Below are 72,089 nucleotides of genomic sequence, written 5' to 3'. Positions count from 1 at the left end.
GCTTTTATTTTGTGCTGTCCAGCATTAAAGGCCAAACATCACACTCGAACACCAGCTTCCCAACTAAAATATTAAGTAACGTTCTACAGTTACAATAATAATGGACCTCTATTTTCATCAAGGAAAGCTGTGATCTGTCTGGAAAGTAGCCTTTCATATCTGAAAATAAAAACATCATCAAATGTTCTTTGTAAATTAGTAAAATTCCTTGCTGCTGTTTATATCTAAGGAGCATTTAAGAGCAACTGAAAGATCGCCCCATCCCTATGAAAAACAAAGAGGGGAACACAAGCATCAGATGTGGGTTTTTTTCTTTTAGCACACACTTGCTTAAATATTTCAAACTCCTGGTAAACCAAATAACTGAATATATGCAACATATGAACAAGTACACATTGTCAGAAATTATATTTGTTTCAAAGCTCATGTAATTAACACTGGTAGCTTGCTTCAGTGTGGTTTTACTTGCAGTGTGGGTTGTCTCCTGGGTACAAAACAAAACATTTTTCTCCCATCTATATTTCTTATATCTAAAAATAAAACACTCATGTTTTGTACGCAAACATAAAATAAAAGTCTTTAAAGAGACTTTGAACTAGTCTCCTGTACATGCTCTACATTGCAAGACAACAAAGTAAGTAGGAAGTTGTCTGGGTTATTAAAATGTGGCTGGAGTCTATTTTTTTTAATTATCCTCTCAGTTCGGACAAGTGAGGAGCATGAATGATGGAACTTAACCTGAAAAATATCTAATGCAGCTCATGGAAAGAAAGCTTTCACACCCAAGAGAGCAGCAAGGCAGATGGGAAGGATCACCTGTACCCTCTAATCACAGGATCCTGGAGCAGTTTGAATACCAAGGAGGGAATGTGTCCTGCCAAGAATGTAAGAGATAGGATCTTGGAGCAGGAAAGCTTGGGAAGGGGCACTTTGGACCCAGGTTGGGCAGCAATGGGAACAAGAAAAGAGACTTGGTCCCCTCAAAAAATAAAAATAATAAAGAGAGTTTGACAAGTAAGCCACTCCAACTGACACTTTTCTGAACAGCAGTTGCTGTGATGAGAACCACCCTTTTAAACTATTTGAAAAATTGCACAGTGAGTCAGCACAATTATGTCTGTAACTGTGACACCACAGGAATATTCACAGCTTAAATGGCCCTCCAGCTCACACTTCTGCATAGGTGGTTGTGATAATCTGGGAAATCTATGTACTACTTATGAATTTAAGTTTGAGTAGTTAGTATCCTTCTGGCTTATGGCTACCTTTACTGTGTGCTTACTTTTCCCTTTTGTGCTGGGGCACCTGGGTGACACCAGGAGGTCTGTCTTTGGCCATTAAAAACTATCAGCAATTGAATAGAACTTGCTTAGGCAGAACTGCATCCTAGATAAAACTAGTTTTCTCCAACTTTTCTGCAGAGGGCTAGAGTTTGAGAAAATGGAATTCCCCAGGAGAGAGAACAAAGGGATGAAATGAAGCTCTTTAAAAACACAGACACTAGGAGAGTGAGAGAGACAAATGTAGCTTGGGGTAAAGGAGAGAAACAGAGGAACAGTCTTTTGGAGGGAGACTGGACTTTTTGGCTATGAAACCAGCCCTGGCTGAAGTAAGCTAGCTGGAGTTGAGACAGAGGTTCCATAAATCAGAGGAGAAACCATCTGCTGTAGAAAGGGGATCCTGGATACCCCAGATGGTGCTGACAAAATCCCAAAGAATGCTTAGAAGTCACAAGGACCCTGAAATAGGGGATGGCCTGTAAGGTATTTTACTGTTGTTTCTTACATCTTTGTATCTCTTGCAGTATCTAAAGGTATAGAAAACCTCTATGAAAAACTTACAACTATTTGATTCACCCTTGTGTGTGGAGAGGTAAACGGCAAAGCAGGTGCCCACAAGACTGGAGTCTAGGAAATGGTGTGCTTAAGCACCTGAAGAGTTTGGGGAGGCAACACTAATTTCAGGGTCTAAGCACTAGGATTCAAATGGGAGTGGATGCTAGAAAGAGTGTCTGGACCCAGAGAAAGTGCCTAGAAACCTTGTGTATCCTGAGAGCATGCCTGGCCTCTGCTCAGACTCAGGAAAACTTAAAATCCCTCGGTTCCAGTGTGGGTGCCTGTGATAGGCTAGCTGGCCCTTTAAGACAAGCCAGGTTTAACCTTGCCTGTGATCTAGCACATGCACACTGCTGGTTGTGATGTAGAAACCTAATGATAATTACTGATAGAAAAGTAGCTGTGTTAGTCTGGTGTAGCTGAAACAAAATACAGGACTATGTAGCACTTTAAAGACTAACAAGATGGTTTATTAGATTATGAGCTTTCGTGGGTCTGGACCACGAAAGCTCATCAGCTAATAAACCATCTTGTTAGTCTTTAAAGTGCTACATAGTCCTGTATTTTGTTAATGATAATTAGTGAGCCCAGCTTCCGGGACTAAGGCAGGACTACTTAAATAGATCTGGAAATTCAGTGTAGGGAGAGAGACTGTAAAGGAGGTAGGATCTTGTTGCAAAGGAAGCTTAGGAGTTGGGTGCTGGCTGTAGCTAGGGAGCTGAGCCCTGTGGGCAACTGCTGCAAGAAGAGGCCAGGTGTCCAGGTAAACAGTTCTGGCATTAGTATTCTGCAAGTCAAAAGGTGGATAGCAGAAAGCACATTTGCCTGCTGGAAGCAGGGAGCACTGAGATAGGGATATCATTGCTGTGAACCAGCCTGCGTCCAATGGGGAAAGGAGGCTGTGGAGAAAGCTCTATAGCATAAGTTCCCAAACTGGGGGGCATGAAGAAATTCCAGGGGAGGGACGCAAGGGCGTGCCCCCCTTTAAGGGTACGTCTAAACTACATGGCTCCGTCGACGGAGCCATGTAGATTTGTTGTTTTGGCAAAGGCAAATGAAGCCGCGATTTAAATGATCGCGGCTTCATTTACATTTACGTGGCTGCTGCGCTGAGCCGACAAACAGCTGATCAGCTGTTTGTCCGCTCAGCGTGCTAATCTGGATGCTCCCCTGTCGACATCAAAGCCCTTTGTCGGCAGCCTCAGTAAACCTCATCCCACGAGGAATAACGGGGCTGCCGACAAAGGGCTTTGATGTCGACAGGGGAGCGTCCAGATTAGCACGCTGAGCGGACAAACAGCCGATCAGCTGTTTGTCGGCTCAGCGCGGCAGCCACGTAAATTTAAATGAAGCCGCGATCATTTAAATCGCGGCTTCATTTGACTTTGCCTATGTGTCTAATCTACATACTTCTGCCGACAGAGGCATGTAGTCTAGACACAGCCTAAGTGCCCTCCCAAGAAAGAGCCTGGTCCGTCTGGTAAAAAAAATTCAGAAAATACCATGTGAAATGTCCAGCATTTTCTGTGTTTCCTGGCTTGGCCATCCACTGGAACACGCGCAGCTTGGGCTGGCTGGGGCAGGAGGGAGGATGGAGTGTCCCAGACAGACTTCAAAATGGCCACCTTAAAAGGGCAATGCCTGTGCTGCTCTTAAAAGGGCCTTTTTTTTTTTTTTTTTTGCTCAAATTTTGCTGCTATTTTTTGGAGGGGGGCATGAGGGTTTCTCAAAATGGGGGCATGATGTCAAAAAGTTTGGGAACCACTGATCTACAGGAAACGAAGCCAAGAAAGCAGAGAACTTCAGTTTGGGCATTTGTTTTAGACTTTCAGCTGGTCCTTTATTCATCCCAGAAAGACAGTGAACTCATGTGTGGCTTGGCTCATGGGGCAGTTGATAGAAGACTCAGCAAGACAGGCCACTGCAGGAGTGAAGAAGTGACCACTGCAGGGGTACCAGAGATGAGAGCTTTGGTAATCTCACACCCTGAAATGAGGGGGTACTATTTGACATGAGGCAGTGCCATTACTGGGCCCAGACACAACAGCAGGGCAAATACTGAGAAGGCAAATACTGCTCAGAGCTGTGGCAAGGTTTATTTAGGATTAGTATTTTGTACTGTAATATGGAAGACAGTGACTGGCTCAAGGCCAGTTAAATCTTTTCTCACTTTTTTCTTTTTTCTTTCTATTCTCTATTGCTTTCTTTAGCACATAACAGCAATCAGCTAATTATTCTGATTCTGTAAACCCTTATTTACATAAATCCCATTGATTCCAATGGGATTACTAATAGAAGAAAGGGCTGTTTATACGTGTAAAGAGTTCCCAAAGCAAGCTGTATAAAGCTTACTAGTAATATAGCATTACATTTTCTAATCATTGTAAAAGCATCAAGTAATTACCCTCACAACACTCCTATGAAGAAACTGAGTAAACATTATTCCAGTCTTTGAGATGGAAAAACATAGACACAAGATGATCAAGATCACAAAATAGCAGAACTAGCTTTTAGAAGATTCTAGTTACTGGTTCCATCCTCACTCCATTAGACTATGCTGCATCACTAAATGAACTATAAACTGTGTGATGATATAAATACAGATCATATGAAGATGAAAAGAAAAACCTTCTAAGAAGCTAAAATATGTAATTTATTTATTATGAATCTGAAAATCTCTCATATGATTGCAAAGTACATTGTCAGTATAACTCAATATGCACAGGTGAAAGAATGTGACTGAGAGGTGATGATTCTTAGTCAGAAATGCAATGTGCTGAAGCTGTGCATCTGTTGTTTATATTTACATAACTGGTTTTACTAAATACAAAACCGAAGCAACAAACTAAAGGGGAAACAAGTCAGGTGTGAAAAAATCAAGGTGGTGAAGCATACCATAAGAGAAAGCAACAAGCTATATAGGCAGTATATAAATAGATTAGTATAAAAAGTTATTCATTCATAATCCAACATCTTGATACTCAGCTAATGGGTATTTTAGAAATACTGAAGATGATAAAACACATGAAACTGAAATGTGTTTGCTAGCCTTTGCCTACAAAGGGCTACTTTCTGGGGATCAGGGAACCTAACCCTGCAAAGACATGCCCACAGACATAATTAGGACTGTTCAAGAGTGTACCATCTTTGCAGAATCAGGGCATATGACATTAACTGACCTACCAGTGGTATCCAATCAAGCATTGTCTAACACTGTCTTCTGATTGAAGAATACAGGCAGTCCCTGGTTACCTCAGTCCGACTTAAGTCGGACCCCTAGTTACGAACTGGGGGGGGGGGGCACAGCTAGTGCGGGCTGCCTCCCCCACTGTCACCGCCTCCAGTGGCATGGGGGGCACTTCCCCCCAGCAGATCAGGGAGACGCGGAGCTAACGCCGCCCTCCCGCCCCCCCCAGAAGACCAGGGAGACACGGAGTGACTTTTCTCGCCGCGGAGGACGCGGGCGGCGGGACTGCCAAGACGCGCTGCAGTCTCGCCGCCTGCATCCTCCGCGGCGAGAAAAGCCACTCCGCGTCTCCCTGGTCTACTGTGGGGGGGGCGCAGCTAGTGCACACCCCCCCCCCAGAAGACCAGGCTTTTCTCGCTGCAGAGGACACGGGTGGCGGGACCGCGGCACGTCTCGGTGGTCCTGCCGCCCGCATCCTCCGTGGCGAGAAAAGCAGCTCCGTATCTCCCTGGTCTTCTGGGGGCGGCGCAGCTAGTGCGCCCTCCCCAGCAGACCAGGCTTTTCTCGTCGAGGCCTTGGGTAGAGCAGCTGGGGGGCTGCCAGGTTGGTCCCATAGTGCCAAAGTGCAGCGCTACTGGACCAACCCAGCAGCACCCCAGCTGTTCTGCCCCAGGAGTCCCCAAGTCAGCTGCTGAAACTGACCAGCGGCTGACTACAGGAAACCCGAGGCAGAGCTGCTCTGCCCTGGGCTTCCTGGAATCAGCTGCTGATCAGTTTCAGCAGTGGCTGACTTGGGGACACCTGGGGTAGAGCAGCTGGGGTGCTGCTGGGTTGGTCCCCGCAGCACCGAGGTGCGGCGCTGCGGGGACCTACCCGGCAGCGCCCCAGCTGTTCTGTCCCAGGCGTCCAGATTCAGCCACTGTTGAAACTGATCAGCAGCTGATTCCAGGAAGCCAGGGGCAGAGCAGCTCTGCCTCGGGCTTCCTGTAGTCAGCCGCTGGTCAGTTTCAGCAGCAGCTGACTTGGGAACACCTGGGGAAGAGCAGCTGGGGTGCTGCCAGGTTGGTCCAGTAGCGCCAAGGAGCGGCGCTGCAGGACCAACCCAGCAGCACCCCAGCTGCTCTGCCCCAGGCATCCCCCAAGAGCAGCTGGGGTGCTGCCGGGTTGGTCCCGCCGCGCCAAGGGTCGGCGCTACCAGACCAACGCAGCAGCACTCCAGCTGCTCTGCCCCAGGCATGTCCGATTCAGCCGCTGCTGGTCAGTTTCAACAGCGGCTGAATCTGGACGCCAGCTCCGACTTACATACAAATTCAACTTAAGAACAAACCTACGGTCCCTATCTTGTACGTAACCCAGAGACTGCCAGTATTGTACAACTGGAGCTGAGGAACTGTCCACAGTACTGAAAAGTAAGTCCAATATTAGTCTTTGTTTTTATATTTGTTTTGCGTCCCTAAATATTAAACCAGATGCCAATTTATGCGTCTGCATATGGTGAAGTGTACAATTCAATTTGTGTCTATTTTATGTGAAGATAAATAAACAGAAATGAAACAGTCACGATGTATGGACAGAGTTATTCTTTTCCCACCAAAAATCTGATGCCTGCATACTCTAAACAGCTACCAAACTTCCTAGTTATAGTCTACCATACTTTACAACTTGTTTGCCATTTTACTCATAAACCATAGTATCTGAGCCTTTTAAACAACTAACTGTGATAGCTAGATAATGCAATCCTTTTTCCCACAAATAACATGTGTGTGAATGGTGCCATAGCCACTTCTATCTCTGTGGGTCACTTTTACATATTTAATAGAAAAACTGTTTTACTAATATTCACACAGGAATCAGGGTTACCGTTAGGATGTAAATTTTGTATTTATGAACAAATGACAGTAACGCAAGACCTCTGTCTTTCATTTACATTAATATGTTTAAATGCTTTCACAGCATCTTTATAGAAATTCATGTCCCAAATAAAATATTTGCATTTTCTATTTTCTAGTGAGCTCTGTCACCCACCTATCTGATCTAACAATGTTTAATGTCAACTGGGAGTGGTCCACCCTAAAGGCAGAGTTATTGTATGACTGCTTGTTCTGTCTATTAAAATGTGCTATGTTAGTTGTATTGACTCGTTTTTTTATATTAGCTGTTACGTTTCTGTACATTGAAATTATTAGGCTGCTTTTTAGAATACAAATTGAATTCATCTTTCTGCAAAAAAGGACCCTTTGTCAGCCTAATATTGTTTTGGTGAAGGAAAGATCTGCCTAACAGATCTGAATCAGTACTGACATGGACGTCTGTCAATCGGCTATGTTTTAAAATAAACAGATGGGTGGGCCTATTGAACAATCTGGACTGCCATAAATGCAAGCCATATGTGGTGAAATCAAGATATACCATCAGAACGGAATTCTGAGCTCCAAAGATTTCAGTGTAAGAGGTAAATCCAGATGAAATATAATATTTGAAGTGCTCTGACTAGAGCCTAACTCTCTTTTCATGCAGTCTGTGCCAATGTGTGAGTAAGTGAATTCATTTCCCTACTACACTGAGGCTACATACAAACACAAAGCACCCCTGACACACAAACACTTTTGTTTCTTTTTTCTATCTGTTCATAGTAATAGTGCAATCAGGGGATCTCCAGTCCAATTTTAGTATCATCACTGCCAGAAGCAGGCTAATGGAGCATCTCAGAGATGCCCATGAAACTACATTCCTAACAACCTAGGACACTTCCCCTTTTTTATTACACTCCATAAAAAACAAGTCACCCAGGCTTTCTCTTAGCAATCTTCGTGAATCAGCAAAGAGCTGCTGAAGAGTGACTATCAGGGGCACCCAATAAAGAATCGTGTGTCAGCTATCGAAGTATTTCTTGGTGATTTATGTTCTTTTTATATATCTACTTAGCTAGAAGGCAGGACAGTCCAGGGAAAGCATGCGGATTTGCATTTTACAGAACAAACTACAAAAAAGATACTTTCAAACAATATTTATATTTGGGGATTGCTTTAATTTTTGCTTATTCAAAAGGGGGAGCCAGTTTATGTGATTTCTCCCTAAGATATAAATTTGAAAATTCAGATGTATTCTCAGCCTGTGTATTGTTATAGACGGCAAACCATCAGCGTCTGAGGGGACTAGAGAATGAAGCTTTGAAGTATATCCAAAACTAAAGAATTAGTTCATTCTTTACCCCTTTTCTTCCATTATCTGTGATTAACATGAGGTGTTCACATACCATACGTGAAAAAAAATCAGATTACATTTTTCTTGTCTGCATCACACAATTTGTACAATTTGCAATACTCTAGTCTACAGCAAAAATATTACCTGCTTTAATCATGTCTGCTAGAAATTAAGAAGGTCAGCAATGAAACCTATGACTGCAAATGATGAGGGGTATAGACATATCTTATCAAGTGTGCAGTTTCTTTTTTGTATCCCATGTCCATAAAAGTGCACAACCCTAAAATCTCAACCCTAATGTCATTCTAACTCCCTGGAGGGCATGTTCTCAGGGGGTATGTCTACACTACAAAGTTAGTTCGAACTAACTTAGTTCGAATTAGTTAATTCGAACTAAGCTAGTTCGAACTAACGCATCTAGAACTAAAAACTAGTTCGAACTAGCGTTTTGCTAGTTCGAACTAGTAAGTCCACATTGAGTGGACTCTGAACAGGGCTTAAGGATGGCCGGAAGCAGTGCCGGCAGGGCATAAAAGGAGGACTTAGAGCATGGAGATGCTGTCTCAGGCTAGCCGAGGGCTGAGCTTAAAGGGTCCCGACCCCCACCCCGGACACACAGTTCTAAGGGGTGCCCCGCTTGCAAAGAAGTTCTGGCTTGGAGTGCCCTGAGTGCCCACACTGGGCACATCACACCACTCGGCCATCAGCCCGGCTGCACTTGCGGCAGGCTGCCATCTGGGGAGAGGGAGTAATTGGGGGGCTGCAGGAGAGCTTCCACCCCCAGAAGCCCGCAGAGCCAGCCCAGTCCTCCCCATCGGGGGCTCGTACCCCATTCCTCCCTCACCTCCTTCCACTTACCCTTCCCTAGCCCCCCTTCTTATTGATGTACAAAATAAAGATAACGTTTCTTCCAACATTGACTCTGTCTTTATTGAAAAAAACTGGGGGAGACTGGGAAAAGGAGGTGGGAGAGGGGAAGAGAAAGGCTGGAAGAGGGGAGGGCAACTAACATGATCAGGGGTTGGGAACAGGTCCCAGATGAAGAAAGGCTACAGAGACTGGGACTGTTCAGCTTAGAAAAGAGGAGACGGAGGGGGGACAGGATAGAGGTCTCTAAAAGCAGGGGTTGGGTGGAGAGGGTGCATTCAGAAAAGTTCTTCCTGAGTTCCCATCAAGAAGGACTAGAGGACACCAAAGGAAAGGAATGGGTAGCAGGCTTGAAACTAGTAAGAGAAAGTTGTTCTTGCCAAAGCAAATAGTTAACCTGTGGAACTCCTTGCTGCAGGAGGCTGTGAAGGCTACAACTAGAACAGAGTTTAAAGGGAAGTGAGATCAAGTCATGGAGGTTGGGTCAATGGAGTCCTATTAGCCAGAGGGTAGGAGTGGTGTCCCTGCCCAAAGTTTGTGGAAGGCTGGAGAGGGATGGCACGAGACAAATGGCTTGGTCATTGTCTTCGGTCCATCCCCTCCAGGGTCCCTAGGGTTGGCCGCTGTCGGCAGACAGGCTACTGGGCTAGATGGACCTTTGGTCTGACCCAGTACGGCCATTGTAAGCTCAGGGCTCAGTGTCGGGGGTCTCAGTGGACCCCCTTGATTTTCATGCACACCTGGTCCTGGGTGGCCAGGCTGGCAGCTCTCCTGCCCTAGACGGCCACTTTTCTGTGCCTAGTGCGGAGATCGTGGACGAGGTCCACGATGTCCGCACTAGCCCAGGAAGGTGCCCGCCTCTTGCGGTCCAGGGCAAGCTCCCAGGAGCCGCCAGCCTGGTCCCGGCAAGAGGGGGTGGGCTGGGGGGCATCGGGTGGGTGGCTCTGTGCCGTGCCAGGTGCAGGGTCTGCTAGCTGGGTGCTGGCAGGCTTGCACCTGGCACGGGCACCGTAGCCAGCCCGTGCCCCTTTAAGGGGTCCGGGGCTGGGAGGGGGGCATAGAGTTTCCCTGGTGTTGGCCAGAGTGGCCACCAGGGAAACCTGGGGAGGGCTAGCCTCCCACTAGTTCGAACTAAAGGGCTACACAGCCCTTAGTTCGAACTAGCTAGTTCGAACTAGGCGTTAGTCCTCGTAAAATGAGGTTTACCTAGTTCGAACTAAGCGCTCCGCTAGTTCGATTCAAATTCGAACTAGCGGAGCGCTAGTGTAGCACCTATTAAAGTTAGTTCGAACTAACGTCCGTTAGTTCGAACTAACTTTGTAGTGTAGACATACCCAGGGATACTGCACATCCTTAACAATATTCTCCCTTAATCTAATCTTTCACTGCATTTCTGCTTTTTTTTCTGGCACTGTCATCAGGAGGAAAACAATCACTCTTCTTCAGGGTTCCCCAAACTGTGGTCTACACAGCACTTGGTGGTGGTTTTAAGAGAGTTAGCTAGATCCATGAAGTTGGCTCTGCTCCTTGCTGCCAGCTGAGAGAGACAGAACAGATGGGAAGGAGAAAGCAAATGAAAAGCAAAAGTAAACAGTGTGATTAATTTTATTCAAAAGGAGAAAACATGTATTGCATCATAACAAAGCTTAAAATACAGCAGTAACAATTTCCAATATAAGCAATCACTGTAGTTGCCACAGGGATACTACATGAACACGGAAAAAAGATGTGGGAAGGTACCCAGCAGCTAACCTGCCTATTAAAATGTGACCCACACTGTGAAGAAGTTTGAGATCCTCAACTCTGTTTTATATGTTAATTGCAAACTGACTAAGACTACAAGTGTGAACTTTCCTCATTCACCAACAGTAGGGTGTTACTTTTATAGCCTTCTCTGCACAGTCAATTTCTCAGTTGACTTTTAAAAACATCATCCCAGATCTTCATCTAAGGAGCACTCAGCAGAGTTCTCTGAGGGTATGTCTACACCAGGGCTACTCAACTTTGGAAAACCCGGTGGCCACAATGATACTCAAAGCACATGCCTAGGGCCACAACTTCAGTGTGGTTGCATGGCATGCAAATATATGCAAATATATACAAATAGCTTCTTTCACACTGAGGGGCATGAATACAAAGATTAAGCCTTAAGCCATGGCACCGACCCAAATGTGGCCAGTGTGAGCAAGTCGGCACCTCTCAGGCTCTGCCCACAAGGCTACACAGCCAGCACTTCCCACAATGCCCCGGTGCTCCTGGCACCTCCTCCCTGGAGGCTAGAAATGCCGACACCCTGTACCCGTCTGTTCCACCTGGCCCATACGTTTGCATCTTTCAATGCTCACCCCGCCTAGGAAACGCCTCACCATTGTGGAGCATGTTCCCAGTGGAGGCCATGTTCAAAGGATCCCAACCGGGGGCCGTGTGTTGAACCCCACGTAAACCCAAACCAAACCACAAGCTGCAAACAAACTGGTACCTCGAAATAAGCTACACAATTTGAGCTATACAAATTGTATAGCTTATTTTGAAATAGCTTATTTCAAAATTTGGCGCCGCCTGCACAGTGCTAAATTTTGAAATAAATCGCTATTCCGGCGTCTTCCTTAATCCTTGTACAACGAGGTTTACAGGAAGCCAGAATATGAAGCCTGTTATTCAATTGTATTTTGAAATAATGGACTTCTTGTGTAGATAGAGCAGAATGCTATTTCAGAATAATGGACGTTATCCCTAAATAGTGCCGCTGTGTAAATGTATCCCAAGGGAATGTAAAGGTGGACACTGTGCTTCCACCATACATGGGCTAGACACATACCAGTTTTGTCCCCCAGCACATATCTGAACACCTTCTTCATCAATTCTTATCACCATATGGATGTTGGGACAGATTTTCAGCTTATGTAAACTGATGTAACTCCAGTGATCTTCGATAGAACTGATTTATACCATCTTAAGGCTCTGGTCCTAAATCATATAGGCTTAATCTCGCCAACATCACTTACATTTTCCTTTTCCTCTTCATCACAAAAATCTTGAGCTTCATCCTCACCCTAGATTGCTGTAAGCCCACTTCCTTCAGGCTCCAACTGAAGCCTGCATCACTCAATTTGGTCAATACTTTGGTCAAGCCTATATGATTACAAAAATCACCTACCTCTCTTCATGCTAAGAGCACAGAGACACTCCTAAAGTCTCTGCACTGGCCAGCTGCTATCAGGGTGCTTTTCTTGATGTTTATCTCTTTTAGCTCAACAAGAAGAAGGTTATAAAGAACAACCTGATCTTAGTTTATAAGTATCTATATGGAGAACTAAAATTGAATAGAGGTTGAACCTCTGCAGTCCAGAACTCTCTGATTTGGAATCATCCGCTGTCTGGAATGATTCTAGTTAGCTAGATCTCCAAGTTTCCCATGGCCCCATAAAGATTGTTTACAGCTACCAGTCCTGGCTCTCAGTGTTCTGTGTTGTTAGTTAGCTCTAATTTGCCCTTAAATGTCCTATAACAGCCCAGTAAGTAGGGGAAGTGTGGGTAATGTTGCTAGACAATATTGACCTCACGTTGTCTGGAAAATTCTCTGGTTTGGAACCAGTCAGCTTCCAAGAGTGCCAGACTAGAGAGGTACAACCCGTAATGGGCTCTTCAATCTAGCAGACAAAATCACAGCAAGAGCCAATGGTTGGAGTTGAAAATAACACATTCAGACAGGACATAAGGCACATTTTTTTAACACTGAGGGTAATTATCTATTGCGACAATTTACCAAGAGCTGTGGAGGATGCTCCATTAGCGGCACTTATTAAAAATAATGGATTTTTTTCTGAAATATGCCCTCAAGTTCAAACAGAAATTAGTTAAGAGAAGTTTTATGACCTATGTTATCTAGTCTATCCTCTTAACACATTGGTCCCTTCTGGCCTTAGAAACTGTGAAAGTCCTTACAGCTATCTATACCCTGTTTTTAAATGGAATTCCCTCTTTATTTATAACACGTTAGCAAATAAACCAAACTCCCATGGTTCTCTGTAGATGAACCAAAGTCCCAGGCTAAATTTAATGGATTACGTGTGTCCTTTTGCTTTGATCTGTGAACCTTTAGAAAACATGTTCAGGTGTGCAGGAAACTGAGCAACTGAATAATTGTTTCATGTGTTCTGTGATTAATAGGATGACTTGATCAACTGATGTCTTTAGCTCATCAATTATGTAAATGGAGATGTCAGAAAGAAACATCAACAGGTATACTATGAGAGTGAAAAGAGACAAAGAAATTCTATAAACATGTTGGGCACGTCTACACAGCAGGGCAAAAGCTGAAATAAGCTACGCAACTTGAGCTATGTCAATTACATACCTTAAGTTGAAATAGCTTATTTCAGCTTTTGGCACTGTCTATGCAGCTAGAAGTCAGAGACAGAACGTCTGTTATTCCAAAATAACACTGCTGTGTAGACGTACCCATGCAGAATATATAAAAGGATGAATTTCTAAAAGATAGGTGGAACAGCAAAAGATGCAGATCTGCTTCCTGAATTGATGATGTATTAATTGATTTGCTGCCTTTCAGTATTATCCTAATTAATCTTTGACTGATCATCTTTGATTAATAAAATTGAAGCTATTTACCTGCCCTCTTATTACCAAGAGAACTGAACCTTTATCTAATAAAGGCCACCTCTCCTTTTTTATGTTTTTCTCAAAACTATTTCTTATCTGTCCTAAAGACATATACTCTAACCTCAAAAGGGAATGCACACTCATAGTATTTTCATCCTCATTATTCCTCTTTCCCACCCTTCCAGCCCACAATACTGTCATCTCTCCCTGTTGTTCTTTTCTTAATTAGCTGTCTGGAACTATGAAACATCATTTTCTATGTTGTAAAGTCCTTTTCATATCTTTGGAGGGATATAATTAATAAATAATGGAAATCATATTCTTAAATCTTTCTAAGGCTTCATCTACATTGCAGAGTTAAATCGGAAAATTGCATATCTTTTTCCGAGGCTCTTTTGAAAGAGGCTTTTCCGAAATTTGGCACATCTACATGGTGTCAAATTTCGGAAAAACCTGCTCTTTCAACACATCCCTTATGCCTTATAGAACAAGGTTTACAGAAATGGTGAAAGAGCATGTCCGCGTTTTCAAAAAGTTTTTCAGAAAAGCAGACACCTTCCTTGGATGCAGCATTGCTTTTCCGGGATACCTCTGGTATCCCAGAAAAGGGGTGCAGTCTAGACGTAGCCTAAAAGATGTGTGATGTTAACATTGGTACTGTCTGATTCATGGGAAGCATACGTGCTATAGGCAGCAATAAAGAGATCCAGACAATCAGCCCAGATCTTCTAGCAGACATAAGTGCAGAGCCTCTATTAAGCTTCACTATCTATCAAAGGGCAATGGGGGACCTGCAGATGCTAGTGAACTACCCTTTTCCTTTAGACCAGTGTTTCCCAAACTATGGGCCACAGCCCGGAAAAAAATACCAGGCATCAGTGTGGCTGCAGGGAGGAGAGCGGGGCATGCTGGGTGAAGGTGTGGGGGGGGGGGGAGGAATGGCTGCCGGGAAGCAGGGCTGGGGGCAGCAGGGCTGTCCAGCGGAGATCGGAGGGGCGGCCGGTGGAAGCAGGACTGGATGGGGGGTGGGGTGGGGCTGGCCGGGGAGAGATTGAAAGGAGGACGATGGGAGAACCAGCCACCGGAAACAGGGCTGGATGGGGGCAGCAGGGCTGGCCAGGGGAGATTGGGAGGAGAAGAGGGGGAGAATCGGCCAGCTGGGAGGGAGTCGGGGGAGCGGGGCTGGTTGGGGCGGTCGTCGGGGGGAGCAGGGCTGGCTGGGGGAGATTGGTGGGGGGCAGGGAGGAATCAGCCACAGGAATCAGGGCTGGATAGGGGAGATTGGGAGGAGAAGCGGGGGCAGGGAGCAAATCGGCTGGCAGGAAGCGGGACTGACCCAGGCACATGCAGACCCGAGCACACGAGTGAGTCCGGCCCCGGGGATTCCATTTCCCCCCCCCCCCATATCCTCCCTCGAGTAGTTGCAAACTGTCTGGCTGATAGACACACTCATGCAGCGTGAGCGCATCTACCAGCCAGGCAGTTCACAGCTAAGAACTGATACACCTAATACTAATAAAACTTACCTAATTAGAAAATATCGGACATTTTATGTGTCCAGTATTTTCTCAAATTGTTTCCTGGACAGAACCCTCAAATACTGGACTGTCCAGTACAAAACTGGACACCTGGCAACCCTACCCCTCCTTGAACCCTCCCTCCTAGACAGATGCCCTACCCCCAATCTGCTCCTGTTCCTGTCTCCTGGAGTGCCCATGCTGTGCCGGGTCCCCCAAGTCCTGGCCCAGGCTGGGCAGAGGATGCAACCGGGTGAAACACTGAACATTTATTTATTTTTCATTCTTTTTTTATATGCGTTTATATTTTTGAGCTGCAAAAAACAGTACTGAAAAAAAAACAGGTTCCAACTAAAGTAAAAAGTTTGGGAAACCCTGATCTAGCCAGCTTTCTATCCACCTTACAGTCCATTTATTCAATCCATATTCCCTTAACTTGCTGGCAGGAATATTGTGGGTGACCGTATCAAAAGCTTTGCTAACCCTGGCACAGGGGGCTTTGGGAGGACCAGAAACAACTTATTTGAATATTCATCATTTGCTTAATGAATATGCAAATATATGTTACAGGTCCTCCAAAAGCTTTAGACCATAGCATACCTCGGCTGGATAGCAGATGTTATGAATGGCTGTAGGAATGGCAGAGCAAATGTTGATCAGGTCTCATTTCTTGTGTGGTCTAAAGCATGCTAGCAGCAGGGGCAGATGACCGTTTTGCAGCGCCCCGGGCAGCATAATTCCGCGGGGCCCCCCCTTTGCCACGGCGCATGCGCGGGGCTTTTTGAAGCGCGGGGCCTGGGGCGGCCGCCCCGTTCGCCCTGCCCTATATCCGCCGCTGGCTAGCAGGATTCAGTTGCCAACATTAAGACTATCTACAGTAAAACTGTGGTTTTGTAACACTCTTCTCTGACCCAACAACAAAAATGATTGAATTATGTCTGTTCAGCAACATTTTTCAAGCTACCCTATGTCTGACACCTATGTATGTGCATGTTTTTTGTCCACCATGTGTCCCTCCAGTGGCAGAATATGGTGTAATTTCCCTGCATCAGAGGGAGGTGGAATTTGATGGGAAAGGGTTGAGCACAAATATCTTCTCCAGGATGGCTCACTGTACAACATTGTGCCGTAATTCCTCGCTTAACACGTGCCCGCTTAACACATTTTCGCGATTGCACAATTTTTTGGGAGGGAACATTTTTCAAACAACATGACCCGGCCCCGCAATAACACGATTTCCCCTAGGGCTGGCTGGTGGCCGGCAGCTGCGCAAGGCTTTCCCTGCAAAGCAGCAGAGGTTCTCCGCTCGCTGTGCTGTTCCCCAGAGACCCCCTCTGGTCAGATGCTTCGCTCCCTCTCCTCCGCCCCCCGCTTGCAACTGGCGGCTGGGTTTCCCCAGCTCGCCGGTCACTGCCAGCTGCACAGGGTTTCGTCTGCCTCCTTACAAAGCGGCGGAGGTTCTCCACTTGCCATGCAGTTCCCCAGTGACTCCCTCTGGCCGGACGCAAGGCATCCAGCTAGAGGGGGGGGGTCACCGGGGAACTGCGCAGTGAGCGGAGAACCTCCGCCACTTTGTGTAAGGAGGCAGGGAATGGCGCAGCGAGCAGTGAACTTTCGGAGGCAGGGTAAGCTCCGGGCAGCTGCCGGTGACTGGCCAGCTGGGGCAACCCAGCTGCCGTCTGCAAGCCTCCTCCCCTGTACTTCCCTTCCCTTCCCCAGAGCCAAACACCTCCCCTCTCTGCTATAACCCAGTCTCCTTTCTCCCCCAACCTTATGTCCCGGTCCCAGCTGCTAACAAATGCAGGCTGGAGCTGCAAGTGCACGTGCACTTGCAACGCAACCCCCACCTTTTCCATTATTTTCAATGGGAAAATTGACCCTGCATAACATGTTTTCACTTAGCACAATCATTTTCTGAAATGTATCTACCATGTTAAATGAGGAATTACTGTATGGGGGGGGAGGGTGGCAGTATTGAGACAAGAGTGGGAGGAATGAGGATGTCTCCAGATCTAAATCCTTCTAACCTATCTCTCTGCCCTAGTAAAGTGATTATATTAGGATTGGGGTGGCTGCTGCCATTTGGGACTAGATTAGTGATCCTCAAACTAATTGGATTTAGGCCTTAAAAGTCACATTACTGAGGTGTTTGGAAAAACATGATATGATAACATAGCTACAGCATACAGAAGCACATTGTTATACATGTGTGTGTGACACTGAAAATTGAAATAACAAAGATCACTGTTCCACGTTGATGACAAAATACCATGCAAAGCATATGGCATGTAATGCAAATAAATCCTACACTGTAAGCAATGTATAGCTATAGAAAGATGACCTCTCTAGCTGATAAGGCACTGGACTAGGAATCAGGAGGTCTAGGTTTTATCCCTAGCTTTGCCACTGACCTGCTATCCTGAGCAAATCACTTCCCCTCTGTTTCCCTTTACCCCTTTTTATTTGTCTTGTCTAGTTAGATTAAGTTCTTTGGTACATGGACTGTCTCTTGCTATGTGTTTATACAGTGTTTATGTAGTTTTCCTGCAGCTCCAAGGCAGAGGGCAGGGGAAGGCACAATTGGGGCCTTTGAGCATTACCATCATACACATACATCACTAAATAAACATATATGAAATTGTATTATGGAAAAGTACTGGACATCACATTTGCTGCAACTAAGAATATCTTAGTGTATGAATTCTGGTGAAGTATTCCAATTAATGGAAGCCTGACATGCAATAACTTAGTAATGCCATACTGTTCAATCAAGTTCTCATGTGGTTTTCACATTCAAAATCATCAGAAGCCAACTCTGCACTCAAGTTTGTATGGGGACAATATGAAACCTTCCATAAGCCAGATGTCTATCAACAGACCATCAATCATCATTTTAGATCACACATTAGTGAAACCTGATATTTCTGTGGTATCGAATCTGATATTTCTCATTGCACCAACTTATAGTACAATGATGGAGACATAAAGCTGCCACTATTTTGATTCACCAATACGTGCAAAACTAATCACATAAAAAACTCCCTTTTCACTCATTCTTAATGTTTCAGGAATGGGTAGTAATTGGTCTATTAACAATGAAGCCTCTATGATTTGTGCAGTGATGGCTGGCTTGAAGCAAAGAACAACTGTTTAATTGTAAAAGAAATATGTGGATATATGGGTTCCAAATATGAATGTTTTAAAGCAGTTGCAAATGTATTTCTGATTTCTTCAAATTGTTTTTATGGATATAGTTACACCATTTATTCAGATTAGACTGTAGATGGAGCTAGGTATACAAATAAACTAGGTTATAATATTGCACATCACAAGGAAAGGGGAGGTTTTTTTACTTTTTGCAAAACTAAATAAAGGCATTGGTAAGGTGATCCTTCAACAAAATTATTAACATTTATAACAGGTAGCAGACTTTTGACAAAAGCATTAGAAAATCTGCTAGTGAAAGGTAGTAAAAAATAAGCTGTAAACACCCCTGTGAAATAAAGATCCAACCTATATAAAAATATTGACAGAAGGAAAGCTGAATCAAAATCTGAAAGTCACTCCTGGGAGACACCATTAGAAATCTTAACTGACTCATCTGCTGGCTATGTCATCTCCAAGGGAGAACACCACTGTGACATCACTACACACCTCCCAACTAATCCCAGCGGTGGGGAAAATATCCAGGCACTTGACACTGTCTGTGTCAGTGCGGCTTCAACTTTTGATGGCTCTCTGCATGCCCCACCCTGCCACTATTGAATCCAGACGGGGAATTCGATGCCCTGCTCCGAATTGCACATTCCTTTCGGTTCTGCATCGCCTACTCCCCACCCTCCTCCTCAGATCAGCTGTTTAGCTCGCCCTCCCACACCGCGATCCCCCGACCCTTCTCCGTCGCCGGGTCGCCACGGCGCGGTTGGGGAAGGGGAGTTTTGCTGCAGCTCCAGGGCAGAGGGCAGGGGAAGGGCACCAGCTTCGGCGGGGCTTCACTTTGGCAATGGGCATGTGCAGACACTGTGCACATGCCCATTAGGGCCGCATGAGGCCGGGCGGATTCTGCTGTTCCACCGGCGAACCCCTCGCCCCACGCCGCATCCCGGGAGAGCGGCAGAGCCAGACAGGGGAGACCCAGGCTCGCTCGCACACAGACGCGCGGCCAGACAGGGCGGCGGGAGGAGCCGCCTAGACGTTTCTGGCTCTTGCTCTTTTTCTCCAGCGAGCGGCTCCCCGCCGCATGTGTTGGCCGGGCTAAAGGATCGCGTGATACCAATGAAATACACCAAACTGTATCTCTGCGCTGAGCCTGGGCCGGAACAATGGGACCCGCGGCCGCCGGCGTGGGGCCCAGCCCCCCAAACCTGCTGCTAAGAGGCTGTTTGCAGAGGTGAGGCTGGAAACTTTCCGGAGGAGCGTTCCTGTGCCACTGGCATGCCCGGCGCCCTCCTGCCCTGAGCGCCTCGTGATTGTCTGATTGGCAGCTCGTCCCTTGGAGGCTCACGGCGGCGCTGCCATGGGGCTGACCTAAAGCGAGCCCGGGGCGGGAAGGGGGGAATCCCTCTGCCCCTGTTGGCTACACAGCGCTTAGCCGTGTGGCTTTGCAACCGAGCTGCCGCGCCTTCTTCCCGCCGACTTGCTCCCCGCCCGCCCTCCAGCCGCGGCGGGGTGGGGGTGAGGGGGAGACTGTCCGAAATGCATCCGCGCCGCCTCCCGCAGCCAGGACGTTAGGAGCCGCGATGGGGCGAGGAGGCACCGCGGCGAGCCCCCGGGGCGGCGGCTCGGGGTTGAGCCACTGACTAATCGTCGTGTGGGCGGGGCCGCCAGCTGAACAACTTGTGGCGAGGAGGGCGCCCGGCCCTGCGCGCTGCTGCCCGGGTCCCTGCGCGCCGCGGGGGGCTTTGCTGCCATTGCTGGGGCAGCGGCAGGGTGGGGGCCTGGCCGCCTGACACATCCCTTCAGCACCGCCCGGGCCACTCCCAGCGGGCTCCTACCACAGAGCCGCCCGCCGCAGCCCTCTGCCACCCCTCCCTCCCCCCGCTAGGCATCCGGCGTGTGTGCGCGGGAGCGAGGGGGCTGCTGCTGCTGCTGCTGCTGTGGTGGCGGTGGCGGCCAGCAGCACGCCTCCCCTCGCTGCTCCATGACGGGGAGCGGGCGCTCCGCTCTCCTCGCTGCCGCCGCGGGCTTGGAGACCAGGCGGCCGCCAGCGGCCAGCCCCCGCCTCCCCGACCAACTCGGCTGTGGCGTGGCGAGAGCAGCGGCGGGGTCGGGGCTCCTCGCGCTCGCCCCAGCCTGCAGCCCCGCCGCCCCGGGGCGCGCTCTCCGCACGGCCGGCTGCCCGGCTGGGTGGGTGTCCGCCAGACAATGAGGCGCTGGGAAACTCCTCTCGGGCACCGCCGCGGCACAGGAGGGAAAGAGCCGTAGCACCCCCGCCCTGTCCCCCCGCCGCACACACCCACCAGCGCCTCGGCTCGGCCGGATTTCTGCCCGGGTGTCTTTCAGGCCGGAGGGGCAGCTCCCGTCTGCCTGGGCTGCCCCCGATGGTTTTGCCTCGGCTCTGGGAGAGCTTCAGAGCCCACCGCGCGCACCTCGCCCGCCTGAGCTCCCTCTGCACTAGGATGTTGCGGCAGGTTCTGCACAGGGGGCTGAGAACGTCTTTTTCCAGACTCGGCCACTTCATTGCCAGTCACCCGGTGTTCTTCGCCTCCGCACCCGTGCTCATCTCGATTTTGCTGGGGGCCAGCTTCAGCAGGTACCAGATCGAGGAAAGCGTGGAGTATCTCCTGGCCCCCAAACACAGCCTGGCCAAGATCGAGAGGAACCTGGTGAATAGCCTTTTCCCGGTGAACCGCTCCAAACACCGGCTCTACTCTGACCTGCAGACCCCTGGGAGGTACGGCAGGGTCATCATCACATCCTTCAGGAAGGCGAACATGCTGGACCAACATCATACTGATCTGATCTTAAAGGTAAAACCTCTGATGCATTCCCAGTTGCTAAGAATTATAACCTCGTCCACACCTCATCTCTTTCTCTCTCTCTCTGTCCCACCCCTCTTCTTCGATCCAATCTTCCCCACCACCACCCCCAATTTCTTATGATAACCCAGAAACTATTGAGACACTGTCCAGATACACATTTATGCCTGTGGAGGTATACCCTGCCTTCTATAGATCCTGTGTGTCTTGTGAGCACAGCTACTAAGTCACATCCCTGCAACAGTTGGGATGAATACTCATTTTAAAGGAGATTAGGAATCTTTCCTTTTTTTTTTTTTTTTTTTTTTTTTTGGTATGAAATAACCTAGACAAACGTGTGTACTTGGGAATAAGGAAGTCAAGGCACTTCGTTAAACAATTCTTCCAGCACTCTTTTATATTCTTTCTATAAATTAAGTTCACTCTCGATTCAGTAACTGTTTTTGAAGTTTGAGTACAAATCTGCAAACTGTTTAGAAGGGTTCTGGGAAAGGGCTTCGTAAGGACTGAAGTAAGGACTGCCTGTGACCTTTGGGTACAGAATTGCTTGAAAGCTCCATTTCTTGAGTCTTGGATCCAAATTACATGCCAAATTGATTATTTTTAACTGGTGGTATGTCCTCCATTCACCCTTACAAGATCCCTCCCCTCCCAACCCCCCGGCTTTTTTTTAAGAAAAAAAACCAGCCTGGTTGTAAATCTGAGGCATTGTGCAGTTTGTGATGTGTGAGATCAAGTTACATCAGATTACATCTTGTCATGTCTTTTACATTGCATGGAATATATAATCTGACATTTCACAATACAGTATACCCTACCTAATATGTTAGACATATGAATTTCTTTAATTTCATTAGCTTCAGAGGGAAAGCCAAGTTAGTCTGTGACAGGTCATCTGAAGAAGTGGGCTGTGCCCACAAAAGCTCAGAATACCATCTGCATGTTTTGTTAGTCTTTAAAGTGCTACCAGACTATTTGTTGTTTTTTAATGTCATTATATAGTTTAGACTGGGATAGTTTGAGTAGATTTAGGGACAGGGAAGGGAAAGGAGGATAGATGCAAAAACTGGGCCTCAAATAGATCAAGTTCCAGAAGGAAAGAAGGAAAGAAGAATCTCTGGAACATTTAGAATTAGTCCCAAGGTGTGGCTCTCAGAATCTACACACCTATGGCATTACACGATAGAACTGCATGTTCACATTGTTCCCTTGTGGAAGGCATACAGACTGTCAACACTTTTCTATTTGCTGAATATCAAACCATCAAATACACACAAAAGATAGTGTTATGAACAGTAGTTAAAAATATATATTCTTACAGAGTTCTGGGAGATTTTACTCTTTTCACTAAACAAAATGAGTTTCAGGGATTTATATATTTGTATTATTTCATCTATAGTACTTCTGCACCGATCCACTCAAGTATTCATATTTTTCCTTTTTGTTGTTGACAAACAGCAATCAGCAAATAGACTTAATGAATGTCATCTCAGTAAGTCTAGTAACATTTCAATAGTAAATAAAAGAACTCCGGAGAAAACAATTGTATTCCTTCATTTCCAGTCTTTCTGAACTGTATTTGCATCCAGTATGTGCATATTCATTCAGTCACCGATTAAAAATTATAATGGATTTTTCCCCTGTAGTGCTATCTCTAGAGATCTGTAGTTTAATCAATAGAATTGTGACACACAAATAAATGTTACTCTGAATCTTTCTGCAAGCAAACTTCTGCATTGGATCTATCATATCAAGGAGAAAGCTGTAATTTAGAAAGTTCTGTCAGTTTTAAATGCTGCCTCTTTCTTATAGCTGGAATGTGCCCACAAAATTATTATTTTTCACTTACTGAGATCATGATTAACCACCACACTATTGTCATTTGATTCCATTTACTTATTGTTAATGTGACATAATCAAGCATATAAAATATAGTTTTACAGAAAATACAAAACATGTTTGTTCTAACTATTGGTCTGTTTGTGGGCAGACCCAGACACAGCAACCTAAAGAACCCTGTGGATGGCTCAGGATTTTGGTTATGAGTAGTGGATATAAACAAATCAAATTAGGAGACAGAGCTCACGGCTTTCACTCTTGTGTGGTCATGCGGCATTGCGTGATCTTGTGATGAAAGGGCGCAGCAAGTGGAAGAGAATGTGAAATAGATATGGGTTTTTATGCTGTACCTATCACCACTATATACAAGCACCTAAAGGAACATAAGTGTAATCTGAGGGGCATTCACATTTCTATGCCAGTCCAAAGACAGCCAAACAAAGTACTGTTCTTGGAACCAAATTACATGCCGAATTGATTATTTTAATTGGTAGTATGTCCTCCTCCATTCATACAATGTGTGTGATGGTGAGGTGCTCACCCCACTGTTTTACAACCATTGCCACATAAATATGATCAAGATAAAAACTGTGTCTAGTAGTATTCTGCATTTTAAAAGATTAAGACATTTCAAAGAGAGAAGCTGAATGAATCACTTTGCATTGTTTATCTGCCTTCTGTAGAGAAGGGGACGTGAGCTTAGGGATAGAGCTTGCTTTAGAGCAGTGATTCTCAATCAGAGGTATGTGTACCTCTGGAGTTACACACAAGTCTTTCAGAAGGTACATCAACTCATCTAGATATTTGCCTAGTTTTACAGCGGGTTGAGTGAGGCACAAGACTTGGGGATACACAAGACAAATCAGACTCCAAAAAGGGGTTCAATAGTCTGGAAAGGTTGAGAACCACTCCTTTAGAAGAGGCAGATAGGAGAATTCAGGATAGGACACCTTGTCTTCTTACATCAGTTGCTGCCACTCCAGCTACTGTCTGGAGCACTGGAAGTCACAAAAATTTCCTAGCCAGGCACCAGCTTCTTCTGCTGAATCTTGTCTAGATTCTCCTACCTGGTTAGTCTTCACCTCACCAGCCAAGGAGAAAGTGACGAGCCTTGAGGAGTTAGTGGCTCCCTACTCACAGAAGGAGAAGGAAGCTCTCCCTCTACTTTTACCAGAAGGATAAGTGTGCTGCCCCCTCAACCTGGTAATGATAAAAAGCATTTAGGTCTGATTGGAATCAGGATAAAGTTGAAAGTACTAATAGTTACCATCTAATGGCTTTTTGGTGGCTAGCTGTGGTTTGGAGAGCTGTGTCCAGTTCCCAATGGACAAATGTCCACATCAGGGAAGAGGGGAAGGAGAAGCTATCTTCACAATAGGCACTGATGGACACCTTGTTGGCAGTCTGGGCAGAGAGGTATAAAAGAGAATACAGTGGAGTCTGAACTAGATGTAAAATTCCATTTAATTAGTTAACCAGTTAAATTTTAAGTTTAACCAGTTAACTGACTAAACGGGGGGTGAGCTGGAGTGGCCCCCTCTGCTATGAACAGGGGCTGCCCCAGATCCCGTTTGGGGTTGCTGACTGCCAGCCTGCGTGGGGCTGGAAGAGACAGCCCTGTGCAGGGCCGGAGCAGTTCTTGTCCTGCGGCGTTACCCATAAGCAGCACCCATTAAAGGTGATCCTTACCGGATAATTGGTTACCCCGTTAGCTGTCAGCATCCTCAATCTGTACCACCCTGTCATTGGGCCAGTTCAGGCAATGCTGCCGAACCCAGAGATCCAATTCACCCTCCCTCTCCAGTGGGCATGATGCATGATGGGTGTTAGTGTGGTGTTGGTGCTCACATCTCAGAGCCAAGTACTGCTGAATATAGAAACTTCTACATGTTGACTCTCAGTTCTGTGATGGTGACTAGGTGCCTTGCAGAAAATCAGACCATCTTGTCCTTTATTACAGCCTGGCTTGGACACAATGCTGATCATCCTTTTCCTATTTAAGATGAAGCCACCAGCCACTGTTCCCCTAATTCCCTCCACAAACACACAAACCAGTTCTAAACACACTGCTTATTGCCTTCCCAAACTAGCACAGAAATTACAAAGTAGCTACAAAATAGCTCTACGGGCCTGCTACATTCATGTTATATCTTGTCCCTCTCACATTACACTGAGATAGATAACGGTAGTAAGGCAGCACAGGAATTTTATACTTCCATTGCGTATGCTGTACCTGTTCAGTAATTAAATAGAGGGCACTGGCATCCTTCATTGTCAGTCCAGATCCTTTTTCTCTCAAAAATTTATTATTTTGTGGGAAGGAGAGAGAAACATAATATAACCAAAAATTGTTTCATATCTGCACATCAACAGAGACCTGGAAGAAGAAAAAATGATTTTGACGTTTAGTTCAGGAAATCATCCAAAAGTTAAGATTTTATACAAAGTTTATCTTATTCTCTTTAGTCTAGAAATGAAGCTGAAAATACTGCCTGGGTTTCTTCTATTTTAGTATGCTATTTTCACTTGTAGAAAAAACAAAAAAAATTAAAGGCATAGAAAATCTGCAAAAAGCACGAGTCAGGCACTTTTAAAAAAAGTTTGATATAGATTTAGCTGGAGTTTGATGTCAGTATCTGAGTCTTTTACTTAAGCCTCTGTTCAACCTTAGTCACAGAGAATCCACTGTACTATACTACTTGCACATTGATTTTAAATTAGCCTTTTTTTTTTGCTTTACCTCTTATTATTACATTTAGAAGAAACATTATGAGAATATTTTTAATAAATTTAAAGTGACTTACACCTGAAGTAAAAGAGTAATAAACCCTAATATGCCTTATAGCAAAAAGTTGTATATATGAGGATATAGATGTGGTGAGTTTTTAAGGTGAACTACACTAACTTCCCATTTTCAGCAGCAATGTTTATTTACCAGTTTTTTCATTTAGTTTGCCATAGTTAGATATAGATGCTTAAGTAAATAGCTAGACATATGTGGAGATAAAAATTGGGATAAAATATTTATATTTTGTAATTCATAGCTCTAATTACTAATAAACAGGCTAGTTACAGGATTTTTGTGCCATTATATGTCCTATTCTTATGTCATTGTCATTTCTTCAATAGTTTTATTATTTCATATGTCTAAATATCTATATTTACATATGATAGATACTATTTTTTTAAGATTTCTTCATTCATATTCTGGATGGATAGTTTCTACAGATGGTGAAACTCATGGGGAAAATAATTCCATTATGCTCCAATGTTTCTGTTATCTACTCTCATTATCTTACAGATATACTGCATATATAAGATAGCATTTTATAAAATCAGTGAAAGCTCCTGGTTGCTCAGCACTTTTGAAAATTTGGCTGCATAAGATTTTGGGCCATAATTTTAAGTAACCATTTTTGAGATTTTGACCACCTCTCAGCTGTTGTTGGTTACTTTTACTAACCCAAAAACACATGCAAATGTACGAGAACTATAACTATGTAATACTGTGCATGAATATGAATATAGCAAATTTTAACTATTTTTCTCAAAAATTGAAAAATGGTTCTAACCAGGGACAATTTGTAGTGAATTGAAAATAAAGGGCCAAATCATGCCTTTAGGAAAAGGCTGCAAGAAGAGGGAAAGAATCCTAATGTAAGAGGAAAGTATATGAAAACAGTGGAAATGTAAGACAGTTGTCATAGCAGCACAATACAATGGGGTTAAAATGTGCCTTCTGCAAAAACAGAGTAGAATTAAGATATGTGGGTGAGATTTGGGCACATCCAGGTAAGAAAGAAAAATACATAGAAATATGGTACAAGAACAGCATAGATTACAAGTGCAGACAAATCAGTGTAGGATTGACATACAGTGACTTTGGGTGTGTGAGATGATAGGCTATCAGGAACATCTGGCTGCACCAGAAACCATAAAGTTCTCTGCTGCCTTTGATTCACATACACCTCTCATTTACTCCCACACATGGGTGCCTCAGAATCTCTTTTTCCTGCCACTTAACAATTGCTCCACCAGCTACCCTTTACCTTAAAGAAGTCTCCTGTGCACTTTGACCCTTTTGATGATTTTTAGCAGCAGCCACTGTCCCCTGTGTGGGATGGCAAACATCATGGCTACCAAATTCACAGTCATGAAAGCCACATCATGGACCATGAAATCTGGTCTCCCCCTTGAAATCGTGTTTTTTGTGTGCTTTTATCCTATATTATACAGTTTTAATGGGGAAGAGCAGTGTTTCACATATTAGGGTTCCTGATCCAAAAGAAAGTGGCAAAGAGGGTCTCAAGTTTATTTTAGAGGGCCTGAAGTATTGCCACCATTACTTCTTCATTGCCTTTGGAGCTGGATGGCCAGAGAGTGGTGGCTGTTAGCCAGGCGCCCTACTCTGAATTAGCAGGAGTGCAGAAGGATTGCAAACCTGTACTGTACCTCCTTTACTGCTGCACTGCTATCTTCAGAACTGGGCAGCTGGAGAGTGACGGTTTATGGCTCAGGGCCCAGCTCTGCAGGCAGCAGCACAGAAGTAAAGGTGGTAATAGTATGCCCTACGATCCTTACTAATGCACCGCTGCAGGTAGCATCTCTGCCCCCAGGCCTGGCAATTTAAAAGGTTCTAGGTCTCTGGGCCATCACTGCCAACATAATGGCCAGCGCCCTGGACCCTTTAAATCACTGCTGTAGCCTCACACAGCACAGTCCAAGTGACACTGAGGACTGGATAGAGTAGGCTAGCCCCCAGTCCTGCCGCTGCTGTCTGAGGCCTCACGCCTTCTGGGGGCCCAGCATCAACCCCCCTCCAACAAACATCTGGTCCAGGGCCTGGTAAAGTCTGTCACCAGCCCTGCTCCGCTAGCAGCCACCATTGTCCAGCTGCCCGGCTCTGAAGACAGAGTTGCTGTCAGCAACAGCACACAAATAAGGCTACATCTACACTGGGCGGTTATTTCAGAATAAGCTATTCTGGAATAGTTATTCCGAAACAGCTTATTTCAAAATAGCACATTTACACCGCAGGGAAGCCTCAAAATTAGTATGAGGCAGACTTCCCTAATGTAGATGTGCTATCTTGATTTAGAGCCCAAGGAGGCAGTGGGCAGGAATAACTTAGAATGGCCTTGGTGAGGGGCTATTTTGAAATAGCAGAAGTGGAGCGTCTACACGCTCCTTATTTTGAAATAGCCTGGGCTCGCTGAACTGCGGCGAGCCCTGCTCGCCAACCGCGCTGTCTGGTGATCTGCGCATGCACAGATTGCCTGAACCCAGCTCTTCCGGGTTATAATCTACTCGCCATGAGCGAATAGATTGTATTATTTGTCGAGCCCTGGAAATAGCTATTTTGGAATAGGCGTTATTCTTTGTAGAATGAGGTTTACAGAAGTTGGAATAAGCCAGACATTATTATGAAGTTATTTCAAAATAATAGAATTGCTGTGTAGATGCTCACAGCCGTTATTCCAAAATAACTTTGCTGCGTAGACACACCAGTAGCAGTACCGCCCCCTCTACAATAAATTTGTGATCCCTTCTCACCAGCTCCTTTTGTGGTCAGGACCCCTCCAGTTACAACAGAATGACATTTCAGATTTAAGTAGCTGAAATCATGAAATGTAGCATTTTTTTAAAACCTATGACCATGAAATTGATCAAAATGGACTATGAATTTGGTAGGGCCCTAGTCATGGCACTAATAATAATAATAATGCTAATAATCAATTCCTAATACAAATAATAGCTCAATGACTTTGAAAATCATTGAAGGATTTTGATTACATTGAAAATTATTTATTAGTTTCAGACAAATATAATTCTATTTCCTCCCTCCCCTCCCCCCATGTCTTTTGCAGGTTACAAATTCTCCTGGTGAAAATATGGTTTATTCAATTAATTGTAATGTCTCTTTTAGAGACTTCACTGTCTGTGTGAATATATATATATATAAAGTCCAATATCCCATACTTTTTCTTTATTGCATATTCTCGGAGTTACAGGCGAGTGATCTCTTAGACTTTAATGTTTCCTTGTGAGATGTTATGGTCAGTTGGTTTCATCCATCTGTTTGTATGCAGGATACAAACACATGATGAACCTTCTTGTGTAAGACATTGCTTTCCATCATATTGGCCTATGCGTGTTACTCTAGAAATGTAAAAGTGAGGCTGAGAGAAGAATCTGGCCCATTATGAGATGTTTATGGCATAATTACACATCTTTCCTCTTCACCCTCCATGTGGTCATGGTTTTTTTTTAATAATTAAGAACCCATATTTAAAACTTTGCTAAATATTCAATGATCATTTCTGTCCATATTTGTGCAATATGCAAAATATTTCCTCCTACAAATTAAGAGAGCTCTGTAAATCTGTTCTCTCACCTAATTCAGATGGATGCATTCCTCTTGACTGGGACAATCTTCTGAAAATATGCAATCAAAAAGCACTATGCAAAAATCGCCGAAGCTCATAGGGAAAGCAGAACAACATTATAGTAGTTTAGTAGAGGTTTTTTTCTTCTTTTTTCCCTTTGCATTGGCACAAGTTAATCATAAAAATTACCAAAAAAAAAAAAAAAAACCAGGAAAAGGCCATTTTAACTTGAAATGCAATCATAGTTTAAGTAGTTTTTTGCCAGCTGCAAACATTCAAAAATCATGAGATGGTAATCAATAATATATTGTCATTCCTAATACAGGCAGTCCCCGGGTTACGTACAAGATAGGGACTGTAGGTTTGTTCTTAAGCTGAATCTGTATGTAAGTCAGAACTGGCGTCCAGATTCAGCCTCTGCTGAAACTGACCGCCAGTTCTGACTTACATACAGATTCAACTTAAGAACCCCAAGCGTCCCCAAGTCAGCTGCTGCTGAAACTGATCAGCAGCTGATTCCAGGAAGCCCGGGGCAGAGCAACTCTGCCTCGGGCTTCCTGTAGTCAGCGCTGGTCAGTTTCAGCAGCGGCTGACTTGGGGACGCCTGGGGCAGAGCAGCTGGGGTGCTGCTGGGTTGCTCCAGTAGCGCCACTCCTCGGCGCTACTGGACCAACCCAGCAGCGCCCCAGCTGCTCTGCCCCAGGGTCCACAACAAAAGCCTGGTCTGCTGGGAGGGGGGCGCACTAGCTGCGCCCCCCCCCCCGCAGACCAGGGACACGGGGAGCAAAGCCACACGGGGAACAAAACCCCTCCGCCTCCCCGGCTTTGCTCCAGGTGTCCCTGGTCTGCTGGAGATGGTCCCCAGCAGACCAGGGGCACCCGGAGCAGCTTTTCTCGCCCCGGAGGTCGAGGTGGCGGGACCGCTGCGTTCTGGGCGGTCCCGCTGCCTGCGAGCTCCGGGGCGAGAAAGCCCCGTTCGGAAGTGCGGATTCGACATAAGTCGTATCCGCATAACTCGGGGACTGCCTGTATACCTTTTGGGTTTTAAACTTTGCTTCACTCCCAGGAAGGTACAAGCTTGTTTGTTTGTTTGTTTGTTTGTTTGTTTGTTTTTATGAAAGTTAAGATGCTCAAATAACCATATGACTTCAGGAGCTGGAGCATTAAGAGTTGGCAAAACTGTCTACGCCTAGGTCTGCACTAGGGTGTTATTTTGAAATAACAAGTGGAGTGTCCATACTACCAAGTCCATTATTTCAAAATGGTCTTATTATTTTGAAATAATAACTCCTGCTTTCCATGAGGAATACTGCTTATTTCGAAATAGTTATTTTGAAATAGTGGTAGAGGCTCCACTGCTGCTATTTCAAAATAACTACTCCACAGAGTTATTCTAAGTAATTACTCCACAGTGATTCCTGGGGCTCTAGATCAAGGTAGCGTGTCCACATTATGGAAGCCTGCCTCAGACTAATTTTGAGGCTTCCCTATATTGGGGAAACGCTATTTTGAAATAGTTATTTCAGGAATTATTATTTGGAAATAAGGAATTTCTAAATAATTTCCTAGTATAGACATGCCCTACATGTAAGGTCATCTCCAATAATGACCATTAAAAAATTTGTTGATCCTGGCTTTTAAAGACTAAACAAATCACAGCAAAAATTGTTTTTGTGATATGGCACTGCAAAGATCAGACTCTCATAACAACATATGTCCCTGTTTTTGTCAAATTACTCATGTTACAGGAGGAAAGCATATTCATCTAGCTAATTTTATCTAGCTATATATCTACCATATGTCAAGTGACACAGAATAATCCAGAGTGATGCCACGTATTGTCACCTATAAAACATTGCAAATTATAATTTGAAAACAAAACCAAAAACGATTACATTTTTGAAACCCATATGCATTGCAGAGAGCAAGCTGAAATATTGTGTGAATCAGATAAAATACAGTTCACTCATTACACTATCTAAATTATGTCTGGGTAGTTTTACACATGCTTAGTTTTAATAATCTGACTCCATTGAAGTCAGAGTCTCTTTAATGGGAGTTGAATTAGACCTTAAGATTCCAGTTGATTTTTGGTAGCTCATTTGCCTGGAAGTAAATTTATACCATTAACTACAGAGCCTTAAAACCTGAGGCAGATACAAGACTTTCTGTGGTTCTCATCTCCTTTTCTCTCTGCTGTTCAGCTATGGCTTTGATCACAGTATCATGTTGTATAGTATGGTTTACAGGCGTTCCTGGAATGCATCATTTTGCAAATGAATCAGCAGTTTCAACCTTTCCATCTGAAATATAATTTGTTTACTTTAAAGAAACATTGCTTTCTTGTTTTTTAAAAATATATATAACTTGATAAGAGCACCATTTACATAGTATATGCAGAGTTTTATATCAGTTCCTTTTGTGAAAGAGGGAGGTTTTTTCCCCTCTCTGCATTTAAAAGGGTCTTCTAAATGGGCATGAGAGCAAAAACACGCTCCCCTTTCTCCTGAGTACACCCCTGACTGCTGCCTCTTTGCTTTCAGTTCCAGCGTTGCTGTCACTGATGCTTCTGGTTAATGCCCTCTTGCAGTTCCTGGAGAAGGACTTCACCATCATCAGAAAAGTAAAAATGACTGTAGAGAAAGGTCCTGATTCTCAGTTTCTCCATTCCTGCACTTGGGGCAGATATGGGGGGACTGGGAGCCAAATGTAATTTTAAACTGCCTTTGCATTCCCCATATTTAGAGCCATGATGGGACCTAGATGATCACAGTGGTCCCTTCTGGCCTTGGAATCCATGAATCCATGCCCTGCCCAGCCCCTGCCCTAATGTAAGTTATAAAAGCCTTACTTTCTGCTTGCCTTTGGCCTCCTATAGGTCCTGGGGAGCAGAAATGTGGGGCACTGAGAATGTGAATTTCAGTTAACAGGATTCCTCTAATCAAGAAGACTTGAAAAGTGTCAATTTTTATTTAATTCATGCCAGGTGTACTTTCAGAGATAAAAACAAAAGCAGCATGCTCTCATGGCTGAAGTGATACTATACAATTCTCATACTGGTTTCTAAAGTTATACTGTAAGTTAAAACTGAGAAACCTGTAATCCATGACAAACCAGCACCCCTTGCCCTTTGAGGATCTTGGATGATACATATTTGTGTAGATTACATTCATATTACTTCAGTTCTCCCTTTTCAGATATAAGATAGTTGGGGATGGGAAAACTGATTAAGAATAAATAAGACTGCCTGACCCATCCTTAGTTCAAGCTTCAAATGTCACATCTGTTTAAATCCTAGTTACTCACCTTTAAACTATTTTGCAGTGACTAAATGTATGCTAATGCTGTCCCAATTAAACAGTGGTCACTACTATTCACTAAACTAAACACTTTCCCGAAGGGATGTCATAATATACCATGTTCAAATAAAGCCGTAAGTAATGTAATCACTTAATATCACCTTTCAGCACAAAACACTTTACATATTCTATATCTTATGAAACAAAGGTTTCCTCTAAATGAAAAATTCCGTGCAAGCTAAAAATCAAGTCCCTAAAATGCCTCCCATATAAGGAGAGCCTTGGAACGACAACTGTCTCTGGGGAAGAGGGAAGCAGCCCTGGATCAGTACGGAGAGGGAGATATTCTATGATCCTGCTGCACCAAACCAAACTCTTACCAAGTGTATTGTGGGCTCTTCAATATCACTCACAGTAAAGAGTGATTTAGTGTTAAGATGTGGTCTGAAAACAGTACACAGTAAACTGCAGGTTACTGAATGTATCTGCTTTCAGAATGAAAGTGTGAGTCAACCTTCTTTATGGCTGGAGCAGTGCTCAGTACACCAAGGGGGTATGAAGGGAAAGGTGGTTTTATACCACTTCTTCACCCATCACTGATTCTAGGCCAGGTATGGGCCAGTTTGTGTCTCAGAACAATTTAGCGCAGCCTCAGCATTGCTCTACATTGCACCATCTTGTAACAACCTTCAAGGGACATTATACTGTCCAGGAATTGCCGAAGGACAATGCCTTCTCCTAGGTCAGGAGACATCCCATCTGTCTGGCTAAGCCAGTATATTCCATATTTTCTGCCTGTACAGCAGAGAAAGACCATAGTGCATGATATGATCTGGACTTTGAGTCAGAAATGATGGCCTCCAGGGAGAATGAGTATTTCAAATAACATGTTTAGCTATTAGCTTTTTAGTAAAGATTTTTAAAAAATGTCGGAAGTACAAAATATTTTCTAGCCTAAGATTTCAGACACATAAGAAAAAGAAATACAGCAGAGTTGAAGCAGTATAGATAAGGAGGTAGAGAGAGTAAATAATGTGTATTATTTTTAAAGTTATATCATTGTTTGGGGGATTAAAATGCAGCATCCCACTGAGTGCATCCTTCCTCAAAGAGATCAGTTGTTAATCTAATACACTCATCTAATTCAATTTTTAACCATTTTTATTCTTGTCATTTTTATAAATGGCATTTTGTTTTTAAAAACATAGTTGATTGAAATATATTCATTGGCTGCTACGACAAAAACTCTAAGCAGATATTGTCATGTGATTTAAGTAAATCGGGACTCTTCCCTAGCACTCTAACAACATGGACTTGAGGAAAATATCCCTGCAATAATCTGACATTAGTTTTCTAACAGAGCAGAAGCCTTTAAACTTGGCACAGAGAGATGATCCATTCCCTCCAGCATTTTCCTGTGAAGTTTTCTGTCTATTTTGTTTTGCAACTGTGTTGTGCAGAAAATCTTTAATCACAAATTCCTGTTTGTAATCTCTCCATGAGGGAAAACTTGGCATACTCACCCTAGTTAACATTATATCCTTCCAGTTCTCTGGAGAGATCTGTTGGTTCATTTCTTTTCCCAACCTAGCTTCACTTTGTCAATGTTGGTCTATAATTTTACAGAAAATAAAAGCTACTTAGATGCAAGTGAAATAAGACACATAATTGCAAGACAGACAAGTTAAATTGGCAGGAATTTTGTATCTTCTTACACATAATATATTATTTATATCATCGTAAGAATTAGAGACAATATATTCCAGTAGTGGACTATGTAAGATAACTACATGTTAATCAGCACTCTGGTAAAATTAATAATACATGGTATGCACATTTACTATAAAGATAATGAAATTCTGGCTGCATTGAAGTCAAGGGCTACCAGTGACTTCCAGAAAGCCAGGTTTTCACCCATGGTGTTTAGACAGCTATTCCATCTCCACCAACAGAGCCTGCAAGCTCCATTGCTCTTATGGGTACTTTCATTCATTCTCTTTTTCAGTCACTGTTTTTCTTCTACAGAAAAAAATGTGTGCTAAATATTGTTTCAGTTCAGTCCCTTCACTGTCTGTATAAACTAGGAATCTCCCACTACCTTGGAATTCTATGGATAGCCAGACATGCAATATAGACATCTCAAATTAATCTAATCTGAAGAAGTGGGTTATGCCCACGAAAGCTCATGATACTATACATATATTTTTGTTAGTCTGTAAGGTGCCACAGCACTACTCGTTTTTTTCAAAGTTGTTTTTAAAGACTAACATGGCTACTTCTCTGAGACTTTTAAGACCTGCAATATAAAGAGGAAGGGCTTTTTAGCTCCCCAGGACAGTGCTCTCTGTCCTGCCAAGCAGCAAGTCAGATTATAATTACTCATCATTTAAAAAAAATAGAGACATTCCTAATTCAATCTCTCAAGTCATCAGTAGATGTTTCCTCATCAGTAAAGCAGGGATATTAACACAAGAGACTTTCCTAATGCCAAAGAACTATGAGTACCAAGAGCTTTAATTTACCACCAAACCCTTGCACTTTACAAGCAAGTCATTGAGCTTTGCCATATGTCAGTTTACTTGTCTTTAATGAGAACAAGTTAGAACAGCATCAGCACTTTTCTAACTTCTACCACCCTTGACAGTCCTCAAGGGGTTGCTCCATCAGCCAGGATTGTCAGACATTCTCACCCAGACCACGCCCATTCCCGTGTTAAGAGTGGCTAGAGCCAGGATGACTATTCATGGAATCCTGCCTTCTTAAGGCAGGTTTGGATTGCCAACCCTACAGTATTGGCCTAGTGTCTCCCGAAATCAGCATTAATCCCCTGGTGATTGTTGAAATCAATCCTGGATATTTTAAGAAAATGACATTACATCATGTTGGGAAAAAATAATCTCCCCCAGAATAGCTTCAGTTCGAATTGTCCACCCTAGACAGGTTTAAGTACCTTTTGCACCATGACAGCAACACGAAGAGAACTTAACGTGCTGAAGACCTGGCTCTGTCAGCTTATCTGGGAACCATATGCAAAACAAACAATATAGTTTGCAAAGACTTCTAACACTACCAAGTTAAAATATTTTTTCACCGGAATATTGAATGGGCCTTCACTATACGTAAGGCTATTCCCCTGCCAAATTTCAATCTTTTAACTCCACCTGTTTTAGCTGAAACAGAAAGTTAGTTGAAAAGCACAGGATTTTATTTTATTTTTCCCACGAAGACTGCAATTTTCCCACTCTTTTCTCTCTTTCAAAAATAACAGCCTTTTCTGCTTAAATTCTCCAGAACTATTCACTTTTGGTCAGAGATTAATCATGGAACTCTTCAGCCTAAATGGCATGCTTCAGAAGGATGCAAGCATTTTAGAAAGGGAGCTGGGATACAACTGGAATGATAGTTGGTCCCAACTGCAACCCCCAAAATAAAAGGTTTTGCCAGCTAATACTTCCTTCCAAGAGGCTCTAACTTCAGCCTCCCTCATCATTTCAATTCTATGCTGTAGTTTGGGTGGATAGGACTACAATTTAATTAATCCCAGATAGTTTGGTCTTGCTATCCTGGCACATAGGACATGCAGCTGTGGTCTTTCCTTTATCCTGAGAGGTTAATCCTCCCCATCACTAATAAACAGGGTCTATAACATCACACCTTAATGGCACTTTGAAATGATCTGTCATGTTGTTTTTCTGTAATGCATTCCTGATAGTTATCTGATGCAGTGGTAATTTTGCAATCCTGATTATTACTAAATTGCCATAATGTGGTTGGTCTTTAACTGTCCCTTTTGCTTGACTTGGAATGAAGCATTCTCGCTTATTGGAATGATACTTTGTTTTGTTTTTGGAAAGGGTGAACAGCAGATGCACCTACTATTTGCAGAAGTCAAAACATAAAATAATTATGAGTAAAGGACATGGGGTGGGGGAATATCAATACTTTAAAGCATGCTTTGCATTTTTATTACTTGCTTACCATTAGAAAAAAAAATTGCCTATATAAAATAGGAAATGGACTGAGCTAGCAAAGCTGCTGTCATTCTGCCTGGTGTGGTGCACGATTAACTGATGAATAATGTGTGTGATTTTTCTCCCCCTTACAGTTACACTCAGCTGTGACCAGGATCCAAGTACAAAGACCTGGTTTCAATTATACATTTGCCCATATATGTATCCTGAATAATGACAAGACTTGCATAGTGGACGACATAGTGCATGTACTGGAGGAGCTAAAGTCAGCTCGATCTTCTAATCGAACTAATTTTGCTATCACATATCCAATAACTCACTTAAAGGATGGCAGGGAAGTATATAATGGGCACCAGCTTGGCGGGGTTACCGTACACAGTAAAGATCGAGTGAAGTCTGCAGAAGCCATTCAGCTCACCTACTATTTGCAGGCAATCAACTCTTTGAATGACATGGTAGCAGAAAAGTGGGAATCTATCTTTTGTGACACTGTTGAACTTTTCCAGAAATCCAACAGGAAAGTCAAAATGTATCCCTTCACTTCGTCTTCGCTAAAGGAGGATTTCCAGAAGACTAGCAGGGTGTCAGAACGTTACCTGACCACAAGCCTGGTCCTTGTGATCACTTTGGCCATACTCTTCTGTTCCATGCAGGATTGTGTCCGCAGCAAACCCTGGCTTGGCCTTTTAGGATTGTTAACCGTGAGCTTAGCCACTCTGACTGCAGCTGGAATCATCAATCTGACTGGTGGGAAATACAATTCCACCTTCCTGGGAATTCCCTTCATCATGTTAGGTAATTATCTCATTCTATTTTTTGTGGGGGTTTCTGGTTCTTTGATGTACAGTATTTCATGGCCAGCAGAAAAGAAGCCAAATATTACTGCATGAATCCCAGTACCCCATTCACTGTGAACTGCAGGGTACTCATCCTCATCATGAATTCATCGGCTGTTTGTAATAACAGTGCTTATGGACATTTTAAAAAATAACTCCACAGAGACTCCCTTGTTCTGTAGCACCATTTGGTATGACAGTGTGCTCATGTGGTAGAGGCGTGCTAGTGAAGCATGTTATGCACAAAAGAAAAACCAACAGCAGCTTCACTGTGGAAATTTGTTTATGGTTTTTCATACTCAGCTTTATAAGAAAACCTTTGCACTGGTCCTTTTTGTGAATTAAAATATCAGCTGCCTTGGTAAATAAAAGGAGCATTTTTCCTTTACAGAACAATAACTGTACTCCTTTTGAGTACGTACTGTTGTTTTACCATGGCCTTATGTTTTAATTAATCTGTCTAGAGAATAAATGCAGTAGTAGACAGTTTCTTTGTGTCATTTCACTTGAAAAGTGAATTTGCCAGGGCAGTTTAAGTAGTAATAGGCACTGCTAAGTTGCAGAGCTCTGTCTTTTGCTGACCAGGCCAGCTCACACCATTCAGCATCAAGCTCTGCAAAAGATTAAAGTATTGACAGATCACAAAGTCCATCCCATGAGACCTGGTGGTTGGTAGTGATTTCTGTCTCTATTTTTATACTCTGCTCACCCATCACAATTTTTGGGGTATCAAAACCAGGAGAGTCAGATTGTGTCTGATCCGAAGCCAGTGGAAAGACTCATATTGGCTTCAAGGGTCTTTGAATGAGGCACATTTTGGGGAAAACGGGGCATTAAATCAGAACAGGCAGAGGACTTCACTAGTGGACATAAAAAGATAGCTGGAAAGTGTATTCTGTTTGATTTGTGTTTAGTTCATAAATGGTAGGAAAAACTTTGTACGCTGCAGGTGTCTGACATGTTCTTGTTCACAACATTTTTCATTTATGAAGAATACCTCATGCATTGACTTGATAACAACTTTCTCAGCTGAAAATCAGTGTGCAGTACTACAAATTTTTCAGCATAAGTAGATCTCCAATTACTAAGACACATCATGTAGTGATGTTACATGTTTCAGTAGGGTTCTTTTACATTCAAAGTAGGACCACTATGAGGTGCATATAATATATGTATGCTCCTGACATGTTTAATTTAAAAGATGGTGTGTTCTATAAAGCAGCCATTTAGATGCAGAACATACTAGTAAAAAGTAAGTAAACAGAAAGCAGACCCTCAAGTGTCACATCAGAGGCACATGTAAATCTGATTTTCAAATCATTAAATTAAAATAAAATGTAACATGATTAAAATGAAATATTTTGAATCACAGGGAGGCTAGCCATCTGCCTTGTTTTCTTATGTTTAACTTTATATAATGGAAAAATACCTTGATCAAACTAAGGAGATTATGCAAAATATCCTGTTTTTCTGTGTATGTTATACAGAGAATATTCACTGCAGAAATTAAATCTGAAAGTCCATCCATAGAAATGAAAGTATTTTGCATGGAGTGACTTTGAAATATGAAATGTTAGCTACATTAAGGGATCAAAACTCCCATTGCCTGAGGACAGCCTTCCAAATCTTTAATTCATTGGCAATGAAATGCTGTGATCTGCACTTCTTACGGGGGTGGGGGTCAAAGTTAACTATGGTGAGTTTGTATTCAGTGTTTTTGTAGCAAGTTGGTCCCAGGATATTTGAGAGCTAAGGTGGGTGAGATAATACAGTTTTACTTCAGAACTCCTCTTTATTGCCAAACACTGTAGACAAACATTATTTTTTAATTCAAGTGTATTACTACTGTTTTAGGAGTGATTTTTCTAGCAAGGAATTAAACTCTAAAAACTGTCAGCATCTAATAGCCCATTTCACTTGAATCCTACATATGCTTTGCATGGATTAATATAAACTCCTAAAAATGAGACATGGACATACAAGACACATTTAGAGCAGGGGCTAAATAATTTTTCATGAGAACTAGTTTAATCAAATGGACAGTTGGAAACACAATTTTTTTTCTTCTGACAGCAAAATGAAGCAAAACATTGAAAGATTCTGCACAGATTTTATTGAATATTTCACGTGTGCACAGTTAAAGACAAAGTCTCCCTTAAAGTAACTGAGATCTAGAAAAGTGATAGAAATGTAGCCATGTTAGTCTGGTGTAGCTGAAACAAAATACAGGACTATGTAGCACTTTAAAGACTAACAAGATGGTTTATTAGATGATGAGCTTTTGTGGGCCAGACCCACTTCCTCAGATCAAATAGTGGAAGAAAACAGTCACCACCGTATATACCAAAGGATACAATTAAATTTTTAATTGTATCCTTTGGTATATACGGTGGTGACTATTTTCTTCCACTATTTGATCTGAGGAAGTGGGTCTGGCCCACAAAAGCTCATCATCTAATAAACCATCTTGTTAGTCTTTAAAGTGCTACATAGTCCTGTATTTTGTGAGAGCTAGAGGTACACTCCAATGTTTGATTGTAGTCAATGGAGATATTTCTGATCAGACTGGATCAGACTGTAGATTAACTTGACCTTCAGAAAATATAGGACTTCTGGTCTGAGGTTTACTGTTGTAGCTTTTCTTGGCTGAACATGGGCTCCCAGAATAACACTGTTGCCAAATGAGTTAACATGATCCTGGGATGTATAAATAGAACAATCTCAAATAGGAGCAGAGAAGTTATTTTACCTTTGTATTTTGACTTTGGTGGAATACTGTGTCTAGTTCTGGTGCCCACAATTCAAGAAGAATTTTGATAAATTAGAGTTTCAGATATCCATAAGAATGAGTAAAGGGTTAGAAAGCATGCTCAAAGAGCTCAATCAGTTAGTTTAACAAAGAGAAAGAAAGTTAAGAGGTGACTGGATTACAGTCTGTGAGTATCTACACAGAGAACAAATATTTAAAAATGGCCTCCTCAATCTAGCAGAAAAGGGTATAAATATAACACAATCCAATGACAAGGAATTGAGGCTAGAGAAATTCAGATGGGAAATAAGGTATAATTTTTTAACAGTGGGGGAATTAAACACTGGAACAATTTACTAAAGGTTATGGTGAATTCTCCATCCCTGACAGTTTTTAAATCAAGATTGAATGTTAAAATATATTCCCAAAATTATTTTGGACAACTTCTGTTGGTTGTAATATACAAGAAAGTGATCAGAATAGATTGTCACAGTGCTCCCTTATGGCTTTGGAATCTATGAATCCATGATCTCATGACTACAAGCAAAGAGTTGACAGGGGAAAAAAACTTACATATGATACAAACCTTGATGTTATACAGATGCCACCATTATGATCAACTTGCAGCTGGTCAAAAAATATTTCTCAACTACTGTAGTCATAAAATCTTACAATATGTGTTCAGTTATTCACTGAATGTTTTAGATGATTTGCTCAGTTATACAGCCAGTTGGATAATTCAGGCAATATATTTGCAAAACAAAGTATTCAATGAATTCTGCACTATTTTTAATGTAATATTGGCACATCCTTCTCTTCATTATTTACCTCATGTCAGCCTGCATCCCTTCCAACAATGAACAACCTACAGTGCAGAAAGGATAGCTCAGTTTCTGTATTTATTGAATCCTTTGCCTCACTAAGGCTGTGTCCAGACTCCATGCCTCCGTCGACGGAGGCATGTAGATTAGCCAGCTCGGAAGAGGGAAATGAAGCCGCGATTAAAATAATCGCGGCTTCATTTAAATTTAAATGGCTGCCCCGATCTGCCGATCAGCTGTTTGTCGGCAGATCGGGAGAGTCTGGACGCGATGCCCCGACAAAGAAGCCTTTCTTCATCGACACAGGTAAGCCTCGTGAAACCAGGTTTACCTGTGTCGATGAAGAAAGGCTTCTTTGTCGGGGCATCGCGTCCAGACTCTCCCGATCTGCCGACAAACAGCTGATCGGCAGATCGGGGCAGCCATTTAAATTTAAATGAAGCCGCGATTATTTTAATCGCGGCTTCATTTCCCTCTTCCGAGCTGGCTAATCTACATGCCTCCGTCGACGGAGGCATGGAGTCTGGACACAGCCTAAGTCTTGATTGTGATAATGGCTTTTTTGTTGTGGGCAGGCATATTTACCACCAATAGGATTCATTAATTGCTTATTAAAACAAAGCAAAAATCACATAAAGTCATTGAAAGAAACAGGCTTCTGAGATATGCTACTTGGTGAGCTTCAGTACTAGTGAGAAATACAGCAGGAGCCTCTCCACCTGGTCCTAAAAGGGTAGGTTCAACTTTCACCGTATCAGAATGAGATTTTAGGGGCAGGAAGAGCTGCATAGATTGGAATCTTACAGTATGCCTACACATCATGATAGATCGGCACTGCAGCATTTGATGCAGCAAGTGTCAATTTACCTGCTTTGCTGAAGACATGCTAAATAGATGGGAAAGCATTCTCCCATCAATCTGTGTACTCCACCTCCTGAAGAAGCATAAGGGAAGTCAACAGGAGACATTCTCCCATTGACAGAGTGAAGTGTAGCCTCCACAGTAAGTGGATACAACAAAATGGATTTCAGTTACATTATTCATGTAACTGAAGTTGCGCAAGTTAGACGGATTTACCACAGTAGTGTAAACAAGCCCTTATATAGCACAGATGAGATGCTGTCTGAGCCATTGATCTAAATATGGGAATTTTTGCAACAGTCTTTTATTTTCACTGTGAATATTTTGTGAAGCAAACTTGGGAAATTTTACACAGCTCTTAGTTAAAGGTGTTCATTGCAAAACAAAAACATCTTTTTTGAAAAAATCAATTAACTAAATTCTGCTCTGTTACATCTGGACAACCCCAGCAGCTTCCATGAGTTACCTGAATATAAGTGGGAACAGAGTATATCTGAATAATTTAAACATTATGGTCCCAATTCATCAACACACTTAAGCATATACATAAATGCTTTGGTAAATAGAAATAAGATTACTTAAATGTTTAAAGTTTGATACTGGCATAATAATTTGCTGAATCAGGGCCTGTCCACTTTTAGCCTCCAGAAGTATGCAATGACAAATCAAATTCTTCATAATTATATTAAACAAATTATATAAGTGGGCATGAGCTACAAAGCAGAGATCCAGATTTTGATTCATCATAGCCTTCCCAACCAAAGTTTTGGGGTGTTTGTGATCTGGTCCCAGGCCAAAATGCTATATTAAAATACCTAGAATCACCATAACTAATAAGTGTAATTTAGTTATTCCTGATCTTTAAAAGTATATCAACTTCATCAAAAGCACTGTGTGTTACATCTCAAACCATTACAAATAAGCAGTGCTCATGAGACAGTTGACATGTTATATCATTCATTGACAACTGAAATGAAATTTTAAATGTTGGTCTTTCTAATTCAAAAAGGCAGTCTGTTATTCCTTTAGAAAAACTTTGCAATTTGTTCAAGAAGATTCAGCTCTTTTAAACAGCCAAGTTCACTGAAAAAAGCATCCATGTAAAATAATTGTGGGATGTCAGACATTGCCAAATATGGGGAAAGAGGCAATAAATGTTCCACTGACTTATATTTAGCTTCTGATCTAACTGTGCACTAAGACTTTCAAATAGGCATGGAAAAAACAGATACAAGAATGGCCTGAACTTTTAGCCATCTGTAAACTGATGAACCATTTTGCTAGGTTTGATAAAATACAGATGAGTGCAGTGCCAACATTCACAGTCCTCTATCAGCCTCTCCTTTGTCAAAACATTCTTTGCAGTCTCAGCAGGTCAAGGACTCTCTACTAATCTAGCAACTATGTTCATAATTATGCAACTTCTCAGACTTCCTTAGGCTCAGAGGAGAAGCTAGTTCACGTGGCAGTTCAAAGCCTAGAACATGACATTTTAGCAGAGTGGCCAGACAGAACTAATAAAACAAACTGTCAGATCAGAGAACTTTCTCTTAAGTAGCAGCCAGTTAGAGTTTGGACTGGGAGAGAGGGAGCAGGAAAACTTGTGGCCTTGTTAACATCTGGAAGAAGCAGCTAGAGATAGGAGAGGGAAACCAAGACAAAAAAAATGGTGAATTATGTTGGTGTCCAGATTAACTTGAGCATTGTGAGCAGGAGAAGGCAAATGTGGGGTAGGAAAATGGGGTAGGAATTGGCTGTTTTTGAAGGTGAGAGGGACAAGGACAGACTATGAAAGCATAAAGGTCTACAGATGCTCAAGCCTGTGTGTAACTAAACAAAATCAGAGAGGCTATGGACTGGGTAAAAAAAAATTAGAAGAGCAGTGGAAGTTCATGTGGCCCTTCCCAGCACAGTCTGAAATACTAAGTGCAATTTCCTGCACTTCAGAAGATTTTAGACCAAGATTTGAATAAACAAGTAGTCTACCTGCCATTTCTCTGGATCTCTGAAGTAAACTGTGAGTGTTAACTGCATTGTGTTAAAATGTAATCATGCTGAAAAATATCCCAGGCTCTAAAATCACTCATCATATTTTCCATCGGACACAAAAAAATTATATTCTTTTAAAACCCTGTGTCAACGTTAGTTTTACATACAGGAACATTAGCGTCCCAAATCAAGTTCCTGAACAGCTCTCCCAAGTACTATTAATTCCACACTCAAAGGTACAGTATACACAAATGTTTGACTTTGTTGAATATTTTTCCACCAATCTTTGTCATAAATCAATAAAAATTAGACTCTTACTGTGTCTTCCTCGTTTTTATTCTTTTCACTCAGCTTTCTTTCCTTTTCTATCAGCCTGTCTCTTTTCCATCTCTCTTTTTCCTAAGGAGAATTTTATCTTCCCTCGAAATATGTTTCTCCTCGAGTTTCTGTACTTATGCATCTTCTCCTTCTCCTTCCATCTCATTCATTCCTACTTTCCCCCAATCTTCATGTCTGCATACTTTTACCCTTCCAAGGTTTGTTTTCCCTTGCTTCCACTCCGTCTGTTTACTGTTCCCTCATGTTGTGTCTTCCTGATCCCATTTCAACCTTGTATTCTGATTTCTCTCCTATGCTTCCCTCATAATTTTTGCTTTTTCCCCCTGCCTTTGCTTATGCGCCCACCTTTTTCTTGACTTCATCTTCCATTTCTTTCTCATTCTTTACCAGCCCAGTCCTCTGCCCCCAAGCTAACTTCAACACCAATTTAAATAATCCATCCTCTGCCCCCTCAGCCTCTACAATTGCTACTCTGCCCACAATACATACCCTTTCCATTCATTTCTGTAGTGAATGGTCTGGCCCTGAACAGTTTTTTTCCCATGATCCAACTTCTGCCCCCAATACATCCCTGAATACATGCTTTGCCTTCTCATACCCTCCCCCCCATCAGTTCCCAGATGGTCCTCCACCCAACCCACCCTGTTTAGACCCAATGCTTCTTTTGCCCACAAATGTCCATTCTGTTCTTCATCAATCCATCCTCTGAACCCCTCAGTCCCTGCTCTGCCCTCTCAATCCAAAGTGATCCAACTGAATTCTGTCCCCAATTGATTTTTCTGCTTCTCTCATCTCCCTGCTCCCTAATTAATTGATTTGATTCCCAACAAACTGTGGTGAGATCCAAAGCCAGTAGTACTGTAGCAAGAACTGTGTTTTCCCCTATAAAAGGTCAGGAATCAAGAATACCGTCTACTCCAATACATTTCTCCTTATCCTGAATAAAACTTACCAGAGAGATGGCTCATTGTTCTGAGTTAGCACAGAGATAGGCATCAACCTAGGAATACAACCTCTGAGGCAAAACTAAACATTGTCAGAACATACCTGGTTTTGATCTCCTGTCAATTTTCCCATTTTATACAAAAATGTTCAATGTCCATGAATAAATTAATCAAAGTTGGGCATGAATCTTTTGTTTTAAAAATAATTTTCTAGAATCTGAACATTTGGAGACAGAATTATGGTGCATTTTGAAATGGGTTGGTTCCTCGGCAGAATGTGAGTTTAGATGGTATGTATTCATATTTGCTCATTGACTGAGCCTGTCTCATGTGCTTAAGAGGGTCAGCCGAAACCAATTAGGCTTGTCTTCTCAGATCTATGTGTGATCAAGAGAGGGTCCCATGTGTTATAATACACTTCTGGAGGACAGGGATATGTCTGAAATACCAGAGAGGGGAGCAGACCCATCTCTCCCAACCTGACCTAGCCCAAGGATGAAGTGTGTGACTAAGCCTCAAAAAGAGAGGCATAGAAAATTATTTATGTAAGAAATGTAAATGCTGTGGGGTTCCTTCCTTTAATGTAAATAACACCAGTCATAACATCAGTGTCGTGACCCTGTTGTAAATAATTTGCAAAAGTAAAATGAGACACTAAATTTGTATGAACTGTAGCTCATTTTGGACCAAAAGTGAGAGGCAATTCTCAAAAGGGGAGAAAACTGTGATATATGTGTTGACCTGCCATCTTCAGGCAATTGGACTTTTTCTATGAAGAGGACATACTAGGTGCTGGAAGGGTCAAAGGAAGAGAGTCTGAGACTAGGCCTGTGGGAGCAAGGGTGATTGTGTAGGGACAGAAGTCCATGACAGGTTTGGGGAGTTGCCCTTCATTTGGACATTCTAGGTAATTACCCAAGTTGTTCTCTGAACCTGAGGTTTCCTCATCACTAAATTTACTCTGTCTCCTGTTTTTATGAAGTTATTCAACATTAAGAGCAGTTTACTGTGTGGTTTTCTATGTTAACATGTTTTATTCATTATCCCAATGCCTAACATTTTGCCCAAACTAAAATAGCCCTTGCCTCATTCCAGCCTAGGTATTCCCGTGTGCGGTACCAAACAGTGGTATTTATCTGTTCTATTACTCAAAAATTATTTTTACTACGTAGATTGACATAGCCTCATTTTTTTTGTATTGCCGTTGCTTCAGTTTTACACATTTTTTGTAAGGTCTGTAGGAAAACTCATTCTCTGTAAAGAAAGTTAGCTCACAGTATCTTTTGCTGCCCTTTGCCTAATATTGTTATTTTATTTAACTTTCATTTGCTAATCTCCAGTACTTTGACTCTCAGCACATAGAACAGAAGGAAAAATTGGTAATGCTTTACATATGGTAACATGACAGCAATGGGAATCATTGGGAGGTTTGTCTCAGTTTGTACCTGCTGCCCATCACAAGCTGCTGGCATTCATGCTGAAAGCTCCTCTCTCTTGATTAAGCATTGTTTGGAGCCCCTGAACACCAAGGAAACTTTTTCTGTGTGTCTGCATTGCCAGAGTCCTCTTAGGTTTCCTAACACCATAGTTGAAGTCTCTCATATTCTATGCAACTAACCTGGTACATCATGCAAGGTAAAGTATCCCCACCCCTTAGGTATTCTATGGTCCAAACACCTGCACCATCCTCTTCAGCCACAGCATACTCCTCTCTTCCTCTCTGTATCCATGCAGGTGTGTGATTATCCAAACAGAATGTTTCCCTTTCTGTTCCTTCATTGCTCCCTCCCCAGCTAACAACTCAGCCACAGAACGGTATAATGGAGGGGGTTTGCTCATTTTTCACACATTTCAGTGTGAAAGACCACCTGGCAGGTTTTCAATGGTACAAATGGCACAACTCCTATTGAAAATCAGCAGGAGTTAAACACTTGGCTGCCTTTTGTGCTCTTGAAGATCTCTCCTCTAAAGAGCCAAAAGTTTGTTTTGAAGCATAGACTGATATTTATTAGTGATCAGCAAATCTCCAAAAACTTTAAGCCCAGATTGAATTCAGAGAAGAGTGTAAAAAGTTTGGATTCTCAACAACATACATACACATAATCAGCCAGCAGCACAGTACTTCCATTCAAATCTTTTTCAGTGTTCTAAAAGAAACATACATTCTTACATTTCAGCCTCAGCCAGTTCTCTGTGATTGAAGTAATCCGCAAGTTGAAACAGAATTGACATCCTGATGTTTAAACTCCAAAACAAGCCTTTGATATGGAAGTATTTTGGATTATTTTTTTAAAACAAATATTTGAACTATGAGAAGTCATTCTCAAATGGTTTTATGCTACCAGATTAAATATTCATTTTAAATAAATAAATAAATAAAAACAGATTTTGAACCATATCTTTGCTTTGCTTATCTCTGCTTCTCAAAATAAATTTGTCTCTCAGATGTTTTTCTATTTATAAAATGTGCTGACATTCTGCTATCATTATAATAACAAACATTGCATTGGATCAGTATCCAAAAAATGAAAGCTCCAAAAGAAATTATTTCCACCCGCATTGAAAATAACATCCTCCGAACATCCAGTCTCCCAGACTACCTAATCAGGTCTCAACTCCATTGAAGAGGGCATAAAGTTAGCCATGTGCAAATGTTTTTGCTGGAACAGAGCTGTAATACTTGTACAATCACCACATGTAAATCTTTTGTCTATTGATTTTAATTGGATTTGGTATGATGCATCATACACTGATTGGAAAACATAATATATGGGCAGAGGGATTTTTTTTTTGAAGTGGACAAGATTAAAATATGCATATTATTTCAAAGTTGAATGATAAATCATGATCTTATGGATTCTAGTTTATGTTTTTCTGCTGTTATTGCTCATGATCATAGTAAAACTAGGAAAAGAGATTGTGACTAAATCGTTGGAAAAAAACGAACTAGATAAATTCACGGAGGATTGTTCCATCAATGGCTGTTAGGTTGGTCAGGGATGTAATCCCATGCTCAGGTAACCCTACACATCTAACTGCCAGAAGCCAGGAGGGGAAGATAGGGTGGATTTAGCAGTCAGTCATGTTGCTCTGTTCTCTACACTCTCCTGACACTCTGTTACTGGCCACTGGAGACAAGACACTGGGCTAGATGGACCAATGATCTGAGCCGGGATGACTGTTCATATTTACTTCCAGTATTTTACACATATTTCTCCTTTTCCACATTCCTCTCTTTTATATAGATCAGGATAGAGAGACAATAGAGAGGAAGTATCCATCATTTGCATGCGTGTCTTTGTACATACTTACTAAGGCCAGTAATTTTGGTTTGAATGGTAATACAGGTAACATAGTTTGTTCTTTTTATAGAGTTTTCTAAAGTGTATGTCCATTGTTGTTTGCTTGTCATGATCAAACACTTGTTTATATTTCAGTAATTTTATAGAAATATTTTGGTTTTTCTCGTTAGAAAGATAACACCGTCCACCCTGGTTTATTAGTCTGCGAAAGGAGGTACTAGAGAAGAGTTACATATGCTAGAGCTCTCTTTGTGTAACTTTGGGAGAATACAAATCAAAAAGGGCGATATTAAGAAGGAAAGAAGGCCTGTGCAGTTTTTCCAAAAGAGGTGCATTTGTCAGAAATGTGGGATAGGTGAAATATTCTTTGTCTGATGAGGAACATCCAAGGATGATATTTACCCATGGCACAGGGCCCACGCAAGTCCTATTCACCACCTGAATGCCATATCAGATATTTTGAGGCCTTGTGTGGGTCCTGAGTGATAAATAAGGCATGTGCCAGTGAATTTCATCATGAATGTGCAGTAGAAAGTAGTATGTAAATGAGTTTGACTAATGGCACATGCATGTCTTTTCCAAAGATCCATAACTATAAGGTGGATGCTAAATTGACTGAAAGACCTTACTCAAAGAGTAGGTATCTTTCACTGTCATACTAGAAGGGCATATCTAGCCACGCACCAGTCAGTCCTGGATCCAGTGCTACAGGTTGTACCTCCCTTTACTGGGACTCTCTGGTCCAGCAAAATCTGTGGTCCAGTGGGACCATGGGTGTTCCTGGACCACAGAGCCCAGGCATAGGGAGGTTGGGGCCGCAGGGCAGGAGTGGCAGGGGGGCGCAGAGACTCAGGTAGGAACCAAGGCACAGAGGGGCAGGCGGCACAGCAGGAAATTCTGGCCTCTGTGGCCAGGCGGTAGTGAAGCCCGGCAGTGGCAGCCATGGAACTCTGGCTCCAGCCAGGGAGCTTAGGACGGCAGTGGCAACCGCAAGAGTTTAGGGATGGCAGCGGCAGCCAGGGAGCTCTATCCCCAGCTATGGAGCTCTGACCCCATCGTCAGCCACATCCGGGCTGACAGAAGCGTGGCTAAGCTGGAGCCCTAGCCGGGGCAGCAGGACAGCATGGGCCATGTTGGGAGAGACCTCTCCTGGTCTGGCAAATCCCCTTGTTTGGGACCAGTCAGGTCTGGAGGGTGACAGACGAGGGAGGTCCAACCTGTGTTCGGTATTTTCGTTTATGATTTGGGTAATGGAGTAGAAAGCCTGGTTATAAAAATAGTGGGTGGTACCAAGTTGGTAGGGGTTGCAAGCACTTTGTAGGACAGGATTAGAATTCAAAATGAGCTTAAACTAAAAAATTGGTCTGAAATCAACATGAACTACAATAACACGTGCAAAGTATTGCACTTATGTCCAATTACAAAATGAGGAAGAACTGGCTAAGCCAAGCGTGGGCAATCTTTTTGGCCACATTTCAGCATGGAAACTGTATGAAGGGCCATGAATGCTCACAAAATTGGGGGTAGGGATGAGGGCTCTGGTTGAGAGTGCAGGCTCTGGGGTGGGGCCAGAAATGAGGGGTTCAGGATAGGGATGTAATAGTATAATCATTTAAGCATGAGCTTCTTGCTTACCGTAATGGTTACACTCCGGCTCCCGACCCTGCTCCCAGGGAGCTGGCTGCCACCCTATGCTTCTGCCTCTGTTCCCAGGGAGCTGGCTGTGCTGTGGGCTTTGTGATATAAGTTTTACTCTGCAGAGCCTGCAGCATGTAACTAGGGTTGCCAGATGGCTGAAACAAAAATACCGAACACCTCCCTCTCCCCCACAAAAAAAAACGGGAACAAATTTTGTTGAAGGGAAAAAAAAGGAGGAGGAGGCCAAAGTTGTTGAACAACAAAAAAAAAAGACTCCAAGAACCTGGATCACTGATAGGGGTTACCAGGTAGTCATTTGAAAAAAAAAAGGACACGCTTCATGGGGTGGGGGACTGGCCAGGAGGTGGGGGGCCTGGAAACAGCTAGCCGGGGCTGGCCGGAGGAGATGGGGGGCCAATGGGAAACAGGGCTGTCGTGGGGGGAGGTGGGGTTGGGCGGAACGGGGCTGGCCACGGGATATCGGGGGAGGGGAGACCAGATGGGAGGGGGCGGGGATGGCCAGGAGTAAGGAGGAGCGGGAAGCACAGCTGGGGGGATCAGGGGCCACGAGGGTGGCCGGGAGGAAGAGGGGGCAGGAAGCAGAGCTGGCGGGGGGCGTGCAGCGGCACTGGCCGGGAGGAAGGGGAAGCGGGAAGCAGAGTTGGCAGGGGTGGGGAGAGGTGCAGCGGCGCTGGCCAGGGAGATCAGGAAGAGGAATGGGCCAGCGGGAAGCAGAGCTGGGAGGAGTGCAGGGGGGCTGCCCAGGGAAGATCAGGAGAGGAAGTGGGGGAGAACCGGCCGGCTGGAAAGGAGGGGTGTGAGCAAATTGGCCGGCGGAGTACAGGACTGACCTGGGCACTTGCTGCCTGTCCCGCGCAGGCTTCCGGTGATGCACGAGCGAGGAGGAGGCTTCCCCTCCTCCTCACACTCAACCGACTGACGGCTCCCCGGCAATCTTGGCCTCGCCTCCCAGCTGGGACTCCCAGCTGCTCCCCACGCCAGGCTTCCGTCCAGTGTGCAGCCAGAAAAATCAGAAAATACCAGACATTGCCCATGTCCAGTATTTTCTGATTTTTTTTACCGGACAGAGTGTGCAAATACCAGATTGTCTGGTACCATACGGGACACCTGGCAACCCGACGTGTAACCAGTAACTGCTAAGATTTTTAATGGTTCCATGGCTGCCTATTAAACTGCTTTTTAGCATCCCTAGTTCAGGCTGTAAGAGGGTGTTCTGGGCTGGGACTGAGGATTTGAGAGAGCGGGAGAGGCTCTTGGGTGGGGCAAGGGATTGGGCGCACGTGGGTGAGGGCTCCAGCTGGTGGTGCAGGGAGAGGGATTTAGGATTTCCCAGCCAATGGGAGCTGCAGAGCTGGTGCGTGGGGCGGGAACAGTGTGCAGAGCCCCCTAGCTGCCCCTACTTTCAAAAGCTGCTGCACATGCAGAGCAGGGCAAGACAAGCTGCCAACCCTGCTCCCCAGCTGGAGCACCAGAGTGGGGCAAGCTCCCAATCCAGCTCCCCAGTGGAATCTCGTCAGATTAAAAGGTCCAGTCAGCTGGATGCAGCCCATAGGCTGTAGTTTGCCCATCCCTGGGCTAGGTGATAGCACTGCTAAAAGCGGGGGGGAGGGGCTATAATGGATCGAAACTGAATACAAGTCAACTATGTGATGCAGTTGCAAAAAAGCCTAATATAATTCTGAGGTGTAATCTCAGCAGTGTTGTATATTAAGACAATGTAGGTAACTGTCCTATTCAACACTGGTGAGGTCTCAGATGGAGTACTTGTGTCTAGTTCTGGCTGCCACACTTTAGCAGAGATGTGGACAAACTGGAGAGAGTCTAGAGGAGAGCAACAAAAATGATAAAAGTTTTAGAAAACCTGACCTAGGAAAAGATTAAAAGAACTGGATAGTTTAGTTTTGAGACTAGCAGAGTGAGGGGGACCTGATAACAGTCTTCCAGTATGCTAAGGGCTGTTATAAAAAGGCCATGGTCAGTTGTTCTCCTTGTCTAATAAGAGCAGGTCACAAAGTAAAGGGCTTAATCTGAAGCAAGGAGATTTAGATTAGAAGATATTAGAAAAACTTTCTAACTAGAAGGGTAATTAAGCTCTGGAATAGGCTTCCAAAGGAGGTTGTGGAGTCCCATAACTGAAGGGTTTTAAGAGCAGATTAGACAAACACCTTGCACGTATGGTCTAGGTTTACTTTATCCTACCTGAGTGCAGGGAGCTGGACATGATGACCTTTTGTGGTCCTTTTCAGCCCTACGCATTTCTCTAATATTCTACTTTGAGGTCCACAGATCTAAAATAATGCTGTCCTTTAAGAACAGTAAATGGTTACACATTGGCTGTAGTTATCCTTATCAACATGCACTGATTATGTTTGTGTATGACCATTTTTACCCCTCATCAGTGTTCCTCTATTCAGCTAATTAACCATGTGTGAATACAACAACATTGTCAAATATGGCAGCCACTAGCCATTATTCAGGTGTACATTGTTTAATATTTCAAATTCTATTCCTTCACTCCCAAGTGGATACAATGTAGGTCTCAGACAGGTAATGTGTCCCGAAACAAGGGGACAGATTCTTAGCTGACGGTAAATGAAAATTTGGCCAATGCACTCTGACTTTTGATCCATGGAATAAATCATTGAGTGAACCCTAAAACCTGGTGCATGTGAGCATGCCTGGTTTGTGATTATGATAATGGGTCTTTTATAAAAATTCAAAAGCTCATCCTACAAAAAGCATGCCATGGATGATCTGCCCTGATTATACAAGGTAAATGATGAATACCAACAGCAGCATTTGGACTAAATGCAAGACATCCTTGAGACCAGTTGACAACTATGATGTTTAAATACACTAATCCACAACAAAGTGGAATGACTAATTTCAAACAATTTTTTTTAAATATGTGATATAGGAAGATCATAAATGGAATGTTAAGAGCACCACAGATATAATGTCTCTTTTTTGGCATAGAAGACAACTTTCTCTAACCCTGAGCCTACCTGAAAGTTATGGCTATAACCTAAGTGTGCTGTAGTTTTGTAGTAAACAGTCATGCTATGCTCATCTGATCTTGTTACAATAAACAAAGGTTGAGTCCATGCAGCATTTTTCATCAATACACAATCATGTTCCGCCCATATTTGTGTGCCTGTACCCACCGTGTTACCTATGTTTGTATAAATGTACTCAGGGACAAGCTGGGGAGCTGTCTTTTAGTGCCTCAGCAGAGGAGAACACCCAGCGGAGACAGACCGCACCTAGAGTGGTACTAGCAGAACATGGAATACTGGGAGTTCTTCCTCTACAGAAAGGAGAAAGGTGGGCCTGCCATCCTACTCACACAGGCACAATTGTGGGAAGTCCCACTGGCATGGCAAAACAGAAGAGTTATGAGTTTCTGTCAGGAAGGCTGCCATGTTTCAGACTTGGACAGCAGCCTAGGTATGGTTTGCTGCCATCTTCAGTGTGGACACAAATATTGTAGAGTGCTTCCCAGGCCACAACATGGTTACAAAGTCAGTAAAAAATGAGTGTAAATTAACTGTTGTTCTAGTTCAGTCAGCTTCTCTGAATTTTATTTTTGGGGTCAGAAAAATTTTATCTAATGTGTATGCTAACTCTTTTGCTCTATACGCATATTCATGGAAGTTTTGAGATTGCTAGTCACTGGTTTCAAATTATATTTGTCACATCCAGCAAGTCACGGAACATTTTTAACTTTGTCACTGATTGATTGTTCCTAACCTTGGTGCTCAGGAAGGTCAGCAGTGGCCATTTCGTTTATCTTCAGAGAGGGGGGAGCTAGGTTTTAGGTGAACTATCTGATCCAGCTGGAAAAATTGTGGAGGGAATTATCCCAGGCTCGGTGTCTAACTCTGGAAGGCACGCACATGAAAGAGCAGTGCATTGTGTTATTCTTAATTCCATTAGCTAGTTGAATCAAGCATGTCTTCATTATATCATAAACTACTACTGTTACAGTTTTGTAAAAGAAAATTCTTTGGGCCTGATTCTGATGTCCCTTGTGCTGGTTTTACATAGGTTAGCTTTTTATATTTAAATGGAATTACTTTGGATTTACACAGATGTAAGTGAGAGCAGAATCAGACCAAATGAGTCTATATGTAGCAGTTTCCCCGCACGTGCATACACCATGCATCAAAGTCTGCACTTACCTCCTGTGACTATCTCAGGAGGCCAGTAGCATAGATTAGCTCATTATTATTTTTAATCTCATCAGTTGCTGATAATTGTGTGTATTGTTGTGACATGTAACCTCATTAATGCAGAGGTAAAGCATTATTAGTGCTTTGGCTATGTCTACACTACAGTGTTATTTCAAAATATCTTATTTCAAAATAGTTAATTCTAAAAAAGTTATTTTGAAATAACATGTCTACACACAAAATAAATTTTGAAATAGCGTTTTGCTATTTCGAAATAGCGCATCAACACTGAGTGGACATTGAATCGCATTTAAGGCTGGCCGGAACCAGGTCCAGCAGGGCATCAGGTCAGGAGTTACTTTGTGTGACTGTTGCCTGAGGCTATCTGAGGCTTGTGCTTAAAGGGACTCCCCCTGGACAGCTGTTTCTCAGCTTTCCCTGCTTGCTTGCCTACCTCTTGAGGGACAGCAAAGCATTTTGTCCCTGCGTGCTGGACACCACAGGACTCTGCAATATGAAGCCAGAGCTGCCCCTGGGCACTCTGGTGCTTCTCGTGGACATGTTGCTGCGAGCCTAGCTGCACTTTCTGCAGGCTGCCATCTGGGAGGTCCATCGGAGGGCTATCAGTATCCAGGAGGCCCTGTGGAAGAGCTTCCACCCTGAGGAGCACTAAGAGCCTCCCTGGTCTGCCCCACTGGGGGCTTGTGCCTCATTCCTCCCTCACATCCTTCCACTTACCCCTCCCTAACCCCCCTTCCTGATGTCAAATAAAATACATGTATTTTCATGAACACAAACTCTCTTTATTTAACAAAACTGGGGGAGGAGGGGATGAAACTCAGGTGAGACTGGGGAAAGGAGGCGGGAGAGGGGAGAAAAGAGGGTGGGAGAGGGGACGGGGAAACCTGGGAGGAGGAAGCTGGAAGGGGGAACAAGGGGAAGAAAGGGGAGGGAAAGCTCGGGGCCCAGGGTTGGGGGTCTCACTGGACCAACTTGATTTTCATGCAAACCTGCTCCTGGGTTCGCATTTGGCCTTTGGTGGCCAGGCTGGCAGCTATCCTGCCATTGACGGCTGCATTCCTCCATCTTGTGTGGAGATCATGAATGTTGGGGGCATCCCCTCCAAACATGAATAAGGTCCATAATCTCCACCCTGGACCAGGAAGGTGCCTGCCTTCTTTAGCCCCTGGCAGGCTCTTGGGAGCTGGCAGACTGCTCCTGGGGAACGGTGGAGGGCTGGATGCCAGTGGCTTGCCGACTCATGTTTTGGGGCCACAGGGTCAGCGGCAGTGACTGCTGGCTCTGGGCTGGCAGGCTTGGAGCTGGCACAGGCACTGTGGCCAGAGTCAACTCCTTTAAGGGCTCCAATGGATGTGGGGAGGGAGTGGAGTGTTCTTGGTTGAGGCTGAAGTGGCCACCAGGACACCCTGGGGAGGCTGGAGGCCCCCTATTTCAATATAAGTGTCTACACAGCACTTATTTCGAAATAGCTATTTTGAATTTGGTGTTATTCCTTGTGGAATGAGGTTTACCAAATTCAAAATAAGCACTCAAGGTTTGGCTGTGTAGACACTAGTCAAGTTATTTCAAAATAACGGCTGTTATTTTGAAATAACTTTGCTGTGTAGACATACCTTTTGTGAACAAGTGTGCTAAAACAGGGCAAATAAAACTATTACCCATAAAATTGAGTGGAGTTTGGGGGCTAAAAGGGGCACTGCACCTCCATAATTGCAAGCCTCAGGCAGGCAAGGAGCCTGAGTGTGCAATGTAATGAGTTCTGCAGAGGAGAGGAGACAGGATACTTCTCTCAGCTTGGGCCCCTGGGGCAGGGAGTCAGAATTTTGTTTCTAAGCAGAAGGATTAACAGGTAATTAAGATAAGAAAGGGCTGCTGGGATGTTTCCTAAAGTGAAATGATCTGTTTTGGCAAACTGCAAAAAGTAAGTAGTCCAAATGATAGGAAACAGATTTTCCTACAGTTATTTCAATTGTTGGAATCAAGACATAGTAACAAAGTTGTGAATATTTTTTAAGAAGATAACTGATTTTTGTAGACCAAAGGAAATCTAGTAGATATAATCTACCGGGATGTCAGTAAGGCATTGGATACAGTTCCAAGTGATAAATTATTAATTAAATTGGAGACGATGGGGATGAGCACTAAAACGTGGATAACTCACTGAAGGGGAGACTACATTAGGTCAGGCTAGAGGAGGGTTACTAGTGGAGTTCCTCATCAGTTTTTGGACCAATCTTATTTTACATTTTTATTAATGACCTTGGTACAAGAAGTGGAGGGTGTTACTAAAGTTTTCTGATGACACAAAGTACTCCACTTAGGAAGTGACAATCAGTTTCACACATACAGAATGGAACTGATTGTCTATGAAGGAGTATTACAGAAAGGGATCTAAGGGTGATAGTGGACCACAAGCTAAATATGGGCCAACTATGTGACACTGTTGCAAAAAAAGCAAACATGATTCTGGGATGCATTAAGAGGTGTGTTGTGAGCAAACACGAGAAGTCATTCTTCCGCTCTACTCTGCACTGATTAGGCTTCAGCTGGAGTATTGTGTCCAGTTCTGGGCACCACATTTCAAGAAAGATGTGGAAAAATTGGAGAAGGTCCAGAAAGAGCAACAACAATTATTAAAAGCTTCGAAAACAAGAGCTATGAGGGAATACTAAGAGAATTGGGCTTGTTTAGTTTAGAAAAGAGAAGACTGAAAGGAAACATGATAGCAGTTTTCAAGTATCTAAAAGAGTGTTACAAGAAAGAGGGAGATAAATTATTCTCTGAGGATAGGACAAGAAGCAATGGGCTTAAATTGCAGCAAGGGAGGTTTAAGGTGGACATTAGGAAATACTTCCTAACTGTCAGAGTGGTTAAACACTGAAATAAATTGCATAGGGAGATCATGGAATCTCCATCACTGGAGATATTTAAGAGCAGGTTAGATAGACATCTGTCAGGGATGTTCTAGAAGGTGCTTGGTCCTGCCATGAGGGCAGGGGACTGGACTTAATGATCTCTCGAGGGCCCTTCTAGTTCTAGTATTCTATGATTCTGTGTCAGAATTGGATGGGTGTAATATTTTTTAACTTTCTTGATATAGGAGTAGCCTGTAAATCTAAAATGGTGCCCCCGTGGGTTAGCACGGAATTTCTCCCCTCCCCCAATATGCAACCCCATTGGCTTGATTGGAGCCATTCCTCCAAATATAGAAGTCAGTCTACATCTATGCATAAAGTGCTACTATGTATAACAGACAGCCATGGAAGAGCAGAATGTCTAATTCCATCTTTAAGGGCTGTTGTCCCACTTTCCAAGAAAAGTAAACAAACACACTTGAAAATGAAAGGTAAAACACAGTGCTGTTTCACACCACAACATGCTGCTATACTGTATCTATCTGCACATAAAACTACGGCTATTTCTACACTAGCACTTTTGTTGGGGGTTAATTATGCTAGCAGAAGAGCTCTCTCCTGCTGGCATAGAGTGGCTACACGGGAGACATTACAGATGCACAGCAGCAGTGATGATGCTGTGTCACTGTAAGGTCCATAGTGTAGACATAGCCCTGTGAAAATGCAACTAAAATTTGAAAATGCAACTAAAATCTCTCTCCAGTCATCTGAAGAAGTGGGTTGTGCCCACGAAAGCTCATGATACCATCTAATGTTTTGTTAGTCTATAAAGTGCTACCAGACCATTTGCTTGCTGTTTTTTTCCGTTTTCCATTACTGAAAAATTCTATTCCTTTTTTCCGTTAAGTACATAAAATTTTGTATGTAATTAAAGATAGTACATTCCATTCTTTAAATGAAGAATATCTTAGAGTAACGGTCATTTTAGGCTAGAGGTGTTGCCTAGTGGATAGAGCATTGGACTGGGGCTTAGGAGATCTGCCACGGGCCTCCTAGGTAACCCTGTGCAACTCATTTCACTTCCCTGTATCTCAGACTCTGTGTTTGTAAAATGAGGATAATAATACTGACCTTTTTGACAAAGTACATTGAGACCTACTAATGAAAAATGCCATTTAAGTGCAGGGTATTATTTATCTTATTTTCTAAAGACAAAGATGGGTGAAACTTGGTCTGCGGGCTACTGCAGGAAGTACAGTCAAAATGACTCCAGCGTGAATACACAGAAGGGCTTACGTCCTGTGACACTGATACGACACTGATATGCATAAGTTCTTTCTCCCTCAGCAGAGCTATGTGTACTCAGACCACACCTACCAGATGGGGTCCCACTGAGATAGGTGAGGATCACATGGGAGCTTGGGCATGTATATGTATTCTTGTTCCTGGCTGAGGCAGAAATGTAGGCACCTAAAAATCCTTTACAGCAGACATTTAGGCACCAAGTGAGTTTAGGTGCCTACAGGTTTAGGCTGCAACTGAGAAGGTGTTTTGTGGATTACAGTAGCACCTAGATAAGGGGTTTAGATGCTTATGACCCTCTTTGGCTCTGGGCCTAGTCTTTGGGCCGCTTTAATCAGAATTGCTGCAATAGATCTCAAGTAACAGCACACATAACAAGGAGGTATCCCTGGTGTCCCAAATATTGATTACACCCTTTTATAGTATTTTGTTCACTTGAAGGTAATGCACACGATGTTGTGTGCAGGAGTCAGACATGTCTGCCTGCAGGACATATGGGAACCATAAAGACATTGAACCTCTCATTCCTCACTTTGGCAACTGTTCTGTTACTTTTAAATAAAGGTCAATGTCTCCAAGCTTAGCAGTTTATCCTACTGAACCTAGAGTATAACTATTTAAAGCAGCATTTCTCAAATATGGCCTCCAGGGGCTTTTCTTGTGGCCACAGCCTCTTGGGCTGTGATGGGGGAGGGGCAAAGTAGCAGTCCAGCCCCTTCCCCTCCCCGTTGTTCTTGGAGGCACTGCCTCAGTGTTGGTTGTTGGGACTGGCAGCAAGGACTGGGCCCGCCCGCCTCTCAAGACACCTGGGGCACAGTGCTGGAGGAGCAGGCAGCCAGTGAGCTCCTTGGTTTCCTGGGGTGGTTGAGCTCAGGCTTTGAGGTCTGTTTGCAGGCTCCATGCCCCTGCCACAGGGCTTTGGGCACTGACCACAGGACTTAAGACACCAGCTCTCTGCTGCTTCCCCCTGGTCCTGCATCCAGGGGTTAATTGAGTATTTTAGAGAAGAGTTTGAGAGCGGCCACAGGAAGAGTTGGTGGCTGCAAGCTGAGGCCACCAAAAAAGTTGTCCCAAGAACCCTTTGATTTACAACATAATTAACAACAGGGCGTCAATCTGATGTCTACACTAGCACTTCTGTCGGTTGAGTGTAGGGGGAGAAAAACACACCACATATTGGGGATGGTTTAATTATGCAGACAGGAAATCATTCTTCTGTCGCCATCGAGTGGCTACGCAGAAGACCTTACAGTGGTGCAACTGTGCTACTGTAAAATCTGTAGTGTAGACATAGTCTGTCACTAATTGTACTTTTTCCATGTGTAGGGAGTTTTGTCATACCAAATTAGTCTTAATAGGGGACTCTGTATTAACTATAAAATTGACAGTCTTGACCTGCCCTCCATGCGCAGCTATAAAACAATATTTGGTCAAATTAAGATAAATGACTCATTGGAAATGCGATTCCAATTATGTAAAGGTTCTGACTAATGGAACGGCTTAGGCAGGGATGTCAAACATTCAGCCCACAAGCCATATCTAGCCAGTGTTTTGCATTTATGTGTCCGTCATGACACAGATGCTCAAGAATTGAAGTATTTATTTTTTAAGAAAATGGCCAACACTATTGACAGAGATAATCTTCCAAATGTGAACCAAATATTAAAGATGCCATGATGTCTGCCTGAATTTGCGGAAAGTATGAAACAGTCATCAGAGATGTGAATGCCTCTGACCCTGGATCAATTATTACAGTCCAATTTATACTTTGATGCCCTCATTAAATGTTTTAATTGCTGAACATTTTGTTGGAAGGAATGAGGATAAAGATGACAACAAAGCCTACTGGTTTGGAAATTGGGCATTGCTGAAGGGAAGAAAATGCAGAAAGGAAAACAGAGTAGATTCACAAAGGCAGGGCAGGGGAGAAACACAGAGACAACAGGAAGAGAAAAGAAGAAAAACAAAAGGGAGATGCAGTGGTTGACCCAAAGAGGAGAAGACTTATCACTGTATAATAAATGCAACAAGAAGAAGAAAACATAAATAACTAAATTTTTAGACTGAGCTTCACAAAGGGAGTAGATTTTGCCCATGAAAGCTTATGATACTGTGTGTGTGTGTGTGTGTGTGTGTGTGTGTGTTAGTCTCTAAGGCTATGTCTAGACTGCAAGCCTCTTTCGAAAGAGCAAGCCGCTTTTTCGAAAGAAAGCACCCAGTGAGTCTGGATGTTCTCTTTCGAAGAAGCCCTATTTACATTCAAGAACGCCTTCTTTCGAAAGAAGCACTTTCGAAAGAAGGCGTTCTTCCTCGTGAAATGAGGTTTACCGCCTTCGAAAGAAAAGCCGCGTTCTTTCGATTTAATTTCGAAAGAACGCGGCTGCAGTCTAGACGCAGGTGAAGTTTTTTCGGAAAAAGGCTACTTTTCCCGAAAAAAAACCCTGAGTCTGGACACAGCCTAAGGGTATGTCTACACTACAGCGCTAATTCGAACTAACTTAGTGCGAACTAAGCTAATTCGAACTAACGCATCCAGACTAAAAAACTAGTTCGAATTAGCATTTTGCTAATTCGAACTAGCATGTCCACATTAAGTGGACCCTGAACCGGGGTTAAGGATGGCCGGAAGAAGTGCCGGCAGGGCATCAGATGAGGACTTAGAGCGTGGAGCTGCTGCTTCAGGCTAGCCGAGGGCTGTGCTTAAAGGGACCCGACCCCCATCTGGGACAGACAGTTCTCAGGGGTTCCCCGCTTGCAAAGCAGTCCTGGCTTGGAGTGCCCTGAGTGCCCACACTGGGCACATCACAGCACTCGGCCATCAGACTGGCTGCACTTGCCACAGGCTGCCATCTGGGGAGAGGCGGTAATTGGGGGGCTGCAGGAGAGCTTCCACCCCCAGAAGCCCGCAGAGCCAGCCCAGTCCTCCCCATCGGGGGCTCGTACCCCATTCCTCCCTCACCTCCTTCCACTTACCCTTCCCTAGCCCCCCTTCCTGATGTACAAAATAAAGAAAACGTGTGGTCAAAAATAGAATCTCTCTTTATTGAACAAAACTCGGGGAGACTGGGAAAAGGAGGTGGGAGAGGGGAAGAGAGAGGGTGGGAGAGGGGAGGGCAACTAAAATGATCAGAGGTTTGGAAGAGGTCCCATATGAAGAGAGGCTAAAGAGACTGGGATTTTTCAGTTTAGAAAAGAGGAGACTGAGGGGGGATAGGATAGAGGTCTATAAAAGCATGAGTGGTGTGGAGAGGGTGCATAAAGAAAAGTTCTTCATTAGTTCCCATAATAGAAGGACTAGAGGACACCAAAGGAAAGGAATGGTAGCAGGCTTCAAACTAGTAACAGAAAGTTATTCTTCACAAAGCAAAGAGTCAACCTGTGGAACTCCTTGCTGCAGGAGGCTGTGAAGGCTAGAACTAGAACAGAGTTTAAAGAGAAGTGAGATCAAGTCATGGAGGTTGGGTCCATGGAGTGGTATTAACCAGGGGGTAGGAGTGGTGTCCCTGTCCAAAGTTTGTGGAAGGCTGGAGAGGGATGGCACGAGACAAATGGCTTGGTCACTGTCTTCGGTCCATCCCCTCCAGGGTCCCTAGGGTTGGCCGCTGTCGGCAGACAGGTTACTGGGCTAGATGGACCTTTGGTCTGACCCAGGACGGCCATTGTAAGCTCAGGGCTCAGGGTCGGGGGTCTCAGTGGACCACCTTGATTTTCATGCACACCTGCTCCTGGGTGGCCAGGCTGGCAGCTCTCCTGTCCTAGACGGCCACTTTCCTGTGCCTAGTGCGGAGGTCGTGGACGAGGTCCACGATGTCCGCACTAGACCAGGCGGGTGCCCTCCTCTTGCGGTCCCAGGCAAGCTCCCGGGAGCTGCTAGCCTGGTCCCGGGAAGAGGCAGAGGGCTGGGGGGCATCGGGTGGCTGGCTCGAGCCATGCCAGGTGCAGGGTCTGCTAGCTGGGTGCTGGCTGGCTTGCACCTGGCACGGGCATCGTAGCCAGCCCGTGGCCCTTTAAGGGGTCCGGGGCCGGGAGGGGGGCATACCAGGGAAAGCTGGGGCGGGTTAGCCTCCCACTAGTTCAAATTAAGGGGCTACACACCCCTTAATTTGAACTAGTAAGTTCGAACTAGGCTTAGTCCTCGTAGAATGAGGTTTACCTAGTTCGAACTAAGCGCTCTGCTAGTTCAAATTAAGTTCGAACTAGCGGAGCGCTAGTGTAGCGCCTATCAAAGTTAATTCGAACTAACGTCCGTTAGTTCGAATTAACTTTGTAGTGTAGACATACCCTAAGGGTATGTCTACACTACCACCGTAGTTCAAACTAGGGTGGTTAATGTAGGCAACCAGAGTTGCAAATGAAGCCCGAGATTTGAATTTCCTGGGCTTCATTTGCATATTGCTGGGCGCCGCCATTTTTAAATGTCCGCTAGTTCGGACTCTGTGCCCGCGGCTACACGCAGCTCGAACTAGGTAGTTTGGATTAGGCTTCCTATTCCGAACTACCGTTACTCCTCGTTAGGGAGCCTAATCCGAACTACCTAGTCCGAGCCGCATGTAGCCGCAGGCACAGAGTCCGAACTAGCGGACATTTAAAAATGGCGGCACCTGGTAATATGCAAATGAAGCCTGGGAAATTCAAATCCCAGGCTTCATTTGCAACTCCGGTTGCCTACATTAACCACCATAGTTCGAACTAGGGTGGTAGTGTAGACATACCCTAAGATGCCACAGGATTACTTGTTTTTAAAGTCACAGATTAACATAGCTCCCCTTCTGAGACTACTACGGTAGCTCATGAGAGAGGTTGGTGAGAGGGGAGCAGGCCCACTGACAGCAATTCCAAACACCAGAGCAAAACAGTCAATTGCCCCCATCTATGCACAGGTTCCAGATGCGTTCTCCTGACATTTGGGTGGTGCTGAGCCTGTTCTGACTTGCAGCGTAGCCAGGGCTTCCATACGCACACCTGGTAGGATTGCCAAGTGTCTAATCACACAAACCCAAAGACCCTTGCTCCACCCTCTGTCCTTCCCCTTTCCTCAGGCCACACACCTGTCCCCACCCTTCTCCAAGGTGACGCCCCCCACTCGCTCCAGCCTCCATCACTCATTCTTCACCACCCTCACTCACTTTCACCAGGCTGGGGCAGAGGGAGTTTGGGAGGGAATGTGGGATGCAGGCTCTGGGAGTAAGCTGAGGTGCAGCAGGGGATGCAAACTCTAGGGGAGACTGTGGCGAGGGTGCAGGGTTGGGCTTTGGGAGGGAGCTTGGGTATGGGAAAGTGTGGGGGCTCTTGGCTGGGAGGGGGATTGGGGTACAGGATAGGGTGCGAGGTGCCGATTCTGGGAGGAAGTTGGGGTGTAGGTGGGGGTGTGGTTCTGGACTCTGGGAGGGAGTAAGCTCTGGGCTGGGGCAGGGGATTGGGGTGCTGAAGGCAGTGAGGGCTGCGGCACTTATCTCGGGCAGCTCTCAAAAGCGACCAGCACACTCCTCTGGCAGTGGCTCCTAGGCAAGGGGAGCCAAGAGGTCTCTGCACTTTGCTGCCCACGAGCACTGCCCCTGCAGTTCCCAGAGTCAGCACTCAGGGCAAGAGACGCACATGAGACACACACGCGCACACAGAGGCTGCAGGGACAGTGCACTCTCCGGGAGCAGAGCAGAGTAAGGATGTGTCAGAAGCCTGCCTTAGCTCCACTAGGCTGCCAAAGGCAGCCAGGGACCTCTGGGCCCTTTTAAATGACCCATGCCCCTGAGAATTGCCCCTTTTGCCCCTCCCATTGGCAAGCCTGGAGAAGAGTATCCTGAACTCCACCCCCTCTAAGAGTCAGGCACCTAAGTCACCTGACTCTAGCAAAGAGGTTCCCAGTTTGTGGCTCAGTAGTGAGATAAGTACTTCCCTGTAGTCTGGACACAGGACAGATCTACACTGGCAGAAAAAAAATCGATTCAAAATACACATTTCCACCTACATGAATTGTATAGCTGGAGTTGACATACCTTGCACCAATTTTCTGGGGTGGCCCCACAGTGGGAGGTTGCTCCCATCAAATGCCCTTACTCCTTGCGACAGCAATAGTGAGGAGTACCGGTGCCAATGGAGGCGTCTTCAGCATTCGATTTAGTGCGTCTTTAAAAGACCCACTAAACTGAACCCTGGAGGATTGATCGCCAGAGTGTCAATCCTCTGACCAGTGGAGACATGGCCTTAAGTGCCTAGGTCAGTTTCTGAGCGAATGAATTAGAGCCTGCTTCACTCCACACAACAGAGCCAAAGAAGATGGTGACCTCGCTTCACTTCTGAGTGGTGAGAGCACTCACCAGGCATGTGGGAGAACTATGTTCAATGTCCCCCTCTGCTGAGGGGGAGAAATTATTTGAACAGAGGTCTCTCACCTCTCTGAAGGTAGGGTGTTCTAACCACTGAGCTATGGGAATTTCTCCCATTGAAGCTGTTCCACTGTGGGTAAACACTTAAAGAGTTATTGGGCAAAAGAGAGAGTGTGCTCATGATTCTGCAGATTAGTGCTTAGAGCACATATCTGGGCATGGGACACCCATGCCCCTGTCCCCCTGCTGCAATGAATCCCACCCTTAGTTCCTATATAAAGGCCATGCTTTCATTTAATCTCTGTGCAGCCTTCAAACTGATATCAATGGATATTCCACAGAGCATAGTGAGGAGTATACAGTCCAGAATATATGCCCAGATTCATAATTAGATTAGTATTTAGTCCTCTCCTCTTGATGAGTTTGACATCCATTTACTGTACAGACCAGGGTGGCTCAAGGAATTGGTAAAGGAGTGCAGAACCATTGTCAAGTAGTTCAAAAACAGGACTAGTATCCCAGAAATCCTGAGTCTAAAACACCACAGTCCCCAACAGAGCATCTGGCATTTTACAAACTTCTTTCAAAGCATTATTTTTACAGCTCTTTTCTCCTCTAAATTAAACCTAGTTATAATTCAGAATCATTCCCATTGATAGCTCTTTCCTGATGTTTCTGAACTGAGTCTGTGTTCCCAGTTTAGTACTACTGCAAGCGAGCCGATGTCCACATCACCAAAATCACCATCACAATTGGTACCTTTGTTGGCAGGTCACAATAATGAGATAAAAGATTTAATGGGCATATAGGACAAAAGAACCAGAGACACAGGGAAAGCCATGCATTTGTCCAATCCTATATTTGTTCTGTGGCTTTAGTCCCCAGCTCTTTCATGAACACTATATTTATTTCTAGAGGTAATTAAATAAATTACAACATTTAGGAGACGGTGAAAAATTTAATGGAGCTGCATTTAGTTTTACAAATTGTAAATATACACATTAAGTAAGAAAAATGAAGTATTACCTAGTTTTGTACATATAAGCTCGTTATAATCCATGTTAATTCTGCCTTTCTCCTTTTGTAAAATTTATTCATGCTTTTTTAATTTGCTTTATTTCTACAAGTTCTTTTTTTTTAATCTAGCCAGAGAATGTAGCAAGGGACAAGGGAAGTCTGTGATTTATTCACCAAGCAAAGCTCAACTCAGATACAACATCTTTCCTTCACTTTATTTTTTAACCAGTTTTTCAGCAAGAAGTCCAAATAATGTCCAACCTCTTCTGGCTCCTAAACTTTTATTCTAATTACTAGTCAGATCCCACCACCCGCAAAGATTACAAAATGTTTAATTTCAAAGCATCCTCCATCACAGGCATGCATGAAAAACTAAAGTCAATGGCTGAGACAAACAAATATTGACACCTGGTTATCATCAACCACTGATGTGTGAAAACTCTAAAGAATTCTTGACATTCTGCTTCCACATGTTGATCCTTACCTAAAATATATGATGAAGATACTTAGGTTTGCTAACTGGGTTTTTTTTCGTAATTAAATGTTTCTATAATTTACAAAATCTTAATTTTTTATTTCACAACACCTTCGCTACTTAAATTAATGGCAATGAATAATAACTCCTTTGTGCCTTTTTAGCATGTCCATGTTAAAATTTTTCCATAATGTTTTGCCCTTCCTGACTAAAAAGATTCATTCCTTAAACCCTTGCTCTGTTCTTTATTCTAGGTCATGGGTTATATGGGACTTTTGAAATGTTGTCCTCCTGGAGGAAAACTAGAGAAGACCAACATGTTAAAGAGAGAACTGCAGCTGTGTTTGCAGACTCCATGCTCTCCTTTTCTCTCACCACTGCCATGTACCTGGGCACTTTTGGAATAGGTGCCAGTCCTTTCACTAACATTGAAGCAGCTAGGATTTTCTGCTGCAATTCCTGTATTGCAATTTTCTTCAACTACCTCTACGTACTGTCCTTTTATGGTTCCAGCCTGGTGTTTACTGGCTACATAGAAAACAACTACCAGCATAGTATCTTCTGCAGAAAGGTACCAAAGCCAGAGGTATTGCAAGAGAAGCCTGCGTGGTATAGGTTTCTTCTGACAGCCAAATTCAGCGAGGACACAACGGATTCAGAGGAAACAAATACTTATGAAAGTCATCTTTTGGTGTGTTTCCTCAAACGCTATTACTGTGACTGGATAACAAACACTTACGTCAAGCCTTTTGTAGTTCTCTTTTACCTTGTTTATATTTCCTTTGCCTTAATGGGCTACCTGCAGGTCAATGAAGGGTCAGACCTTAGTAACATCGTAGCAACTGCGACACGAACTATTGAATACACTACTGCCCAGCAAAAGTACTTCAGTAACTACAGCCCAGTCATTGGGTTTTATATCTATGAGTCAATAGAATATTGGAACACAAGTGTCCAAGAAGATGTGCTAGAGTATACCAAGGGGTTTGTGAGGATATCTTGGTTTGAGAGCTATTTAAATTATCTTAGGAAACTCAATATATCAACAGGATTGCCCAAAAAGAATTTTACTGACATGTTGAGGAACTCTTTCCTGAAAGCTCCCCAGTATGCCCATTTTTCAGAGGATATCATCTTTTCCAAGAAATACAACAATGAAGTTGATGTAGTGGCTTCTAGGATGTTCTTGGTGGCTAAGACAATGGAAACCAAGAGAGAAGAACTCTATGATCTCCTTGAAACCTTGAGGAAACTCTCTCTCACATCAAAAGTGAAATTCATTGTTTTCAATCCATCATTCGTGTACATGGATCGTTACGCCTCCTCAGTGGGAGCCCCCTTACAAAACTCCTGCATCAGTGCTTTATTTCTGCTCTTCTTCTCGGCATTCCTGGTGGCAGACTCTCTAATCAATGTCTGGCTCACTCTAACTGTTGCCTCAGTCGAATTTGGAGTCATAGGTTTCATGACCTTGTGGAAAGTGGAACTGGACTGTATTTCTGTGTTGTGCTTAATTTATGGGATTAATTATACAATTGACAACTGTGCTCCACTGTTATCAACCTTTGTCCTGGGCAAAGATTTCACAAGAACTAAATGGGTAAAAAATGCCCTAGAAGTGCATGGGGTAGCGATTTTACAGGGCTACCTCTGCTATATTGTTGGTCTGATTCCTCTTGCAGCTGTGCCTTCAAATCTGACCCGTACACTGTTCAGGTGCTTGTTTTTAATAGCATTAGTCACCTTCTTTCACTGCTTTGCCATTTTACCTGTGATACTGACTTTTGTGCCACCATCCAAGAAAAAAAGGAAAGAGAAGAAGAATCCTGAAAACCGTGAGGAAATAGAGTGTGTTGAAATGGTGGATATGGATAGTACCCGCGTGGTTGACCAAATTACAACAGTCTGACTTTTTTGTTTGTTGTCTTTTCACATTAGGTCTTATTGAGAGAAAAGAGATCATTATAGACTAAACATTGGATTTTTTTATTTTTCTTTTCCTAAACTAAAACCAAGAATAGCCAAAATAGTGGGTGGGGGAAAATGGAAATTGTACATTAATTGGCCTCCATAACAAAAATGTTATTAGTGAAAGAATTTATACCCACATGCAAAGAGTGTGAATTTTGGTCACTTGAGGTAAGATCTAATAAGGGAAGATGGGTTACTAAGCACTGTTCTGCCTTCTCTGTACTGCAGATACAGCTATTATTATTGCTGAGCCCAATCAGACTGAAAGGTCAACTGTCAAGGCAGAAGTAACGTTCAGTGTTCATCCAGAGGTAAAGGCTTTACAAACTTTCTGCACAGCAATAATTCAGCTCAATGAGTCAGCTGTGATAGGTCTTAGCCATCACATTGAACTTTTCTTTTCTCTTTTCCACGAATGAAAACATTTGTGCAAGTTTGTATAACAGAAAGCAAATTGAACTAGAGAAGAAGGCTGTATGCAGCTGTAACCCACACACCTTCTGGGTGTGGCACACTGTCTCATGTAGTGGCACGGAGACCACTTGCAAAGAGACTAATGAGTCTGCTCTACAGCCTTAGCTACTAGTCAGCTGGCTTTTAGCTCATGCAGTAGAGGCTCGTGTAATACGCTCCAGAGGTCCCAGGTTTGATTCTGCCTGCCAGTGCTAAACAGCAACCAGACACTTTTAGAACAAATTTGTGTTACAAATCACTTTCTTTTCTAAAAATACAGTTATTTTAAAATGTAATTCATCTCCAAGAACATTTTTAACATGGTTTTGTAGCTGCTCCTTTTTAAAAAAAAAACAAACAAAAAATGTCAGTGACTCTGGGATGCTAGAAAATGTACAATTCTATTTTATGAATGTCTTGCTACTAGCTAAACAAGAGATCTGCTTTACCAACCATCATTTTGTTAGTACTGTACTAACATATGCCAATGACTCTAACAGCAGATAAAAGATGGTGTACTGAATATTTCAGCACCGAAATCCATGAAACAAGCCTCAAATACCTAATGTCACCAAGGAAAAGTGAATGTTAGGGATCCTTTAATAAGAGTCTCTTTCAGGCCATTCACTAGTAATGGACACTAAGAGGATTAATGGATAGTTTTACATAATGTATAACTTAATCCTTCAATCTTCCTAGAGTAGCTGTAAAGCAATAGCCTTTACAGTGATGGGCTCTTCCAGGAGACAGGAGATCACAATGTGAGTTATATATTACAGTTCAAAGGTGGGACCACGTTAACTGTGTCACATTTAACTGTTTCCCCAGAGAGCCTGTACCAAAGGGGCCTATTGAAAACACTACATTATTTTATTTTACATTTCTGAGTCTTTTTGGAGCATTGTGTTATAAATCGATAATTATGTCAACATCTGTGATGTGGAGTAATGTGGATAAAGAAGCATCCTCACTCCCACCTCATATCCCCTTAAAGAATCACAGGACATTCTTGTGAGGTTTCATAGCAACCAATTAGACCCCCCTTCTGGGAACATAGGCCAATTGACTAGTTTTGTTGGAGAAGTCTTAACTGGTCAATAGAAACCCAATAATACTGAGCTGACTTCTGAGTGAGATGTTCTAGTGGCTATTCTTTGTTAACATCTGCCCAGAAAGTGAAGAAATACTTGAAAGTATTTCAATAACTGGCACAATGTTCACCTAAATCATAGGTTGTGGAACTCAAATTGATGTTTTCAGGGTGTGTGTGGCTTGGACTAACGAGAGTGCTTTGGTTTGAGGAGGCTGCATATGTTACACAATGATTAGTGTATCCGCTGCAACAAATTGGTGATTTGCCTCTCGCTGCGTAGTACAGTACTTCACTTCACTAATTCAAAATGGCTCCCATTAGACTTGTGTGAAAACCTCAGATTCCATTTTGTGAATTTTAATTTTCAAAGAGATATTTCTACAACTTTTTGCTTAGCCAAAAATTCAGACCTTTTACCCTGAAGCAAAGTCTGTTGACTCTGTAGGAGCAACTGGAAGCTCTAATGCATGGGTTCCCAAACTGGGGGGCATGCCCCTCAGGGGGAGTTGAAGAAATTCCAGGGGGGGGGCATGAGGCAACCCAGCCCCCTCTCCCCTCCCCATCAAGTTTTGCTGCCCTGGCCAGTTCCTTTTTTTTTTTTTGCTGAACAAGTTTTGCTGGGGGTGGGGGCGTGAGGGTTTTTCAAAAATCACAAAGGGGGTATGATGCCAAAAAGTTTGGGAACCACTGCTCTAATGCAACTTCATTCTTGGTAGAAAAACTGTCAGATATCCTCAGGCCTGGAGAAAAATAACAGAATGTGGGGGTGGATGGAAAGGTACTTTAAGAAGTCCTAGATAGCCTCTGTAAGCACCTGTTGTTTGCTTTAGTTTTTTGTTTTATTTATTTTTGATATTTTCTTTAGGCTCAAGCCATGGTTTATAGTTTCCAGCCATATGGGGGATGGAGAGAGATTTGTGAGCACAGAAAATCAGCTTTATTTCAGAAAAAAATCAAGAGTTTTCATGTGATTATTTTAAGTGTGATTCCTGTCTGCCAGTTTCACTTTCACTTTGAATTTTTTCCAGAGAACTCTAAGCACACTGATGCTTTCTGTGAAATAAACTTTGGGAGTCCTTTGAAAGGTCCAATTTTTCATATCTGTTTCTGAGCTTGATGTGGGTTAGTCTTTAAATTAGGTCCCCAGAGGCACATTTATTTTAAATTTTATGTGACAGTCATTATTGTCATCCAAATAACACCTAATTACCCTCCATTAGCACTGTTTCAACGGACAGGATACATTAGCTTTTAAACTTCAATAAATAGGTATTTAACTATCAGTAGATTTACTAACACCCACTATTATCAACCTCTTTACATTTAAGTTAAATGGCTAGCTGGGACTCTTTAAGTGCTACTGAGGGAAAAGATGGGTATTCAAGCTTGTAGCTTCATAGGTCTCTTATTAAATCTGAGCAAAGTGGAGCCTTTTGCTATCTCCTTGGAAGAAGGCAAAAAGGAGCTGGAATTCCAGCAGATTTAGGGACAAAAGAGTAGGCAAAGTGGTATTTTCCTCTGAACCCCAGAGAAGCCCCACCATAAAACACCATGCAATTACATTTGGGTGTACGCAAGTGCTGGACTTTGCCTTGCTTTACCAGAGATTGGGAAGAACTACTTTCTGCAGCATCACTGCCCCAAATAGACCCAGAAGAATTTTCACACATACTTTAATCATAACCTTTCCACTTCTGTTCCCCACCTTCAGAAAGAGATTGAGCTAGGCACCATCAGGAAGCCAGCATAATTCCTTGGGATGATCTGGGCCGAAGCCAGGCTATATTCACCAGAAACTATTCAAGTGGTTAAATAATTTAGGCTCATATATCAGCCCAAAGCTATTAACCCTGCAAAAGAGATAACCCTTTTTACCCTTGACAAACAACCATAAAACATCCCCAAGTGTTTGTGTAAAATTCTGCTTAACCTATTTTAGAAGTCCATCTTTGCTTAAGCAAACAATTTGGTCATCAAGGCTCGATCCTTTGCCACAGATTTCAATGTGTTTTTCTGTGCAATACAGAAAATCCCTTTCCCAGACACACACAAAAATTGTCAGTGTCTAACATTGTGGCAGGCAATGATTGACAGTTACATGAGATGTTTTATTAGCCTCAGATAAAACTATTATCTGGATTTTTTATTTTAAACAGGACTAAATATGAATACCATTCCAGTCAGAACATAAATTTACAAACACT

At 43.4% G+C, this 72,089-nt stretch overlaps 1 protein-coding gene and 1 long non-coding RNA gene across 4 annotated transcripts; both read left to right on the top strand.

Annotated features, from left to right (window-relative positions):
- Window positions 1-19,128: 19,128 nt before the first annotated feature.
- PTCHD1 (patched domain containing 1) lies at window positions 19,129-69,833 on the top strand. 3 transcript variants are annotated; one of them, XM_075913318.2, is made up of 4 exons: window positions 19,129-19,620; window positions 20,896-21,199; window positions 36,838-37,498; window positions 66,623-69,833. In XM_075913318.2, the coding sequence occupies exons 1-4, from the start codon at window positions 19,553-19,555 to the stop codon at window positions 68,275-68,277; spliced, it is 2,688 nt and encodes an 895-aa protein (XP_075769433.2). In that variant the 5' UTR covers window positions 19,129-19,552; the 3' UTR covers window positions 68,278-69,833. The 3 variants fall into 3 exon arrangements, with proteins under 3 accessions (XP_075769433.2, XP_075769432.2, XP_075769434.2); XM_075913319.2 differs by lacking the exon at window positions 19,129-19,620 and adding an exon at window positions 31,977-32,056 and having other exon boundaries at window positions 21,059-21,199; XM_075913317.2 differs by having other exon boundaries at window positions 19,129-21,199.
- On the top strand, window positions 39,991-47,628 carry LOC149525699 (uncharacterized). The gene is made up of 2 exons (XR_016348173.1): window positions 39,991-41,212; window positions 41,649-47,628. It is a non-coding gene; the product is annotated as an uncharacterized LOC149525699 (long non-coding RNA).
- Window positions 69,834-72,089: the final 2,256 nt, after the last annotated feature.

This window comes from Pelodiscus sinensis, chromosome 1, assembly GCF_052426305.1.
Source record: "Pelodiscus sinensis isolate ZL-2025 chromosome 1, ASM5242630v1, whole genome shotgun sequence".
In the NCBI taxonomy this organism is placed as follows: Eukaryota; Metazoa; Chordata; order Testudines; family Trionychidae; genus Pelodiscus; species Pelodiscus sinensis.
The sequence above is the reverse complement of the archived record's forward strand: the minus strand, read 5'-3'. Positions and strand labels throughout refer to the sequence as shown.

Coding starts and splice junctions, on each gene's coding strand:
- PTCHD1 (XM_075913317.2), top strand. CDS start 20,771: ATGGTTTTGCCTCGGCTCTGGGAGAGCTTCAGAGCCCACCGCGCGCAC. Junction 21,200..36,837: donor ATACTGATCTGATCTTAAAG/GTAAAACCTCTG, acceptor TCCCCCTTACAG/TTACACTCAGCTGTGACCAG. Junction 37,499..66,622: donor AATTCCCTTCATCATGTTAG/GTAATTATCTCA, acceptor TCTTTATTCTAG/GTCATGGGTTATATGGGACT.